This window comes from Chenopodium album, chromosome 25 (assembly GCF_948465745.1).
Source record: "Chenopodium album chromosome 25, dcCheAlbu1.1, whole genome shotgun sequence".
In the NCBI taxonomy this organism is placed as follows: domain Eukaryota; kingdom Viridiplantae; phylum Streptophyta; class Magnoliopsida; order Caryophyllales; family Amaranthaceae; genus Chenopodium; species Chenopodium album.
The window spans coordinates 17,982,882-18,054,970 of NC_137858.1; the positions used below are offsets into that span (position 1 = coordinate 17,982,882).

At 34.7% G+C, this 72,089-nt stretch overlaps 3 protein-coding genes and 1 pseudogene across 3 annotated transcripts; 2 read left to right on the forward strand and 2 right to left on the reverse strand.

Annotated features, from left to right (window-relative positions):
• Positions 1-21,402: 21,402 nt before the first annotated feature.
• On the reverse strand, positions 21,403-23,440 carry LOC145615158 (allene oxide synthase 1, chloroplastic pseudogene; annotated as a pseudogene).
• Positions 23,441-28,238: 4,798 nt separating this feature from the next.
• LOC145615314 (uncharacterized) lies at positions 28,239-31,047 on the forward strand. Its single transcript, XM_081670378.1, has 5 exons — positions 28,239-28,392; positions 28,485-28,545; positions 29,015-29,425; positions 30,234-30,574; positions 30,653-31,047. The coding sequence occupies exons 1-5, from the start codon at positions 28,324-28,326 to the stop codon at positions 30,869-30,871; spliced, it is 1,101 nt and encodes a 366-aa protein (XP_081526504.1). The 5' UTR covers positions 28,239-28,323; the 3' UTR covers positions 30,872-31,047.
• Positions 31,048-36,341: 5,294 nt separating this feature from the next.
• Positions 36,342-39,606, forward strand: LOC145613302 (putative ascorbate-specific transmembrane electron transporter 1). The gene is made up of 4 exons (XM_081668384.1): positions 36,342-36,700; positions 36,914-36,962; positions 38,870-39,069; positions 39,209-39,606. The coding sequence occupies exons 1-4, from the start codon at positions 36,554-36,556 to the stop codon at positions 39,464-39,466; spliced, it is 654 nt and encodes a 217-aa protein (XP_081524510.1). The 5' UTR covers positions 36,342-36,553; the 3' UTR covers positions 39,467-39,606.
• On the reverse strand, positions 39,118-51,315 carry LOC145613301 (mediator of RNA polymerase II transcription subunit 18-like). The gene is made up of 8 exons (XM_081668382.1): positions 51,148-51,315; positions 50,657-51,011; positions 49,900-49,949; positions 46,430-46,529; positions 40,769-40,826; positions 40,335-40,691; positions 40,112-40,232; positions 39,118-39,469 (listed from the first exon to the last, which is right to left on the reverse strand). The coding sequence occupies exons 3-7, from the start codon at positions 49,933-49,935 to the stop codon at positions 40,130-40,132; spliced, it is 654 nt and encodes a 217-aa protein (XP_081524508.1). The 5' UTR covers positions 49,936-49,949; positions 50,657-51,011; positions 51,148-51,315; the 3' UTR covers positions 39,118-39,469; positions 40,112-40,129.
• Positions 51,316-72,089: the final 20,774 nt, after the last annotated feature.

Sequence of the window (72,089 nt, forward strand, 5' to 3'; positions counted from 1 at the left end):
CTTCTACAAAATGGTCATATCATAAAATCTACAAATGATTAGACCTGATTCTAATTAGGTTGAAAAGAAGACTTGATAAGCTTTCCAATGATATATTATATGCCTTTTTCCGAGTTACGGATCAAAAGATCCTAATTCTAAAAACGCGTAAAAAATTGGAATTACCGCGTGCAGTGTAAAACTGTCGCGTCGCGGGAGATAATGACGTGGCACGGGTCCTGGTACGGTGACACAGGAATTCTCAACGTGTCACGGTACCTGGTGCCGTGACACGGGAATTCTCATGCTTTTTCCGCATTCTTTACACGTGAAAATTCCCCACGTCACGTGAAACTCAGCCGCGACACGGAAATTAATGTCGTGTCACGGCGCCCATCCCGTGACACGGGGCAGCTCCGTGTCTTCTCCGCGTAATTCTTCACGCGTTTTACCACCTGCGTCACACAAAATTCTCCCGTGTCACGGGGATTTGTGCCGTGTCGCGACATTATTTGCCGTGTCACGGTAGTCTTTTAATTTTAGGGTTTTTATCCTTTTTAGGGTTTCGTGTGTTCCCCCTACTCATTTTCCCTATAAATAAGACCCTCATTTTTGCAGTTCAGGGCACCAAATCATTCTCTCTTCCTTTCTTTGACACCAAAAATCATTCTCTTCTCTCTCTCATATTCTAAGCCTCGAACCTATATTCTTAATTACACCATTCTTCCCTTAAGCACTCCAAGGAGTCCATACTTAACCTGAGGTTCCGTCCTTAAACCAAGGCGTGAAAGGTATAATTGATTGAGGGTTTGGACCAAATCAACTCTACTTTTTATTTGATTTAATTATTTCAATTTGATTAATATTTTTTGAAGTTACTAACAATTTGTTCATGATGTAGCAATTTTAAAGAACGCGGTGATGTGAGTAATTAATTAATTTAATTACTTATTTTAATATTGCTAGTATCATGATTAGGTTAATTTATATTTGATTTGACTAACTTGATTATTGTTAAATTGCTTCCAATATTAATGTTTATTTTATCGTTATTTATAATCACCATATTGCATGTTAAAGGGAATATGTAATTGAAAATCACGCCTAATAAGATAATTTGGACAACTGGGTTAATCTTGTTATTTAATCAAGTGGTCACGATATTTTAGAATTATGTGTGCATTAATATTCAACCAATTTAGCTTAATAATAGTTTGGAGTGAATCGAATATTTTGTTTGTATGCCTTTGAGATCGCAAAAATACTTTTCAAGATAAGAATCGAGTAGAGGCCAATACGGGCGAATGTGACTCCATAACTCACTTCGTACTATCATCTCCGATCCTCCTTTCGTGGTTCTGAACCATATGGAGTTAGTAATCTCATGGTTTATGAATGGGGTGTAACCTTCACGGGTCAATCGTTGTTGCCTATCGTTGTCCCTTAATCGTGGTTGTCTTTTATGATCCATGAACGGTTTACAAGTTCCTTAAAAACTTGTTGGCGGCTCCCTACTTTCCTTGTCCCTAATCGTATGTCAATTCCCACAATGAGTACCAAGCATATTCACACATGCTTTTACGTAGGCACACTTCGAACGACGCCTACAATTTGGCGACAACACTGGTGTAGGGAATATTTCAAGCATTATGATAACCCCAAACTTGAACCCCACTGTGATCATACACTAAAGTACGGTGGCGTTCCAAAGGGAAAGACAAAGAGCAAAAAGAGTCGCCAACAAGTTTTAGGAACTTGTAAACCCAAAAGACAATCCAAAGGACCGTCAACTACTCCATAAGGTCTTGAACCAAACAGGGTCCGGGGATGAGGGTACGAATCCAATCTACAAAAGAAAGGACCCGCCCTATAAAATAGGCCTCTACTTTGTTCTGCTCGTATTCATGTGCGCTTTTCGAATAACATACAAACATTATATTAAACCTACCCTGTTTATCTATGTTGGTTGAATATTAATGCACAAATAATACTATTATTGGCGATCACTTGAGTTAAAATCACATTAGCCTAAACCAAATTAATAATTATCTTATTAAGCGTGATTTCAAGTACAAATTCCCTTTAAACCTGCATAAAAGGTGTGATCAAGCAATAACAATAAAATATAAATAATATCAAGCAACATAATAATAAATCAATAATAATAATAGTAACATGATAAGGCATAATAAAGCTTAAATATAATAGCAAGACCCTAGGCATGATACTAACAAGATTAATAACAAATCCTAGCATGTCACTAAGCAATAAAGATCAAAGCTTTAAACCTAACATGATACTAACATGATATTAGAAAGAGTAAAGGCACCCTAAACATGATACTAGAAAGCATAAAATAACATCCTAACATGATACTAGGAATTAAACATTAATAAGCATGCTTTCTACATTGAAAGAGAGTAATAAGATTACATACTTTGAAGCCTCGTATCTCTTTCTAATAACAAAATACACGAGTTAGTAAACTTCAGTGAAAATAATAAAGAATAATTAAATAATCAAAGAATTAAATTGAAATCAAATTAAATAAAGTTTAGACTAGTTTTGGACCATACCCTTAGAAATTATCAACCTTTCACGTCTAGGGCGAAGGCAACTTCGAACTTGGCTAAGAGACTCTAAGTCTTGTGAATGCGGAATTGTGTTTGTAAAAAGGCTAGTTTAGAAATAGAGAGAAAGAAAGCATATATTGCTTAGAGAGAGAATAGAGAGAATTAAGGATGAGAGTTGATGAGAGATCATGAATTAAAACGGAGGTTTGAGACCCTATTTATAAAGAAAAAGTCCGGAAAATCATAGAATTTGATAAGGAATAAAACTACACGCTGTCTCTAACCAAACCGACCTTGTCGCCAGAAATTTATCTTGTCGCCAGGCGACAGAGTCTGTCGCGAGGCGACAAGCCTGTCGTTTGGCGACAGAGACAGTTTTTGCGGATTTTGTTTTTATCATATCTTTTGATCTAGAAGTCCAAATAAGTCATATAATATGTCGTTGGAAAGCTCTTGAAGTCTACTTTCAAATGCAATTAGAATCAGATTAAAATCGTTTGTAGATAAAAAGATATGGACGAAATAGTGAAAGGGTGTCAGTTTTGGATAGAGTTTCGTATATCTTTAATATCGTTTTCGTTATAGCTCGGATTTAATATTATAATATATCATTGGAAAGATAATTTCAATATCTATCCAACCATATAAAATTTGGATAAAATATATGAGGCTCGAAAATAATATCTGACTATCTTTGAACATCTTTAACTCCGAATAGAATTAGGAAAGTTTTAAAAAAGGAAAGTTTATATTCAAATCAAATTCCATGATCTTATCTTTTCAAAAAAGGATAAATAAGATATTTTAGAAACTTATAGAAGATTCTAATCAATCCTAATTAGTTTAGGAATAGGATTAAACCTTTGGACCCTCCTCGTGATCATTGGGTCGTAGGCAAAATCCGGTTTGGGCCCAGTTTAGTATTTTGGCCATAACTTCCTCATTATTCATCGGAATTGGGCTTATAATATATCGTTGGAAAGGTCTTTTCAAGCCCCATCCAACTACATCATTATTGGACCCTTATCATGGACCAAAATAAACTGAAATGGACGTTTTTATAAAATAGAGTGGGTTTTCGAAAACAGAAAGAAGGATTTTAATAAAAACTAACCCGCAACACTTGACTTTTCACACTTTCACCTTATTCGATTATGGTTCGACGCAAAAGGTATTCATCATTGGGTTTGGTTTTGGGGAGACACAATTTGGTGTCTACAACTGGGGAGGATTCTTGGTTATTTATCGATTTGAGTGATCTGTATTTAATTAAGATGAGTGGATGAGACTTCAAAAATTCTTGAATCGTATTCCTGTGATTAATTTAGCATTCTTGCATAAGCATAGACGTTTTAACGTCGCATTCAGGTATGTCCCGTAGTTGAATAACCTGATCGCGAACTAAGAAAAAAAAAGCCACCAGTTAGATTTCCAGACTACCGGGCCACGGCAGCACCTGCCGTGTAACGGCGCAGGGCACCGTCACACGGTGTTCAGCAGCGTGACACGCTACATTCTGCCTTGTCACGATAGTCTTGAAAAATTTCCAGTGGCTTTATTTTTCTTTTTCACAGTCAGCTTCCTTTGATTTTTTTGAAAAAACGTGCGTGTTCTACATACGTCTTAGCCCCGGGGGATTTAAGCTCCATCAACCCAAAAACGCTCATGGCAATAAGGGTTCATACGAGTTTTTAAATCCACCCAAACAATGGAGTCGAGTTTGATTTCATCACGAACTCGTGGAGCCGCCCGTTGGCATACACCCTCAAGGGAGGTGGCCTTGCTAACGCATCCAAACTCTTAACCATGGTACCCTTTTGACACCGAATAAACCTGACTGTAGTAGAACATAGAACTTGACCTTAGGTTGTGAACTCTTCTTTGCATCATTGTGCCTACGTGTTCTATGTGCGTATATTTGATCGTTTTGATCCTAACCTAAACGATTTTTCTTTGTCTATGGTGGTTTATTATATGACTTACTAATGTCAATGGACCGTACTTACTTAGGAATTAGCGCAAACACTAAAATAAAATAAAACTAAAAAAAACACAAAAATACCTGGAACTGGTCACCGCGTCACGGCAATCAATGCTGTGTCACGCCAATCGATGTGTAATACCCCGTATTTTCATACGTATTTTCCTAATTAATTAATTAAGGATTATTTTATAAAAAGGGTATTTTAGTAAATTTAATATTTGGAGCCAAAATAATATTTGAATTTTGGCGCCAAAAGCATTTTGAAAACTAATCATTATTTTGGATAAGATTTATTATCCATTTATCTTATTTTAAAAACCGAATTATTTACATATTTCGGATATTTTAATTTAAGAAAAATAATATTTTATAAATTAATTATTATGGCCGAAAATTCCCATTTATTTAGCTAGGAAATTTGGATTTTCTATGTATAGAAAATATGATTTTCTTAGTTAATTATTGGTGAATAATTGGTATTTCAATTAATTAATTATTTATTTAATTATTCTATATTATTTACACAATTATTTTTATTCCTTAAACCGAGCAAAATCTTCCTAAATACTAGTCCGGGAATCTCCTATTTTCCTTAATTCTAATTCTCCATCTTTTTACTATCCAATCATCATATTCTCTTGCCTTTTGTTCCTCTTGATTATTCCCCAAGTAATTCTAATTTCCTTATTATTTTTCATGACATACATACCTTCCATATTCAAGTATACACGATCACCTTAATATCCAAACTTTCCTTAATTCTTTATTCACTTCTCCAAGTAATCTCTTAAACCCTAATTACCATAATTCTTCCTACATTTTCCTACCATAATTCATGCACATACTAGCCTATAAATACCCTTTCATACCTCTCACATTCTTCACACCAATTCTTTTCTTCTCCTTAATTTTACACAAATCATCCCGTTTATCTTTGAAGCCAATTTTCAGGCACTTATGGTCAGTTTTTGGGGTATTGACGTTTCACAGAAGATTGTTCCTCTCGAAAAATCCTTGAGGTTAGGCTCAAGAATCATCCAATTCGAAGTTATATCGAAGGAGTTATAGCCTCTGCAAGTTCTGCCTATTCTTTTCAACGCAAATCCAATACTTCTCTCTTTTTTGTTTTCTTATCTTTTCTTCTTCTCTTCTCTTATTCAATTATTATTATTATTATTATTATTATGGGGGGTTTTTATAAAAAATTATTATGAGTATTTTTAAAATCATATTTTAATGATGTTTATGAGAAATTAATTAAAAGGTTCATGTACATATAGTTGGGGGGTTTTTAATTATTTGTTAACCTTATATTGATTAAGGTTATATTTATTTGTAGGGTGTGTTCTATCAAGATTCTTGAGGTTCTTTTGGTGTGTTTGCTAAGCAAGGATCAAGGTACGTTAGGTGGCTAGATACCTTTGAAAGTGATTGGTTTGAATAACATGTTTTATATGATTTGATTGGTGATTGAATTATATTGATTTGAATTATGATTTTGAAATAAATTATGTTTGGAGGTATTGATAAAAGTATTTTGAGTGATTGATTTCTAAATCATGTTTTGAATGGTTTGATCGAATTACTTATCATGTTTAAAGGAATTGATTTGAAAAGTTTATTGAATTAAATAAAAGGTTTTTTTTTCAAGGAAGAGTTATTGATTTTGAAAAGTATTAATATGAGATTTTATTCTCAAGTATTTATTTAAAAGATTTTGATTTTGAAAGTATTTGGAAGGAGTTTGAATTATATTGGAATTATTGGATATTAAAAGGATTTATTATTGAACCATTGAAATATTATTATTAATGCTTTATAAGCATGTTGGTAATCCCACTATGCGGATTTGGTTTATTGATAAGACTATGGACTTTGTATGACCTAGTCTTTCCTCAAGAATAGCCTTGTAATATAAGGAGACTAGCTTGGGGGGTGTGCACACTTGGGTGAGGAATTGAATTTAAAGAAATTGGTTCAAAAAGGAATTGGATTTTTAAAGGAATTGGTTTATCAATTATTTTGAATGTTGAATTATTAGAATTGGTTTTGAATCATGAGTTTTGGAATTATTGGATTATTTATTGGAAATTGGTTTTAAAACATGTTTGCGAATAAATTGAGTTTACATTATCTTGCACTTATCGTACTTAGCATATTTTGCTAATCCGTATTTCCTACTCCCTCCGTCCCCAAATGATAGTCTCTTATGAGCAAAAATCACGGGAATTAAGAAACTTAAATAAAAGTAGTAAAATTACATTGAAAAGATAAATTTGCATAGGGTATGTAAAATAGTAGAGAGAGAAAGTAATAAAAGTACATTGAAAAACAAAATTTACATGGGAAAGTTAAATTTGCACAAATATTGTTGTAATTGGAGGAAATTTTGATAAAAAATTGATATTAATGGTACATGAAAAAAGCAAAGGGGACTATCAATTTGGGACTAAAAATAGGCCATAAGGGACTATCATTTGGGGACGGAGGGAGTATTTGTTTTGGTTCACCCTGTTTACCGTAATGGTAAGCAGTGTTGACTATTTTCAGGTGGAGTCATGAATGAGCATATGGGAGTCTCGGGATTTGCTTCACCTAGTTTAGGAATGTTGGTCTTGTGTTTATTTTGAGTACTCATAACAATGTTACTATTTTTATAAGTATTAATAAAAGAAAGTTGAGTCTCCGCTGTAAAGTATTGGTTTATTTTAGTAAGTTTGAGTAGCCTTGCGTAATCACGCGGCGGTAATACGCTCAAGTCTATCTCTACGGTATAATTATACGTATTATACTGGTATTTCTGTAGAGGGAGATTTGGGGGTGTTACACGATGCCGTGTCACGGCAGCTTGTACCGTGACACAATACAGTTTGCCGTATCACGGTGCCCAGGGAATAAGTCCAGTCAGTTTTTTTTAGTCTTCCGTGCTAATTTGGTCCGCATGTCAGTCATTTTAGTTACTGTTTACATGTCTAGCCATACGATCATACCACGAGTCTTATAACATCACTTAATCACTCACGAGTCTAGTATTAGGCCACACCTTCCTTTATTTTTTTCAACTCGAGTAATGAACATGTCATTTATGATCGTATACTAGGTTCATGCACCCCCGTTTCCCGTCATAATAAAAGATGAGTGGAGTTTTTTATCATCTATTTTCAGATGACATTTTTCCCCCTTCCTTTCTACCTTGAGCAATGAGTCAAACAATTAACTGAATTTATTTCATTTCACAGTACTTAGTCAAGGAGCAGGGGTAGATTGGTACGGTTTGAGTCATTACCACAACAACCTCTTAGGTCTAAGAGCGTCCAAAGAAAAATTCGCCATCTCCACATCACTTATCACCTTCAAACTACTTTCAGGTTGTTCCAATGGCCACCAAGGAAAATATTTAGAAATCAACAAATCCATCGAGGCAATGTTTGCCATGATGCAAACTCTCACTACCAAGGTCACCACCATAGACCAAAACAATGTCACTATGGCTGCAATGGACAAGATCAATGAACAAATGAGCAAAATTTCTGAAGACTTGACCTATGTGGAGCAACCTCCCACTTCTTTGGATATGAAGGACAGACTTCCTGAGAAGTTCTCCACCACTGACATTCCAAAGTTCAAGCCTACGGACAATCCAATGTTCCATTTGAAGGCGTTCTCTACAACCATGGCTCTCAAGGGATTGGACGTAACACTCTTCCCTACGGTGTTCCCTTTATCCTTAGAGAATGCTTGCCAACAATGGTTTTATTCTCTAGATGCCAAGCTTATTGCAACTTGGAAAGATGTCATCGACAGTTTCATGAATCATTACAAGTGTAACATTCAAACCAAAACTTCTACATGGAACTCTCCATTCTCAAACAGAAGGAGAATGAAGGCTTCACCGCTTATTTGAGCAAGTGGAGGGAAACGGCTGCACTCTTGGTAGATCCCCCTAAGGAAAGAGATGTGGTTCGCCTCTTTATCCAGAATTGAACTTACAAGTACAAGCAACACCTTAGGTTCTTGCCTTTGAACACTTTTGAAGTTGCATATGACATTGGCATTAACATTGAGGACGAGCTAATAAAGAATGTTGGTAGTAATAATACTTGGAAAAACAAGAAGAACGACCTTCCTTCTTCTTCGTCTTCTAAGCACGAAAATACTACCAACAATATAAGTCAAGTTGATCTCAATGAAGTGTTAGTTAGCTGTTGATTCTTCATTGCCCAAGAAAAGGAAAACCTACACTCCTTTAGGAATGACTTATGATGCGACCTTTGATCGCCTTTACGGTCAAGGCTTGATCACACCTATGGGGCCATTTCCAGAGCCTAAACCTGAAAAAAGGAGCACCAAGTGGAACCCCAATGCCCATTGCAAGTTCCATCAAGGAAGGGGGTCACTCTACCGAACAATGCAGGGATTTGAAGGATGTCATTCAAGACTTAGTAGATGCCAACAAACTTCCCGTCCATCCAGGTGGTAAGAAGTGACAAACAACAATGAAAAAAAGGCACATGGCGAGCCCTTCACGCGAGATTACATGATTTCTTCTTTTTATTAGTTTTCCCTTTCCCCAATTCAAGTCTAGCATAGATTTCCTTTTCTGTAATTTGATAATTTTGTAAGCTTGTTCACTATTTTCATCAATAAATTGAGTATTCTTTACATCTCGATCATTTTCACTTTTTTTTTTTAAAAAAAATAAATAAAAAAAAAACAATTACCGAACTAAACACAAGGTACACCAATGATTTGAGGCACCTTTGCAACCCTATCATTCCCTTTAAACCATTTTAATTCAATCACATATCCATATCTTCATCAACCACTTTGAGCCTAGTCTAACTTTTGGACTCATTTATTCAACCCGCATTCACCTAGCCCTGGGACGGGAAGGTGTGCAATTTGTGTAACATTCAAAAAGCAAGTTCAACTAAAAAAAAAATAAGAATAAGTAAATTAAAAAAAAAACAAAAAAACAATGTCTAAAGGCAAGTGTTCCAATGTCTTCGATATGAACATGTCTCAAATTGCGTCTCTTATCGAGTGCTTGGTATCGTGCCTGAGAAATGTGAATGCTAAGTGAGTGATGGACCGCATGATCTGAGATTGCCTACATTGATTCAAAAGAAAAAAAAATTAAAAAAAAAAAAAAAAGTTCAAAGAAAAAATATGTGAAAAAAAAAACCTTACAAAATTCAAAATTTCAAATTCACAATTACACACCTTGGGGGGCTTACCTCGGGTCTGGAGCCTTTACCCTTTCTTCTTCACCTATTAGCTTAACCACGCTCCAAACTATGAAAGACCTCTTTGAGATGTACACACACTTGTGCAAAGTTCGGTTAGAGCTACGTTCGGACTGATTCCTAACGGATACGTAGGCAACCTCACATTGAGGTGCGGCTCATTCATATGCATGATCGAGTCAAAAAATTACAAATGCTCATCCTTATGACCCTATCCATCTAGAGCTAGACTTGGGGGCTTGAACCCACATCATTTAGCCTACCTAGCCTAAAGGGTCACCATTTTGACTTTTCTCTCATCTTTTTGCATCACCATATATAGCCTTTGTAGCCTCACCTTAGTGTCACTTTCACACACTTCTTTCACACACACATAGCCATATCATCTTTCCCTTAGGAACCCTTTGTCATGAAATCTTGTTTACCTACCGCGCATGCTTCATCATCTTTCAAGACAACGTTCATTAGAAGTAACATTATATACTTGCTTAGCTTCCTGACCTGAGCAATATTCATTGTTTCACGCATTGCATAATGTGTTGAGCAACATTTATATATCAATGATTTGTAATCATACAAAGCTTATCATGCTTAGCTCCTTGACCTAAGCAACGTTCATTATGCAATACTCATCAATCATTTCATCTATATACGTGCTTAGCTTCCAAACCTAAGTGACATTCAAGATCGTTTCTTTACACCATATATGATGCTTAGCTCCATGACCTAAGTCAATTCATTTATCGTGTCACATGATGTAATTGTCCTTATAGCCTCCTGGCCCAAGAGCATGCATCATGCATACATTATTTTCAGGATGAGCATTTCAAGTTGACAAGAAGAAAATCCAAATGATTCATTTCGTCTTGCTCAATGAGGATGTTCAAAACCTCTTCCCTTTTTCATCTTTTTCTTTTGGGGAAGTCCACAAACTTTTTCAAATTTTTTCATCGAGGGAAGTTCGGAAAAGAAACTTCAGTTTTTTCACGTCTTTCTTTTTTGGGAGAAAGTCGCTACCCTCCACTCATGACAAAAATGATGGAAAATTTTTGCTTTTGCATTTTCGGTTGCTTGTGTCTGTGCACACGCTCACTCAATACACATATACACACAATTACAAGTCATACACATGGTCATGTCATTTCAAGTTAAGCTTGGTCAAGTCAGTCGGTCAAGTCAATCATAGTTTATACGAGTCCCTTGTCAAATTTTATTTTACAGCTCTTATCTATAGCCCACATTCGGGGACAAGCGGACCATCTACAGCCCACGTTTGGGGATAAGCGGACCACCTATATCCCACGTTCGGGGACAAGCGAACCATCTACAGCCCACGTTCGGGGATAAGCGAACCATCTACAGACACGTTCGGGGACAAACGAACCATCTATAGCCCTCGTTCAGGGACAAGCGAACCAACTACAGCCCACGTCCGGGGACAAGCGGACCATTTACAGCCCGCGTTCGGAGACAAGCGAATCATCTACAGCCCGCATTCAGGGACAAGCGAACCTTCTATAGCCCATGTTCGGGGACAATCGAACCATTATCATTTTAGTGATCATCTCCCAAGCGAAGACGATTCACGGTGCAAGGTTCTCGATACCCAGAGACTTTCAATTTCATTCTTAGACTAGTTTTTCCTCGAGCATGAAAAATTGTCGGTCGTTGCTACCTTTCCAGGCGAAGAAGTCAATGATTATATCATCTATCGACTTTCCTCAAACTCATTTGTCACCGATACACTGGTGTCAGATACGCATTCTATCCTTTAACTCTTCTATCTGTGGAACTAACATTTTCTGCAGGTATCAGCGTATACAGAGTGATTTAGGATTGCAGAACATCTTAAATCATTCTCCGTCCCTATCGACTACTTTGACTATCGTTTTCGAAATTGTCGCTTTTATAGACACCTATAAATGTCTCCCCACAACCAAACCATATAATGAACAACCTTTCACCGACATTATTGGTTAGGTTAAGTATTTAACCTTTTGATTACTTAAATCTATGTTTCCGTTCAATACATTTCATAAACCAATCTAATTCTTAGCCCATTTACCCACATCATAACTTACTTTCCACTTTTAGTATCCACATCACAAAACTAAGAGCCCAATAATTTTGATCCAATTATTATTTGGTTGGATAGGCCTTGAAATAAGCTTTCCAACAATATATCATAAGCCCAATTCCGATTTATAACGAAGAAGATATGAGCCAAACACTAAACTCGGCCCAAAACCGACACCCTTCTACTAAAACGGTCATATCATAAAATCTATAAATGATTTTGACCTTTTTAATTGGGTTGGAAAGTAGACTTGATAAGCTTTCCAATGATATATTATATGCTTTTTTCTGAGTTACGGATCAAAAGTTATCGTAATTTTAAAAACGCATAAAAAACTGGAATTACCGCGGGCAGTGTAAAACTGCCGCGTCGCAGGAGATGGTGGCGTCGCACGGGACCTGGTACCGTGACACAGGAATTCTCAATGTGTCACAGTGCCTGGTGCCGTGACACTGGAATTCTCATGCTTTTTTCCGCATTCTTTCCCAGGAAAATTCCCCGAGTCACGGGAAACTCTGCCACGACACGGGAATCAATGTCATATCACGGTATAATTTTCCGTGTAACGGCGCCCATCATGTGACACGGGGCAGCTTCGTGTCTTTTCCACGTAATTCTTCACACGTTTTACCTCCCGCGTCACACAAAATTCTCCTGTGTCACGGGGATTTGTGCCGTGTCACGGGGATTTGTGCCGTGTCGCGGCTTCATTTGCCTTGTTGTGGTAGTCTTTTTAGGGTTTTTATCCTTTTTAGGGTTCCGTGTGTTCCCCCTACTCATTTTCCCTATAAATAAGACCCTCATTTCTGTAGTTCGGAGCACCAAATCATTCTCTCTTCCTCTCTTTGACACCAAAAATCATTCTCTTCTCTCTCTCTAATATTCTAAGCCTCAAACCTATATTCTTAATTACACCATTCTTCCCTTAAGCACTCCAAGGAGTCCATACTTAACCTGAGGTTCCGTCCTTAAACCAAGGCGTGAAAGGTATAATTGATTGAGGGTTTGGACCAAATCAACTCTACTTTTTATTTGATTTAATTGTTTCAATTTGATTAATATTTTTTGAAGTTACTAACAATTTGTTCATGATGTGAGTAATTAATTAATTTAATTACTTATTTTAATATTGCTAGTATCATGATTAGGTTAATTTATATTTGATTTGACTAACGTTATTATTGTTAAATTGCTTCCAATATTAATGTTTATTTTATCGTTATTTATAATCACCATATTGCATGTTAAAGGGAATATGTAATTGAAAATCACGCCTAATAAGATAATTTGGACAACTGGGTTAATCTTGTTATTTAATCAAGTGGTCACGATATTTTAGAATTATGTGTGCATTAATATTCAACCAATTTAGCTTAATAATAGTTTGGAGTGAATCGAATATTTTGTTTGTATGCCTTTGAGATCGCAGGAATCAGAATCGAGTAGAGGCTAATACGGCGAATGTGACTCCATGACTTACTTCGTACCATCACCCCCGTTCCTCCTTTCGTGGTTCCGAACCATATGGAGTTAATAATCTCATGGATTATGAATGGGGTGTAACCTTCACGGGTCAATCGTTGCTGCCTATCGTTGTCCCTTAATCGTGTTTGCCTTTTATGATTTGTGAACGGTTTACAAGTTCCTTTAAAACTTGTTGGCAGCTCCCTACTTTTCTTGTCTCTAATCGTTGTCCCTAATCGTATGTCCATTTCTACTTTCTATGAGTGCCAAGCATATTCACACATGCTTTTACGTAGGCGCACTTCAAATAACGCCTACAATTATATGTTGATATTAAATTTCAGACACTTGTAAAATAAATTATCTTGATCAATGATTAAGATACTTTAATCGATTCAAGATCAATGACGATGGCAATTGGCAAGCAAATGTACAACAATCAAAACCACTAAAGTACGTACTATATCTATTAAATTGTAATAAAATTCATGCATTATACGAAATTATTGCTAATTAGACGAGAAAAGACTAAATACGGTCCCTAAACTTTGGTATAAGTTTGATTTTGGTCTCTCAACTTTCAAAAGTCTGATTTTGGTCCCTCAACCACCAATGAGTCATAATTTGTGGTGGCTATTACAATGACTCAGCAAATTTTAGGGACCTATGCTTATTTAATTGCTGACATGGCCAAAGTTTAGAGACGTTACATTTTTTTATTTTATTTTATTCTTGCTGACTGGACTTAAGTTGAGGGACTTTCATGCATTCCAAGTATTAATCCCATAAAATTAACCTTTCTAATTGCCGAACTCACTCAATAATTTATCCTTACTAGTTACCTAAACATAACCACAATAGTCACCACCACCACCACAACCACCAGCCCACCGCCAATACATAAACAACCACTGGGCGACACCAGCCCACCATCATAACACCACAACTATCTTAAAATTAATTAAAAAAAAAAACCGAAATTACCAACAAATCTAAAATGTTAGTCAAATTAAATAAAAAAAATTAATAAAAAAAAAACAAATTGAAAACAAACAAGTTTTGAATTAAGAAGAAAAAAATTGAAGGATAACCCATGTCAAGTTCACGACCACCACCTTGTAGTTTGGAGAATATATATAATACTTTTAATTTTATGGTTATAGATCTGGACGCATTTGGTAGATTTTAAGGCTTGAAGATCTAAAGGTGGTGGTTTTTGATGAGAGTGGTGGGGGTATTGGTCGTTCTCAATGCATGTAGTGATGGTTTTGGTGAGAGTGATAGAGTGGTTTTCGATTGGGGTGGTGATGGTTTTGGTGGTTTGTGGTTCGTTGATGGTGATTGGTTGGAGTTTTTTTGGTGGTTTTTCGTAGGGAGTGGTTGGGTTATGGGTGATTTCAGTGGGAGTGGTACGGTGGGGAATTTGGTGGTTTCGATTATTTTCAGTGGGAGAGGGTGGTGCCAGACTGCCGCTGGAAGTGGTATGTATATGTAGGGTGGTGGAGCTTAAAAAATGGGGAAGGTAAGAAGTTAAGGAGAGAGAACATAAAGTTATTAAACTTAATGAAGGAAATTAAATAAATTCAAGATTGAAATAAGTAAAATAATTAGATTAACTAAAGTTAAAAATATGGTTAATTAACAAATTTAGTAGCAATTGAATTAAAAAAGGCAAAGTTCCTAAATTTGGTCCAGTCAGCATTAGAAGTCCTTAAACTTTGGTCTAGTCAGCAATTAAATATGGCAAAATCCCTAAAGTTTGCTGACTCATTACAATAGCCACCACAATTGAGTCATTGGTGGTTGAGGGACCAAAATCAGACTTTTCAAAGTATAGGGACCAGAATCAAACTTTTGACAAAGTTTAGGGACCGTATTTTGTGTTTACTGGCTTTTAAATATTTTACATTTGTTTAAAAATTAATGTAACCCTTTTACCCTTGGTTTAGGCAAAAGCATTAAGGTAGATGGATAGTGTTGGACATTTTTTCTTTTTTAGATGAAGAAAAAAATAGTGTGCATATATACTATATACTACAGCCTAGCTACAAGGCTATTTCCAAAATTTTGTTTGAATTGGACTATAGCTAGTTAGCAGGCCCGGTTAAGGCCCTGTGCAAATAGGCCCTCAGCACAGGGCCCCGAAATTTTGAGGGCCCCTATTTTCGGAGCCCAACCCAGCCATAAGAAGGGGAAAAAAATCTGATCTCAGGCAATGAAAAGCTGAAAGTTAGCCTCCTCCATTTACTCCCATAATTAATCAGTTGTCTATATTCATCTTCCCCATACTTCGTGAATTGCTCCAACCTACAAATTTCTGAAATAATTTTTTCCTAATTTTCTATCTTCCCTTCTATTCCTTCCTATTTTCTCATTTAATTTTATTATTCTACCCCCAAATTATTCAATTTCCATATTTAACGCTTTGCCTTCTATCAATTACAACGGACATGAACAATATTTTTGCAAATCTTGAATTGCTTTCAAGGAAAAATTGATTTCATGTTTTGCACAATTAAACCCCTTAATTTTCGTTTATCAAGTAGTTAAATTTTTTACCCCTACAAATTTCTTTTCAATCTCCTATTTTCTTCAATAACCTTTGTTATCATACTCAAATTATATTTCAGAATTAAAAAAAAATTATTTATAATAATAAATTGGGCATAAGCTAAGTGGTTAACAAGAAGTCAAGAAGATGCATGCCATGGAGTTGCTGAACTGATTTAGTGAGTGGCGAAGTGGGTTGCGGAAAGCCGGAAAATCGGCAATTAAAGTTGCAGATTTTTTTATTTTTGATTTTGCCAGGTTGTTTCAATCCTTTTTGCATTTTTAATAATTTGAGATTGTAATTTGATAATAATCATATTATTTACAATCTAAATAAAGTAGTTTGCGCTTTTGAGTTTCGTTTAAAATGTTGTTATATGATAATTTCGTAAAAAATAAAAATTTAGGGCCCAATTTCTAACTTTAGAACAGGGCCTCTAAAATGCAAATTCTTGGCTGCATTCTAGTGCAGCCAAGCTAGCTGCAACAGCATTAAATGTGAACATAAAGTACGTTAAAATGAACATACGTTTTTTTTTCTTCAATATATCTTAATTTTCTTTCTTCTTCTTCCTTAGCTCTATTATTTTCCTCTCTCTTCAGTTTTCTTCTCAATTTAAAATCTTCTCTCTCCTCTTTACCTCACTTCCCTTCAATCTTTAAAGTTTTCTTCTTCTTTATATAAATTTTTGAGTTAGTAATTCGTGTTTTGATGGGTATACTCCTTTCTTTCTAAATCTATGAGTTTCAGATTCAATCATTTGGCTTTATCAAAGAGGAAAGAAAAAAATGGAGGAGAGAGAAAGTTGAGGTCAAAGAAAAAAATGAAAGTTAGATTTTATCAATTTGTAATTGTATTTTGTATGATTTCGTTGATCATGTATGATGATTTATTGTTTGATTATTTTCATATTTGAAATTATTATGAGTTTGTGATGAATATCACTTAAATTACTTAATTGTTAATGAATATCAATTGTATTGCTTAATTTGTAGTTATTTTCTCTCTCCCCTCTCTCTCTTTCTCTCTCTTTTTCTTTTGATTTTTTTTCTTTTGATTTCTAATCATGTTACAAATCAATAATTATCTTCTCTATGATGAATCTGATTAGATTTAAGGTGTATATTCAATTTTTTAGAGTTTCAATAATTACAATCGATCTTGAATATAATTTCTGTAAAAAAAAAATGAACACGTAGGAATTTAAAAATGAACATCTTTTACAAAATGAGCATTTAGTACACCGAAAATGAATATTAAATACATAAAAAATGAACATATTTTAACAATTTATTTTATCTTTATTTTTCATTAATAATTATGTACAATGAATTTGAACCTTTATGAAAATTAAGTTCATTTTAATATCCTAAATTTTTCAATACTAAATGTTCATTTTTATTAGGTTGAAAGTAAAATATAATACGTTAAAAGTTAAATTATTTGAACATTTATTGTTGAAAATCTGAACAATTTATTATGAAAGTATATGTTTCGTTATTCTTTACGAACATATATGTTATTGATTATGAACACATCTGACATATAGAGTGATTATTATTTATATTTTTAAGTATTGTATTGATGATTATATATTATGAACATTCTAAATAATTATTATGAACATATATTGTGATGATTATGAAAATTCTGATTATTTGTTATATTTTAGTGAGTACAGATTAATTGTATTTGTAGAAGACAAAGACTCTAAATTAGTGAAGGGAAACAAGTAAGAAGTGATGAAGAAGTATATGATATGTACAATGAATTTGCCTTTAAGTTGGAGAATTTCCGATGTATATGATCCCAATTGTATGGCTATATGATAAAAGTTCATTTCTAATATACTAAATGTTCATTTCTTTTTTTCGACATGTTCACTTTTTATTACTGAATGTTCATTTTTTTACATGTTCATTTTTATTACTGAATATTCTTTTATTTTTTTATTTTATTTTATGTGTTCATTTTTCTAGCTAAATGTTCATTTTTAAGGTCGTGGTCTAGCAAATTTAAAATATATGATAATCAGATTCATTTTTAATAAATGATCATTTCCTTATACCATGTTCACTTTTTAGTATTAAATGTTCATTTTTTTTACGTGTTCATTTTTTGTTATTAAATGTTCATTTTTTTTTCATGTTCATATTTTTTAACTAAATGTTCATTTTTATTTGGGCCGCGCGTTTTGGGCCTCACTTGTTGTAGCTATCTTGGCTGCACTAGAGTGCAGCCAAGACCAATTGCCTCTAAAATGATTGGGACGGCCCTGCTAGTTAGCTACGATTTCGAAAAATTATTGATCCGTATAAAAATGTGTTTACTCCTAATATAGCCATTCAAGATAATGTTATTATGTTAAGCTAGTAAAAGATAACCTAAATACATACTTCGTATATCTATAACTTTCACTTATGTAACTTTCACTTATACTAATTTATATCCTACACATACATATATCCCATGCATTAGCATGGGTATATTGTAGTAAATTTAAAAATTAGACAAGATAGCTAGTGTTAAAGCAAGACATTTAAAAAGTTGTGACACGGTTGAACGGCCTTTTTTATTTTTTTTTTTTGTTTTACTTTACGTTCCTGAATTATATATATACAGTAATTGGATTTAGACTTATGTAACTAATATCTCATATTCTCCAACAAAAAATCTTACAAATTAGACCTATTCTGAAGGGAGTTGATGGAAGATTTTTGGTTTTGGATCGGAACTAGTTTACTGTTATGTGTTGATAATTAGTGTAGGTCTCCTAATAATTGATTGTCCTATCTAAACCGTTATCTTATCAACTATTGCTAATTTATTACGGCTGACCTTTTCTAATGAGATGATCACTCTTGGGATATTGATGCCCTATCTCAAGACTCAAGCACTTCTAATAGTTCCGAATGTGATTGTGCAACTTATTAGAGGTACTCTTTATCCTATTAAGGATTTAATAAAAGGTAATTATATATATAGCCTTAATAGTTGTCACTAAATAAACTTTTAAAAAAGATTTAGAACTTGTTCTCTTCAACTTATTTCACATACTTATTACTTATTCCTTAATAAATTCAGATCAGATCATAAAGATTCAGATCAGAACTTTTGATTATCATTTACTTATCACTAAATATCGTGAATTGCGTATTAAAAAACTTTATAAAATTGCATATTTAAAAAGTTCATAATTAGACGAATCTAACAAGATCCATTTTGATATATTTTTCTTTATAGATTAGTATTAAAATGCCGTCAAAGTTTAGTCAAATTATTAAATCAGATCAGAACAGACCAGATCAGAAAAATTCAGATCAGACCTTAAAAAATTCAGGCCAGATCTACTTATTTCAGTTGAAGAGAACATGTCCTTAAAGTTCGAAATATATAACAAAATCACATGCAAATTGATATAATTAATAATTATTTATTCTTAATATTTTCTTCTTTGGCTTCTTATACATAATCCTAATAGATATGTTCAATGGCGCATCCAGTAATTGTAACTAGGGAAAGCATAGAATAATAAGAAGAAGAAAAAAAAAACAAAAATTAGAAAAAAATTCTATATATATACTAGTATTATTGTTTAATAATTAGCCTTTAAATTTTAAAAATTCATTTGGGTCGACAAATTCTACTACTTTATAATTTTTTATAACTCAAATGAGAGTCCAGGGTTTAGGGCTTAGGGTCAAAAAAAAATTATGTTCAAATTAAGTGAAAGTTATTTGTTTCAATCAAAAAAAAAAAAAAAATAAATAAATAAATAAAATTAGAACATGAGAGACATGTTATATATATAACATGTCTCTTTTCTTTTATCATGGAAAGCAATTGTTATAACAGCCTCAAAGAGACGGTTTTTTTTTTTTTTTTTTTTTTTTTTAAGATAATAGGCCTCTTTGAATTTTTTTTTTTTTTTTTTTTTTCAGGGACACATGCTACCCCTGCCCCTTGTGCCTCCGTGGATCCACCACTGGCTATGTTGATAATTTTCTATAAGAATATTGAGATTAAAATAGTACAAGTATCAGTATAAGACTATGACTATGAGGGGACATGGGGTGAATTGAGAAGTACTCCGTATTGATTAAGAGAAAAGGCTAAAACATCTGATCTCTATTAACAAATTGAATTGGCAAATATGCAATAAATGAAATATCCACTAGTTTGACCATATAGTTTAGTGAATCCGACATTTTAAAAAAAAAATTTAGTGAATCTGACTTGATTTCGATACAATATGGTTGGCCGACGTGAGCTGACCTACATACTTCGTAATATGCAAATTTTATTGTTGCGTCGTCACCTTACTGGTATGCACACTAAACTGCTAAAGAAAAAGTTAAGTAATTTTTTTTTTTTTTTTTTTTTTATTTTTTTTTTTTTATGATTTAATGAGAGAGTTATAGTATCAAAGTAATCAAACACTTAAATTATACGTCATCTGTTTCATAAATATTACAACAACGTCATTTGTTTCATAAATATTACAACAATTACCATTTAGGAAGTTTTAACTTGAAATTTGGTTCTTAAGGTCCAAATTGACCCAAGGTTTTAAGTGATGTGTTTAATTTAAGACTCCCTCCATAATATTATAAGTGAAAAATTTGGACTATTTACTATTCACCTAATCTAATTTGACTAATATTTTATTGATTTATACATAGACATGAGTATCACGCAAAGTCGCAAATTGATACATTTTTGGAAATTTTTTGATGAAATTGTCATTAAAATTGATTCTCATAAATAGGAGTATCATGCAAAGTTGCAAATTGATACATTTTTGGAAAGTTTTTTGATGAAATTGTCCTTAAATTGATACTTAAAGCTAAGGGTAAAATAACCCTTAAAAGTTTAACAAATTAATTTTCTCACATGTAAACCAAGACACGTTTTATAATAATAAAATATTATAGTAGATTCTTCATTCTGAAGGAATCTAGAAATAAGTACGAGTAACAGTTTGTGTACCCAATATGTTGTCACGTGCAATTTGTTAAAAGTTCATGTTGTTGAGACTAATTTGACTTATAAAAATTGTATTCCAAGCCACACTCAACTATATTTGGTGTTATTTCAGCCAATTTTTTTTTTTTTTTTAACAAATGGTATATTATGTGCACTAGGAGTCTAGGAGGTAGACATTCTAATACAACGTGATAAAAGTGTTGTTTTTCCAACTTTAATTGGCAAACCTGTAATATCATCTTCACAATACTCTAGCATGCTAAAAAAATTTAAAAAGGTTGTCTACATAATTATTACGTATGAAAAAACTAAAAGCTAAGATAACGATCAGTGTAAATAAATATACAAAATTATAAAAATAAAATAAAAAAGAAGAAGTTGAAGAAGATTTGCGTTAACACTAGACAAGTAAATATTACCCCGTACGTACACCCAAACTTACTTGTCACCACTTGAAACAATATGGTGGATCTATAAACACAAGTAATAAGAAAAATAAAAGTAAGAAAAACAAGACTTGAGAGAGGGATTAATGAATAGAATACATAGAAATAAAGAAAATATCATATATACCGATATAATGAGCTATTGCTCACTACTTAACAAAATCCGACAAATCACAATGAAGATAGATCGAAATACGCTAAAATACCAACAAAGCACAAAAAAAGCACCTATCCATTCTTAATTTCCTAGTCCGTACATCCAAACTTACTTCTTAATTTTAACATTAGCAAATCCAATAAATCACGTTAAAACTACATATTGGCCCATACTACTTGTACATCCACACCTACTTGTCACATCACTAAATTTTATTTAATTTTTCTAATGTGACAACCAAACTTGAACGATTATCAGTCCAAAAAAAAAAAAAAAGATTAGTACATACCCCTACTTTATTAACTAAAAACAAGCTAAAATAGATGATCAAAAGGTTGCTCTCTTGAGGGAAGTAAAAGTAATTTTAGCACCTAAAGGAGAGACACCAACATCAATACCAAAAGAGTCGTACCTCAAGAACAACTGTACGACCAACAACCTCGAAATCAACACAACAAAATCTTTACCAGCACATTGCTTATTATGAACAGTCGGGCTTTGGGTTTCCGGCCCGTTTGACCACAATACATGCTTCAACTTCTCTTCACCTTCTTCTCCAACAAACCGATCAGCAACAAACTCCTCAGCCCGATCAAATATCCTCGGATCCTTCGTTGCGAATGGCTGAAATCCAAATAACATCTCACCTTCCTTGACTTCATACGCTGCGTCGTGTGATTCGACAAGGAAGTCCTTCTTAGCCCGCCCGAACTGCAGCGGAACGGGCGGTTCGATTCGGAGGGACTCGTACACTACTGATTTCATCAAAGGCATTTGTTCCATGACTGACATAGTGAGTTTCCCACCGTTGGATCGGACAGCGGATCGAATCTCCTCCGCGAGTCTGCGGTGGAGATTCACCCCTGCTCGTCCGATTTGCTTGATCATGTTGGGGAAAAAGATCTTCATCCCACCAAATGAATTAAAGCACGTGGTGAAAATAAGGTTGTGACATGCCTCGTCACGTGAGATCCCGAGGTTGGAGGCTTCTTCGAGAAGATCGGTTGAGTTTTGGTAAAAAAAGTTGTAAAGTTTTTGGTAATCTTTTTTTATTAATGAAAATGGAAGGCGAAAGCTATGAAGGGTGAGTTCTTCGATAGGTTTTGGTAGTCCAAGTGTGAGGATCGGGCCAAGTTGGAATAACACCCATTTAGATATTATTGATGGTGCTGTTCTTCCAAGCTCTGTGTCTTCCGGATTAACCCCGTACCACGCCCGGGCCAAGAAGTCGAAGGCGGCTTGATCATTGATTTCGTTGAATTTTGCCTTTCCGTGTGTGGCTAGCTCGTTCTCTAGCTCGTCGAATAAGTTGGAGTACGATGCTTCGAACTCGGGGAGGACTCGGTGGCGGGTGGTGCTCACTAGCTTGAACATTAGTTGTTTCAATTTCTCGTGGCTCGGCTCGGACGGGTCGAGGTACGAGAGGACACGGTACCCGCCGGTGAGCTCGAGGGAGGGAGCGTAGGTTCCGGTGAAGACGTCCTTCTTTTCGACTTTGGAAGTGTCGAAGAGTGTCGGAAAACTCTTACCGTCGAGCAAAACGACGACGTTTGGGTCAGAGGAGATCAAAGGGCCAGGTGGCATGTTGACTCGAAAAACAGTTGACTTGTATTTTTGGACTCTAGATTTGAAAAACTCTTCCCTTCCTTGATTGTAAAAGTAATCATGGCGATCGTTGATTGGACCGACGATTGGAAGACCGTAGTCACCGGGGATCTTCTTGATCGGAAGGCTATTCGCATTCGAGGGTTCCGTGGATGGTTGCACGGTGAGTGTAGCATAGATCCGGCCTTGACCACCAGCACGTAACAATTTGCGGTTAGCAGGAGAGGTAGCATAGTTGTTACTAAGTGGGGGTAGTAGTGATGAAGATAGTGCCATTATTGTGGAAAACACACACACAAGATTTAGAAAATGGATGATAGAGGAAAGATAAAAGGAATGGTGGTAAGAGAGTTGAAGTAGGTAGTGGGTTTATTTTTGTAATGGGTGTTATGTTGTGTTGGTGATGCAGAGCACTATATATATAAACTCTAAAAGTTGGTCAAATAGTCGTATAATAAAGGGGGAAAAAAATTAAAACTCGTGTTAAATGGAGGGAATGAAAAATAGTACGAATACTCTAGTGTAAAGTAGAAATTATAGTTGGGTGTGTAGGGTCCTAGCTCCTAGGGAAGAAAACGGCAGGACGGTGAGGATTTAGTGATCATTTTTTTGGGACTTTAAAATTTTGGGATATGGACTTAATAGTAATTCCTCCGTCCTGAAATGTTCGCCTTCAAATCATATTTTATCGAATTAATTTTTAATTGAATGAAATTGATTACAAAGAAGATAAGTGAGAAGATAACTATCTTAGTTTGACTTTTATATTACTTCTTACTCCGTATTTACTTACATACACAACTCCGATATTTTATATCATGTACGTAAGATTAAATATAGTTATATTGGTACTTTTTTAAAAAATAACCTAGTTATATTGATACTTGTTATTAGGAGAATTGTCTTAGTCGTACTGTTCAAATGCTCGTATTGATTTTGTATAATTTATATCTATTGATAATTAAAAATATTAGTCAAAATTACACGTTGAAAAAGATTATGATCTTGGAAGTCATACTTTATTTTATTTATAAATATAACACTAAAGAAAAATGACAAACTACGAGTATATTCTTTAAAGAAAAAAAAAAAAAAAGGGATAAATTAACTTTAACGGACGGAAGGTATATCGAGATTTAGATTAGGGGAACAAAGTTGGATCGTAGTGAGGATAGGTTTAGGCAGGCATTGAATAGATGACTGTGAAAGGTGTTTGAGTAAGACTTTTTGAAATAGTAAGAAAGTTAATTAAGAAGAGGAATACACGGTATTAACTTTTCAAAGCAGCCATTGTGGAGACTGGTCTTGGGAGGGCAAGAAGCTGACTTTTGTATTTTCAATTCAAAGAGAAACCACTTGGAAACTTGTACCTTCAAGCCTAGGTACTTGGTTAATTTGGATGCCAACATCATTTTGTAAGCCACTTCTATTTTTACAATTGGTTCGCAATCTTCGCGTTCGTACTAGGTGTCACATTGTTTTAATCCTACTAGGTTAGTATCATACAATGTACGATTTTAAAAATATATTTTTTGCATTTTTACTTGTAATGATGTAATTAATTTAGTCAAATTTTTTTTGTAACTGAATACGAAATTGCATATTTAGTCAATTTAATTATAAAAACATTTAAGAAAATGTACAAAGTCTACCCATTTCAAGTCTCTATCTTAAAAGAAAGATGATGCCATTGGCAGAATTTTTTTATGATCAATCGACACATGTATAATAGTAATGTCAACGATTATTATTTTAATAGTGATTGTTATAAATTGGAAGAAGTTGTACCCGGTTATACATAAATCATCTTCATGAAATCAGGTAAATGTATTGTGCTTTTTTTTTTTTTTTTTTTTGTGACAATAGTATTGTGCTTCTTGGTTGTATGTAAGTTACATGCAACTAGGTAAAGCAATAAATTTTGTGCTTTATTATGTTATATATTGTATTTATTATGTAAAATGTATTTTGTGTTTTTAAGTGATGTTATGTGATTTTATAATGATGATTATGTTTTTTATGATATTAAATTATTCGTTTTTTATTATTGTTTTTGTGCTTTTATTCATTATCAATTTAATTCTAAAATAATCTTTTATGTTAATGTTATGTGCTTTTGTTTAACACATGTGTACTTGTTTACAAGAAAATATTAAATTTAATTTGGTTGCATGTTCTAATTTGTGGTGTTTTGTTAGTTGAGACGAACACCACAAGAGGGGGTGAATTGTATGTAAGTTCCTAGTGACTACTTTTGCGGAATATAAAACATAATATAAAAGGAATTTGCAATGCACCTAGGATTTTACAAGGAAACCTTCCAGGCCCAACTGAAAGTAAAATCTCGTCCCTCTAAGGGATTTCCAACACCAAAACACTTCACTATAATAGGGCAAACACTTCTATTACAACCTATATATAATAATCAGACACTTACTCACAAGTTCCATATTGAACTTGATACAAAGTAGAAACCTATTCTACCCGACCAAAGTCCCTGACTTAGATTCACTCCATACTCCCTGAGTACTTTCTCACTCAGCTCCAAACTAGAAGCCTACAAATCTGTATGCAATAGATAAATCATTCACCCAAAACTAATATAAAAACACTTTGACTTCTAATATGCGATAGGAAAGCTACACATGGAATCCGAAACTAATATGACAAAGCTTAGACTGGGCAAACTTACACAATTGAGCTCTTTTCAAATTCTTCACGCATAAACTCACAAGTTGTGCAAATTATGAATTCTACTTTATATACAAGTGACACTCGTAAGTAAAGTAGGGTTTTTCAAAAGATAGAAATTATAAAACTACCATAAATCATAAAACATGGTTTTGTGTAAATCTTTTGTGAAGAAAATCTTTTTAGAAGACTTATCAAAGATATGGAAATAGTATATTGCACTCAGCGCATGGTGCACCCGTAAAGGATATTGGAAAGAACATTATGAAACATATTTTAAAGAACATGGGCCAAAAAAAAAAAGAACATGCTAGTGTTTAAAAAAGAACATACCTGTGTTTGACAAAAGAACATGTTATTTGTGGTTACTCGGATGGTTGAACGTGTTTAAAAAAGAACATTATATTTGACAAAAAAAAAAAAAACATGCTTGTGTTTGACAAAGATAAAGGTGATCATCGGGCGGGCCGAGCCAAGGTTAAATATCAACTCACTTCTCGGGTCAGGCCAAGTTTTGGGCCAAAGTTTTTTGTGCCAAAACTCGCCCAAAATGGTCCGGTCCTACGGGCTTTTCGGGTCGAGTAAAAAAAATCAACTAAAATGCATAAAAACGCATTCCCAAACCCGCCTAAAGAATTAAATTTATGGGCCGGGTCCGACCCGATTTGGGGGCGAAAAAATTCTCAAAACCCGTCCAAAATAGGGTCGGGTTGGTCTAACTTGATGACCTCTAGCCAAAGAATATAAAGTCTTCACAAATATGGAGTACATTAAAGAACATGTTCTTTTCCTGGTTACTCAGGTGATTGTTTTTTTTTTTTTTAATTTTGTTTTTATTTAATATAAATACATTAAAGAACATATTGTACAATTAAAGAACATATAGTTCAAACTCAAAAAACATAATCATCAAACTTAAAGAACATATTATGCTCGCGTTCTTTATAAATATCTATAATGTTCTTTTTTCGCCCATGTTCTTTTTAATATTCCTAATGTTCTTTCCGGGTGCACCATGCAACAACCACACATTATCAAAGATAAGCTTACGAAAAGAATAATATCTTTGTAAAACTGGTTTTTTATAAAATAAAATCTATAGAAAATCTTTCATAAATAAAAACTTATCTTTATAAACTTTCCTTTAATAAGCTTGCCAAGCTTTGCCACGCTTCTAATAAATTCCATGCATAAACTAACTTAACATATTTACAACAATCCTTAAGAATATATATAAACTAAACATAACTTAGATTATTTCGTCAAATGTTGTAGGTTAAGGATACTTGGGCTTCATGCAGTCCAGGATTAAGATCCTGCTGAGTGCTGTCTTCACTTCTCTAGCTTCTTGCTGGAACTTCACAGGCCAAGTTCTTGTGGAATTTGCTGTCTTCAACGCAGACCAAGTTAAGCTTCTCAACTTGTTGTCTTCGTGTTCCTTTTAAGGAACTCATCAGTTAATTCCACAGAGGAACTCTTCTTCTACCTTCTTTAACTTTCCTTGGAATCTCCTCGAGTCTTCATAGGCAGGTTACTCTTCCACTTTAAAGTGTACTTCACCTGTTCTAATTACAACACTTAGAGAAATCTCATTAGTTGAAGTTTGCTCTTTGTGTTCATCATCATCAAAACTCTTAAGCCATTCTTGTGTTACACATCAATGCCTGAGTGTACATGACCAAGACACGCCATGTTCACGCATGGCTAGTAGGAGCCTACACTTGTCTAATGTTGTTATATATCGATCTTCACCCTTTTCATCACCATTACCCGACTTTTGTAAAAGACATGCCACTCCCCTCTTTTTTACTTGTCCCTTTTGCTATTGTTTTAAAAAAAAAAAAAAAAAAAAAAAAAAACTTTCTTCCTTTTCATGTCCTTCAACGCCTCCTATTTCTCAGCTCCGAAGACCTTCCCGTCTTCTCCACCTTTAAGCCCCATTGCTATTAACCTTACTAGTCCACCACTACCTAGTACCTACCTCCACATTGCAATCTTTAAAAAAACATGTCTTCTTTCTTTCATATGGCAACCTTCTTTCTATTCAACCCTTCAACAAATTCCCATGTCTTGGCCCTGAAGACCTCTTCTTTCGTTCTATACACACTGGTGACTATCCAATTTCCTCAATCAAGAAAAAACGATTACCATTAAAGTTGCCCTTAGCCAAATTGACTATAAAAAATTATTGATAGCTAAATTAACTACACTTAGAATCAATTCTTGTATACAAAATTACAATTTATATCACTACGTTACTACTTACTAGATTTCAAGATTCAAAAGAAGTAGCCCACTTGAATTGGCTCCGACCCATTAATTTAATTCAAACACACATTTTAATATTGGGCTTAATCCATTGTTTGACCCGACCCAGCCCTACATCATAATTTTAAAGCCCAACATAGTTCAGAAATTAACAAGACACCATCTTTTTCAGTTTTTTCACTATTAGCTTTATCTTAATCTCACAGCACTTACTAGAAATGTTAAACCCTTCTTCAACTGCCTAAAACCCTACCCAAAAAAATAAAAAATTTATTTTTTTAAAAAAAAACCAATCAATGGGTTTGCAATCCATTTGTTGTTCTTTTGGATCCCCGTCATTTTCTAAATTCCACTCTGTAAAAAATGTAATTTTTTTTTATTTTTCAAAGTTGGCTGAAAATTCTTCAATTTCATGGAAAATTTTATTACTAATTCTATTATTTTCTGGGTTTGATAGGTTCGTTCGACTGTGATTAATGCAGGGCACCGGAAGATTCAGCTTAATAATCTTGCTAATTGTAAGCATAATTATAGTGATTTTTAAATGATTCATTTTATGGCCCAGACATATGCTGAAATTGTTGTGAACTTTTGTTGCTTATTTTAGTTTTCTGGGGTGTTATTATGGTTTAATTCGAATAATTTCTTCAACATATGCAATTTTTAATCGAAATGGGGTTGTAATGTTCAAATGTTGTGTTAATTTTGCTTTAATAATTCATTTTATTGCCCATTTGATGATCATATATTGGCTAAAATTGTTCTGAATTTTCTTGCTTAATACAATTTTCTGGGGTCTAATTATGACTTTATGGTTTAATTTCTTCAGCATGTGCAATCTCTAAGTCCAAATGGGGTGATAATGTTGTGTTAATTTTGCTTTAATAATTCATTTTATTGCCCACTTGATTATAATATGGCCAATTTGTTCTAAATTTTCTTGCTAGTGCAGTTTTCTGGGGTCTAATTATGGTTTAATTTCTTCAGCATATGCAATCTCTAATTTGAAATGGGGGGTTAAGGGTTATCTGTTGCCAAGAGTAAAGGAAGTGTCTAGTATTTATGCGTTACGTTCTGATTCGAGTGAGGAATTGGAAGTTCCTTCAAAGAGTAATGCTGATATTCCAGAGGTGCATTCTGCTTTGCCCGCAAAATCAAAGCTTTCTTCTAAGTATGCAAGTGTTGAACCATTTGGAGGGAAAGCGGGTTCGGTTTCCTTTTATGGGGTAACTCACCATGCTATTGAAGAGAGCAAGCTGTCTTCATCCCCATATAAGGATGATGGTGGTTCTGTGATTTGGATTCTTGCACCGCTTGTTCTGATACTATCTTTGATTCTCCCTCCAATAATATTATCTAATGCATTTGATGGTGTTTTCAAGAATGAGGCTCTTGCAGGTAACTTTCTCATTTGTTCTTGAGTAGGTTGATATATATTCGATGTCTAGTGCTTGTTTTATTTTGTCCATATGTCAATAATAGTTTAACTGGGAACTATTGGCAGATTTTGATATGTCATGTATGCATTCACTAGTGGTAGCACAACACCCACATAAATGTCTAAAATTAGAGTTTGCAGGACTGAACAATTGCAGTCTGCAGATTAGTGCTTGCACAACACCCACATAATTGTCTACAATTAGAGTTTGCAGGACATAACTATTGTAGTCTGCAGATTTGTATTAGTATCCTATGGCTCTTGCTTATTACTACATATCGTTCCAAAGGTTTAATTTGATAGAAGTTGATGCACTGGCAATGCCACTGCCAGAATATCATAATCATGCAGGGCTGTTGACGATTTTAAGATGACTCTTAAGAGATAGCTCTTTCCCTTAAATACTTAATCGAAAAATATGCTTAAACAATTGTGTCGTGTTTGTGCTAGTTGGTGATTTTGTAGACTCTTCACTACGCTATCTACTCTCCATTAAGTTCCATTTGGTTGTCAAACATTGCAGTATTTATCCAGTATAGTTCATCTGCTCGTTACTAACAAATTAATTTTTTGTCAATTGAAGTGCTCCTTAGTTGTCAAGATAATTGGCGAGAGACTCTTCTATCACGAATCATTATAGTAATATAGAAACTAATGATCATTAGATCACGAAACGAGTTCCTTTTTAGTCGACCCCTTCTCTGGCAGTATTCAATTATTCATATATGGTTTTGTGTACTAATCGCGATCTACCATGTCACACAACAGAGATTGCTGGTATCCTTTCTAGTGAAGCTGTGTTCTATTCTGGTATTGCAATCTTCCTTCTAATAACTGATCGTATCCAAAGGCCATATCTTCAATTTAGTGCAAAACGATGGAGCCTCATAACTGGTCTGAAGGGACACCTATCGACTTCTTTTTTTGCCATGGGCCTGAAGGTAATTGCTCCTATAGCGGTAACTTACGCCACATGGCCAGTGATTGGCATGAATGCTATTGTTGCAGTGACTCCCTTGCTAGTTGGTTATCTGGGTCAGTATGCACTTGAGGCTTTTATTGATAAACGAGGATCAGCCTGTTGGCCTTTAGTTCCGATTATCTTCGAGGTATCTGTTTGCTTCAATTAATTCTGATCTTTTCTTATCTTACCTATTTTTCCCTTATGGCTGTGACTTTCTTGGCAGGTTTATAGGTTCTATCAACTAACTAGAGCTATAACTTACGTTGAGGGTTTGAGATTTATGATGAGTGGGGTTGAGGCTACCCAAGAAGTGGTAGAGAGAAGCGGAGCTTTAGCAGCAGTGTCTGTGACCTTCTATTTTGTCGCTCTGGTCTGTCTATGGTCGTTATTAACATTTCTCTTGAGACTCTTTCCTTCAAGACCAGTCTCTGAAAAGTACTGATCTATCTTATGCTGTATATGCGACTTTTTTTCTTCTTTTTTTCCTTCCAAAATTCTAGCATAAGCAAAATTTAGGAACTTTCAGTTGATGTACATCACTGTCTAGGCAATATGTTGTAAATGTCTTTGAATTTACACTTTTACAGTAGAGAGTTGTGTGGCATTGGGTCGTCATTTAACTATTTAAGTTTGAGGTTTTGTGTTCTATTTCACCCTGCCTTCATCTGCTGGTAGTGTTACAGAATTTTAAACATGGATTGGTTGGGTCAGTTGTGGGCCAAGCCCATAGGCCTTAGGGTTGTATAGGCCTGGCCCATGACCCGGCCTATCAACAAAGGTTGGGCTCAAAATTTGAGAAGCTGAATTGATTTATGTGAACAAAGCCAGCTAGACAAAAGATGGAATTGTTCAAAAAAAAAATGTTGAATTGCTTTTACTACGTATTAAAGCACAGATCTCTAGGCAAAATATTACAGACTTACCAGGTTTTTTTTACGCAAAGGGGAATATATATTACATTATAGAGGCATTAAGCCACGAGTTCAAAATGAGAATAGGAGGGTGCATATAAAGCAGCCTTAGCCTATTCAAAAGCCTAGTAACATAGCTAACAGAGTTTGCAAAATAGGAACTAGTAGAAAGCAGAAACTTCACAAAAGTATCTACTAAATAGCTAGATTTAGAGTTGAGAACAGCAGGACATAGCATCATCATCAGCTTCAAGCAGCATCCATGTAATCCGGAATTTCATGAGCATAAGTATCAAATAGCTCAGCAGGAGGGTAGAAGTAGTTCTCCTTCTCACCCGTACTGACTTTAGATCTTTCTATGGCAGCAAGCTTGTCTGCAACCATATTCACAGTTCTGCTAGCATGGAAAATAGTAACTGCCCTGTTCCTTTCAAGAAGAGAGGCTACATCCCTTATGATATTGCCCAAATCTCCATCTTCAAAGGTTTCAGGTTGTTTCAGCATCTTAGTAAGTGCATCAGCATCAGTTTCCAGCTCAAGAAATTGGATTTTTCTTTTCCAAGCAATGAGCAAACCTTCCTTTATGGCAATGAGTTCAGCAGCAGCAGCACTCATGGCATTGAAATTTGCAGCAAAACCTTCCTGCCATAAACCTTTGTCACATCTTATAACTCCTCCCCCACCAGCTTTGTCAAAGTTGAACCAGGATCCATCTGTGTTTAACTTGAAATATCCTCTCTGAGGAGGAGCCCATTTCCTGCTGCTATTAGCACTAGAAGAGGAAGGGATATCCATACTGCCTTGTTTTAATTTAAGAGAATAAAGATAATCAACTTGGAACTTGTTAAAAGTAGAATTTATAAAAATCATTTTTTTGCTCAAAAATAACCATGTTCCTAGTTTTCCAAATGTGCCAAATAGCAATCATAAACACAGTTTTCCGAGAAGAGTTACTACTGAGATTCAAAGCAAGCCAGTCAGCAAGATTAGAGTTATAAAACTTTTGTAAATCAACATAGGTAGTACCAACTAATGACCAAAAAGCTGTGGTGTTTGGGCAATCTCTGAAAATATGTATGGAATCCTCTATAGGTTCCTCACATCTCATGCAGATAGGGTCAAAGCAAAAAAATTTCCTTTTAAGAGAAGCCCCTGTAGGTAAAATATCTCTCACCAGATTCCAGACAAGCATTTTATATTTGTAGGGGACCTTGATCTTCCACATGTTTTTCCAGGAGAAATTAGAGAGAAAGGAAGTATTAAGGTTGGAAGTAGGCAATGTAGAATTATAGGCAGATTTTATAGTAAAACTACCACTTTTATCTAAGGTCCACCTAAGTCTGTCAGACACCTGAACTAGAGAAGGAAGGGGATGGGCTAAAATGAGGGCACATATAGAGGGAGGGATGCAATTTGGACATCATTTAAATACCAATTATTATTCCTTATTATGTTGGACACACGCCAATGACCTTTAGAATTAGGAATATGAATGTTGGGGATAACTTGTATTTTCTCATAAACTTAGGGCCTGTTCTCATTGAATGAACTGAACTGAGCTGAACTGAACTGAACTGAAATATATTTTATAAGAGAAGGAAATTAGGAGTTGAGTTGAGCTGAACTGAACTGAACTGAATTTCAACGTAAGAGAACAGGGCCTTAGTCAAGTCACATCGTTTTATTTTTTTTTTTGAAAATTCCCCCTTTTCCAACTTTGATTGATTTATTCTAAATAATCTTAACATTCAATTATTCTAGTATAATTCGAATTTTCACATGCATTTTCTTCTAGCATAAAATTAGTCAGCAACGAGTCAACAACCTATTATAACAAGACAACATGTGGAAACATTGCATGTGATTGGTCTAAAATAAAAAACTAATAAAATAAAATAAAAAATTAACCTGCCAACACCCCAAATTGGATTGGGCTGGTGTTTCTGGTGGGGAAAGGGAGGGGTGGGGGAAGAAGAGGGGATGATGACTGGTGTTTTCTAGTAGGGAAGGGGATTGGGCTGGGAAGGTTGAATTTTGGATTATCACATAATAGTGAATAATCAAATGTTGGAATAATTCAAAGAAAATGAGTCAAAATTGAAATTATTAAAGTGATTTTTTCCTTTTCAAATTTTTCATATGTGGTTGGCCACACATTATGGTTGGTGTTACTCGGTCGATCAGGGATTACTCGATCGGTCAGTGTTTTGGTGTGTGTCAATTTGCTACATGGTGTGGCTGGTCACACTAAAAAGTATTATGTCCTTTCTTTTTTCACCAATTTGAATTTATCTTTTACCTACTACACATAACGTAAAATACAAAGCCCCATGCCATATATCCATCTATATACCACGTGATGCGCTCCTTTAGCTTAGCAACTTGATGAACTTAACGTCTATATATCACTAGTTTAGTTCCCCATACGATGCACGATTTATTTAAACAAACACATTGTGAGATTTGTTTAAAATAAGGAGAAAGAAAGTTTTCTGCTTTATAAATTTTTTTGTAAACATGGTTAGTAATTTCTACCATATCATATTATTTGTAAAACATACAAAAAAATCACAATGAACACTTTTGAACATTGAAATATTAGCATACGTATTAAAAAAAAAAGATTCGGCAGGACAAAGGATAAAGCAAATAAAAGATTTTAGATATAAAAAAAATAAAAAAAAAAAGGTAAAAGTAAAAAAAAAAAGTGACAACATCATATTATATATCATAGCAAATTGGCGCGAAAAAAATCAAGTAGAGCGACATGTGTACAATTTGAGGAACCCTAACCAACCGCATAACCCCCGACCAAGTAAATTCTGACCGACCGAGTAACCCTTGACTAACTGAAGAATATGTAGATCTTTTTCTTTTATCACGATGTAACACCCCAATAATTCTCTCTTTAAACCTGTGAGGACCCTGAACAATATTCAAGAGAATTACTGGCGTGCTACCGCCACGTGTTCAAACGTTAAGGCTTTATCAGAAAATAGCAGCGGAAAAACTAAATCAGTTATAAATAAGTTTCAAAACCAACGAATGAAACCAAATTAAGTCATACAACTTGGAACCATTAAGGCCCTTATTCAAAACCCAATAAAAGTAGTAAGTGATTAAATTCAGTGTTCAAATAAATTCAAACCCAAAAGAAATAGTGTCGAATAAAATCGAATTAAAATAAATTCAAACTTGCAAAAGAAATAAAATGCAAACAACCAACTCTCTACTCAAGATCCCACAACCCTGATGAATGCTGCATGTGTAAGAACCTGTGGTAATTCTGCTCCCCAATATTACAAGTGTAAAAATTGGATCGTCACAGGGTCATTGAAAGGCGGAGGCCACGACCAAAGAAAGACACACAAAGCACGCAATCAGCAAAGCTGAGTACATACAAGCTGCAAAATAAATTAAGAAATCCATAACATGCTATCAATAATCAATCATCATGCATCATTAAATTATAGACTCAACACACGACTCAACTATTTATATTGCTAAGACTCCAAGTACATTCCTAATTTGATCATAAGGTTTCTCAAATACACACTCATTGGTTGCAAAAATTGAAGGAGATATTAAATAATAAAAATATAGATCTTACCAATAACCTAAAGCACCAAATAAATAATAAATAACATCATTAAATAAGCATAACCAAATAGTCACATAATTACATGCTTCATATAATGATCATCCATACATACACATTACATTGCACAAATCATCACAAATTAATCTATATTGTATTCTTTAATCCTTACACATGATTCTAGGTGATCACAACACCCAAATTTGCATGATTATATAAAACATATACAATTAAATATAACTTGCATAAAAACTACAATCAAAATAATTGGCACCAAGAATTAAATTATAATGCACATAGAAAGAAATCATCTGTCCTATATGCCCTTCTTAAGACTACCCAAATCTCACACATAAAATAAAATAAATAATACTAAGGATCAAAGAATAAAATAAGTACGCAGATTCAACTAATTTCAAAAATAATTATTAACATAGTAATTTATAAAAATACATATATTTTATTTAAACTGCGGAATTATTTTAATTAAAATAAAATAATTTTTTTGAAATTAAAGTTTAACCTTAAATCACGTCATAAAATCCAGAATCATAAGATTTAAAACGTTAGGCGCCCAAAAACTTTTAAAGTAACTTTAGTGGTAATTAAATCGAACCAAAGCTCCCAGATTAATAATTTGAAACTTTTGAAATTAAATTATGAAAAATAACAAATAAATATTATAAATAAAATAAATTTTCATTTATAAAATATTTAAAAATACGGGGGATTACACACGAGCTATGCTAATTGAATTGTTTCCACAAATAATGAAATTCAATTTCTTGATCTGTATCTTCCATTTTGAAAACTTATAAAGTTCTCCCGTTAAACCCTGATCAATGAACCTCCAAAATCCTTAAAATTGTAACTGATTACAAAGGAACTGAAGTTCCATCTCTTTTCCATTTTCATTCAAGAGTTCTTACCTGTTTCTGCAACGGTCTCTTTCATTTTTTTAAGATTTATACTCTACTCCGGGTAAAGATATCTCTAGCATTTAAAAAGAAGATTTGATTGAGTTAATCGAGGAGTCTAAGAATTTCGCCCAAAATACAAAATGAAAGTCGATATTAGGCCCGAATCTTCGTCCATACCGGGCCGTGACAAACCAAGTAACCCTGACCGACCGAGTAATCCCATACCAAGTAATCTCTGATTGACCAAGTAACTCCCAATCCCCGACCATTCTTATAAAAAAACAGATAAAAGATGTGACTGACCACACACCACCACATAAAAAAGTTTGTGTTAGTTAATAGATTAGATTAGAGGGCATTGGCGCATTGCACACGCCCAAATATTATCCCCCAACTAACAATAACCTACGGTCCTAATGTACCTACCAAATTTATAAAGCTGAAATTTGGTTTTATACTAGTACTACTATTCAAATTAATTTAACAAAGTTGGTTTGTCCGAAGTTAGATTTATATTAATTCTGGAAAGTGACATGTAACAAATGAGAAGCAAACCTTAACCAAGTGAATGTGATATGAAATTTGCTGCCACCACAAATAAACTTGTAGAAATTTCCAACTGTTATCCTTTTCTTAGCTCCTTGTTTTATATCTCTCTTTACACCTCCATTGCAAGCTAAGCTAGGTAGTTTGCTATGGCTATCACACGAGCTTCGTCGCGTCTAGCTACGGTGTTTGCCCACTTATTGGCTGTGGCCTTGACTACCTTGGCACTTGTTTGGCTTTTACACTTCAGGGAAGGCCTTGCTTTTAGGTCTCACATCAAACCGCAAATTTTCAATGTAAGTCTCATTATTCTATTAGTCCACAACATATTACCTACCGTGTCTCCTCAGTTTTTTAAGATAAACACGTCTATTTTTACACTATTTACTTGTTTACTTTATTCAGTCATTTATACATATGATAGAACACAATCACAGCAATATTTTGTTGGATTTGTCTCTGTATTCAAAATCATTGCATATCAAATCTTTTACATCTTCTGTTTGCAGATACACCCACTTCTTATGATCATTGGGATTATTGTGATAGGAGGAGAAGGTAAGTCCACTCCATTGTAGCTTGCTTTCTTCACTCTAAGGTCTCTAACTACTTTTGTACAAGTTCCATTTTACCAATGTGAAGTTGAATCGATTCAGCAATCATTATATTGTTATGACTAAAGTATTAAACTTAAAATTAGAATTTGTGAATATTGTTGTTGCAAAGGAAAATACAAGTTTATCATCTTGATAATAAAAAAATATTCTCAATTTTTTGTATACGACTGGTCACATGGTGCAGTAGGGGTTACTTGTAGGGTGTTACTGATTATTTCAGAGGTTAGTTGTAATTGTTACTTGTATTATGAGGTTACTTGTATGGGTGTTATTGGTTTTAGTCAGGGGATACTTGTATGGTGATATTGGTTTGGTACGGGTTTTGGTGTGGAGTTACTCATAAAACAAGTAACACCTACAAATAACTCATACAAGTAACCCCATAATACAAGTAACACCCTATGAGTAACACCTTCAAGTAACCCCATAATACAAGTAACATCTGCCGCACCATGTGGCTTGTCGCACTGAAAAACTTTGAAAAATATTTATTTAATGGCATTTTTTGTAAATAAATCAACAATTTTTCATTATATGTAAGGCTTTAAAAATGTTGATTTATTTACGAAAATGTCATATTGACTTAAATCCTTAGTTGATTTATCTACAAAATGTCATATTAACTTAAAATTTTAGTTGACTTGTTACGAAAATGGTATCCCTCCGTCCCCCATTGATAGTCACTTTTGGTAGAAAATCACGGGAATTAATAAACATAAATAAGTAGCAAAAGACATTGAAAGAATAAATTTACATTGAGTATGGAAAAAAGTAGAGAGAGAAAGTAATTAAAATATATGGGAAAGTAAAATTTACATGGGAAAGTTAAATCTGCACAAATATTTTTGCAAATGGGAGAGAATTTTGGTAAAAAAAATAATATTAATGGTACTTGAAAAAAACAAATGTGACTAATATTTTGGGTCACCAAAAATGGCAAAAGTGACTATCAATGGGGGACGGAGGGAGTACTTGATAAACCATTTTTGTTTATCATAATGGTAAACTGGGTCTTCCTCTACATGCCATAGATCTTTCACATCTAGTTTTCATAAACAATAAGACACTGTTCTCTTACGTTGAAATTCAGTTCAGTTCAGTTCAGTTCAACTCCTACTTTCCTTCTCTTATAAAATATTCATTTCAGTTCAGTTCAGTTCAACTCAGTTTAGCTCAGTTCAGCTAAGTTCAGTCAATGAGAACAGGCCCTAAGAGTGGATAATAGAAATAAATATATATAACCTAAAATTATGCAAAAACTAATGTGAGCATATGAATATATCTTAAATTTATTACGTATAAAAACTATGGATAGGTAAATAGGTTGAAAGTACATAGTGAAACAATTTTAACAAGATTGCTAATTGCTATTTTACATACAAGGAGTAGATACAGAAATTGCGTTAATATTGTTAGGGTATGTTCTCTTCAATTTAAGTTCAATTCAATTCCTAATTTCCTCCTCTCATAAATATTCAGTTTAGTTCAACTTAGGCCCTTAAAGTTCATACATCATGTTGCAATATTACTAGAAGGTTTATTGAGCAGGCAACCAACCAAGTTTGTGTTTAACCACTAAGAATTTATTATGAAACATGTGGATTGTAAACAGGTGACAAGTGTAAGTCAGTTGGGTAATAATACTCATTTCCAAAAAAAACAATAGTAGCATATTCTATTTTAGGATATTTGAAAAAACCATACACTTCTTAAAATATACTGACATCTGGTTAAATTTTCAAACAAAACAGGTAAAGTGATAGATATAATGCGACAATTAATTTTGCATAAAGTATAATAACAATGCTAGTGAGCTGATGCTGCTAATCCTTAATATTGCAAAAATAGCTATCATGGCATACAAGACAATTCCTGGAGCAAAAAGGATACAAAAGAAAGTGCATTTGATGCTGCATCTAGTAGCTCTTATCACTGGCATAGTGGGAATATATGCAGTTTTCAAGTTTCATCAAGAGCTAGCAATACCACACCTCTACACGTTTCATTCGTGGCTCGGTATAAGCACCATATGCCTATATGGTTTGCAGGTGAACTGTCATTCTTTTGCACAATCAGAAATTCATATACTTCGTATATATAAATAGAGAATCATGTAATAAAACTTAATTTAGCATATGCATTACAACTTGGAAATTGACCAGAGCTCTTCTTTAAATGGTTTTTCAGTGGATTTTCTCTTTCGTCACATTTGCATTTCCACATTCTAAATCAACAGCCAGAGCAGCAGTAGCACCATGGCATGTATTTGGTGGCATAGTCATATTTCTTCTAGCAATATGTACTGCTGTTATGGGTTTGGTGGAAAAGTTCACCTTCTTGAAGCTTCAGCGAACCCAAGAAGCGCTCATTGTAAACTTCATAGGATTGATGATCATATTATTCTCAATTATGGTTGGACTTGTGGTCACCTTTCCACGTCTGTAATATCTATATGTAACAATATATTTTGAATCAGTATTCAAAACTAAATTATGGTTGTACAATCAGTGGTCATCATTGGATCACAGGAACGTCAGGATTTAAATTAGCAATGAAAGTTCAAAAAAATATTGTATAATTGCAAACTGCCATAGTGCCATCATATATTAGAGACAAGTCTAATGTTGGAGTAGGAAAGTGAGAAAATGTCTACATATACACACATACATTATGATAAACACACTCGCACACAAACACAGTATGGAAAAACCTGATTTTAGTAATGGGATGGCACTTAAAAATATACAACTAACATGCTGGCTTTTTGCTGTACAAAAAATGATCTATTGTCAGAGAAAACGATCTGAAGCATCCTCCTTAAACAATACGAAGTATACAGAACTAATGTAGTAATGGAAAATGTTCAATATAATGAAAAATATCAGTCACAATTTGTCAATGGAGAGCTCATCAGATCACTGAGCCTCTTCTTGAGAAGTATCACTATATCAAGCATGAAAATGTGAGAGAACCAGCTATAAAAGAAAATCATGTTGAAACAATCACATTTCAACCTATATAAACAACTAGAAAGAATTGCCACTTCTGTAAACCTCACAAAGATTAAAATCAAGACTACATTTCCCATACCTCCCAGCTCAGCAGAAGCTACACAGTTGTGCCTCCACCATCAGACATCAGAGACGCAGCAGCAGCAGCAGCAGTTGGGACTACCCCAGTAGATACACCAGGTTTTGATAAATGCAGCAGTCTGCAATCGTTCCACAACATAAAACAAGAAATGTCATTCAGCTCAAGCTAGAACTTATCAAGCAGGTTAAATTTTAAAGGTCATGAACACCGCAGGGCTTACGGGGCAAGGTATTCACAGAAGGAAGAGACAGCTGTTACAACTTCGCCATAGTTATCAGATGTAGCAGGAGCAGTTACTTCAACTAATTGTATGCCTGGGGTGACTGGATCACCGTCATCAACTGCATGCAACTTTGATAACTTATTAACTGACGAGACAGTAACAGTGATTTGAGCGCCCCTATGGAAATGGAAGGAAAAACCCACTCGCAACAACTCATGATCCAATTTATAGCCAAGTGCATAAAACAAGCGGAGGGCATTCTTGCTAGCTTTGCTTTCTACCATGGTCCGCACCAGAACAGAGATCTGTTCAGCGCCAGCACCTCTCATTGCACCACCAACATGACGAACAAGCCTGCATATTACACATCCTTTGTAACCTAGGATAAACCATAAAGTAAAAGCCTTATAGAAGTTTTTTTTTTTGCCTACCAAGTAGGTTCAGGCTGCTCCAAATCACATACAAGTCGAACCTCAGAAGACACAAATCCTGCAAATTAATTGCAATAACTGGTTTAATATATCTAATCTTGAAGCACAACACACATAAAATCTAGTAAATTGCAAGGAATCAGCCAAAACTACCAATAACAATTACCTACAGCAAGAGGAGAGATAAGGGTAATTCAGGGATATAACTCACAAACAGAGTTTTTAAATTACACGTAGAATGGTGCAAGTATCAGCGCAGTTTAAGGGAAGTTTGTTATTATGTAAGAATAAAAGGCAACATTGTAGAGAGAGAGGGACAGAGAGAGATCTCTTTTAGAAACTATTGTAGAGAGAAGTAGCTTGGGACACAAACCACAGTACACCACATGTCCTCTTCTTCAACCTTTGAATTTATTTTATTATAAGTATTTTATGAGAAATCTTTTACAATTCCTCTTGCCTTAACACTTCATCTTCCCCGTTCATCTCCAACATTAATCCCTTCAATATTCTTCCTCAATTGTATTCATTTCCCTATTTTAATTTACATACAAGTAATTCTTTTCTTCCCCCACTCCTTAACCTCCATTAAATTAATTAATAGATTTTCAATCACAAAACAGTTAAAACATTTTTCCTAAAAACTCATTGAGATTATTCCAAGGGACAAAATAGTGTTCCCATTTTTTCTATATATATAGCCATTGCATGGCACAGACCAAAAGGTTAGTTAAGAAATAATAACAATACATGAAAGATAATAAGTTGATGAAGGACCATGAAAGAAACACAATTTCATAAGCAAGGGAGCCGGTTGAATGTTGATATCCATTGATCCAAAAGGAGCTAAGGATTGAAGCTCCGGTTGGAAGAATTTATGGGCCAAAAATAGAATTTGACAATTGTGCTAAGTTTCCTAACCCTCAGAAAGATGGAAGAGGGAAAGCTAAGTAGAAATAAGTAGAAAAACCAAAAGCTACAAGAGGCAATGAAGATGTTGACAATACACGATAGATTTATGATCCCTCAAGCTCTCTAAAGAGAACAACATTGTGCATTTCCCGCCTACACCCCAAATACAACCTCCATTTTGTAATGTTCTTATTATGTATTGTTTGCACAAAATTAAGAAATGGAGAGTGTGTGTAAAAAGGTAGATGGTGTAAGAAAAAGATAGATAATGCAGAGTCAATATAAAAAGGTGGGTGGTTGTATAGAAAAAGGTGCTTAAAGTAAGAGTGGGTAGAATGGTTTAAAATTTGTGCTGTAAGAAGAGAATGGGTAAAGCTGTAAAACGGAAAGCAAAAGTGTGCAGAACATCATGAAATGGATTAAAACAGCAAGTGTTAAGAGCATTATGAAACAGTAGTATCATTTTATTAGAAAACAACTTAGAAAGAATTTTTCAGAAGACCAATATGGCCATGTGAAGGTGCAATGGTGTAGAAAATACCATACCTGAAATGAGATTTCATCTCTCTATTTCCATCTCTTTACTCAGCAATTATGTTCATATAAGTGATGGCACTAGTACGGATCTTAGGATCATACGGCTTTAGGTGATTTTAATACCTTTACTTAATGAATTTCAATTTTAAGAAAAATGTTCATTATAATTTAGTGATTTAGCAAGCAATTCGAACATAAAGAAAAAAAGTGTCATGTGATAATGAACAAAATGGATGTTGTCTTATTATCAGCATACTTGAGATGAGCTTGTTTAGGAAATGTGACTATTATAACGAACAAAGGACAACGGATGTGCTAACTTTCTATGGTTCGTTCCTTGTACTCTAACAGGTTAAGGTAAATACAAGACATGGATAAATTGGATACGGAAACTTAAAATGGAGCAACCCCCCTCCTACATCTATAAAACATTGTAGCCTTACCAAGACAAACAACAACATTGACACACTCATTAAAGGTAGAGCCAATAAGTAACAAGTTTTAGTACTATAGAAAGTAACTCAAATATGAGCTTTATAGCACAAATATTAAATCTAGTCATATAGACTCTTCATACTGCCAGTGCTGATGCATATAGGAATATACATTTTGAAAGTAGATTTTGCAAGTTTCTTAAGCCTCTGATGTTGGAGCTCTATTGGGATGGAAAGGCTTGATTTGGGTATAGGGCTAACAATCAACAAGTCCAATAAAATTCAAGATCTAGAGAGCAAGTGTCAATGTTTGGTATGTGGACAAGTGTAAATGGATAATTTTTATGAATAAAAACATACATTGATTTTGTTAAAATATACCTAAATTTTGTTAATTTCCCCTTTTTTTTTTTCTTTTTTATTATCTTCGTTCTTCTATAATCTACTCACTATAGATACGCAATTTAAGAATCGTTATGAGTGGGTGTAAGATAAAGTAAGAGAATGTAAAAAGATGGGTTTGTATAAGAAAAAGGTGAATATAAGAGAGAGAGAGAGAGAATGTAAAGGTGCAATTATTGTGGGGTTGCAGGGGTAAGATGGTAAAAGAGATACGCCATTAAAAAAAAGGCCTGGAAAGTGAGTAGCAAAAATGAAGAAGGGAGTAATGGAGTATAATATAAAGGATATTCAACCACCTGACCACTCAAGAAAAGGTTCCCCCACATTGTTCCTAACTACATCTCAAATTCAACACGGTTACTTGGCACCCATGGAAGACTTTCGAATTATATGAAAAAAAGACAAGTGTTGTCCATGAAAAGAACATTGTAGCTGAGAGAAGAATAAGGTGCAAAAGATTTTCAAATTCAGATCACCAATGGCTCTTGACTATCCATTGGAGACAAATAACAATCTGCACTTCAAAAATTAACGACTAAAATTAACGACTTAAAATAACACTCTGCACTTTAGGGTTCTAAAGCAAGATAAACAAGCTATTATAGACAAGATTGTGGGACATAATTTATTCCACAATTTAGCAATTCAAATTAGCTCTTTACAATATTCTTTACATGAACCACAGCAGAGTGACAGAGTCTATTATGTAGAGCCTAAATTTCCTGGTCATACCCGTAATTCCAAGATGAATATATCCCATCAAAAATCATAATTCAGTTCATTCCACAATTCTCCAACAAAGCAGATGGGATGTATTCAAGTAGAATTTAAAGCTTGATTTTATCTTAAGAAACTTGCTGTAAGTCCCTCTAATTTAAATACAGATGCTTAAATATGCTCTTCACCCTTCAGGTGCGACCATGCGATTTCAAGATTCTAAATTGAGAACTGTTTAAATTTCATTGTTTCCATATCGTCATAAACTCGTAACCATGCTTTGGTATCAGCTATCAAGCAAGCTATTGAACCTCTCCAGACCAGATTCTATATACTTGAAATTATGGGATTCTTGTACTAATCGCAGTTTCATCTCTAACACAAAAAGGTGGTAAGCAATACACTGAAAAAAATACCTTCATATGCATGGGTGTGCACATAAAAAATGGTGCAAAATTTGGTAACCCTTCAAAGCATCGAAATGGTGCAAAGTAATTCTCCAAAGCATTGGAAGGATATGAACAATTCCATAGGCAGGCAATAATACCAAGTGATTTATAAAGTGAGAGCACATAACCAAGGTTGTACAGCTCATTCTAACATAATCTATCCATAAAACATTACTTGAGAGCTGTGGGTCCACAAATTAAATAATATAGAGCAACTGCTGATGGTTATAGAGATAATAGCTAGTGCAATCTGCAGCACACATGCAACAGGTAGCAACAGTTTTTCCAGTGATAATTTAGATGGAGTTGGCAGGTCCTAAATAAAGGCAACAAATGAATGGTTGAAAGAAGAAAGTAATAATGATACCACTAATGATTGTAAAGAACAAATAGACACTGCTCTTCATAAAGTTCCTATTAGCAAAAAGGCATTGGTACTTGCTTTCGATTAATTCCCATTTTCCAAATTATTATGTAGCAATTATATTAACCTATTACAGAAGGCATAATAAGACAAGTATTGGGCTGTTGCATGAATGGTCTTACATGAGGACATATTTTTATAGATGTGGTATGGGCTTAGTGAATCATGGTGGGCCATGAAATCAAGCTGGCTTATTGAAAATTTGAGGACTGGGCGTGTGATTTGATTGGTGAGCAGAGAAGCAAATTGTGTAAATGATGAGCTAAAATTTTTGTCGCATTCTAGGAATTTTTCATTGACAGTTGGATTTGCCTTAAGCACAGGTTCAATTTCCCATATAATAAGTCTAGTGGTTGTCAAAACTCTAGTTGGCACATTGGTTTATTCCTACCCATCAAAAAATATATATGGTCATTGCAAGATGTTAGAAAAGGGGATGAATGTATAACAGGGGTCTGACAATTGTAGGAAGTAGATTTAATGTTGCTACATGTAAAATTTGAACTACTAGTAAAGGCGCTAGAAGAAAGAATAAGTTCCTACTCTAAGCCTTTAATGACGAAATCCTACACTCTCAAATCATCACAACTGACAAAAAGATCAAGAAGAAGCATATGGAACTATGGAAGACATAGAGCTACCTACTGATCGCAGAAACCACATGAAAAATACGCAAAAATTATTTACTAGTTTTTATTGTCCAACAATTTTAGGGTACCGGTCTCCACTTTCAGGTTAAAATGTACAACCTTGCAACAAGTGTTTTGAAAAGTCCGTGACTTTCCTTTCCTTTCTGTCAAAACACTATGATTTTGATATGATACTTGAGAAGTAATTTCAGAACCAAGCATTGCAAGGGCATAGATGGAAACCAAAAGCAAGGCTAACTGCACAAAAGAAGGTGAAAACCAGAAGCTAAAAGCTACCTCATCTCTGATTCATGCTCATTTGAACGAGTCAAAGACCATGCAAAATCAAGCTCCCCTCCACTTTTCATTAATGATGGTATTTGTATGGGTTTTGACAACTTCGAATGAGCTTTCTTCAGTAGGTTTTGTGTAGATGTCCCTTTCAAGCAAATTTTGTGAGACGACTGCAGAGTAGCTAGTTAGCTACAAGTAGTTATTATAGTTTTATACCATGGATTTAAGCCTTTTGATGGCACAAGAGAATTGAAGGTAGAGAATAAGAGGAAAGAGGTATTTTAGAACATGGCAAAACTGCAACTACTTTGTCTACTTATAGAATAGGGTTTTGTGACCTTTGTTCAAATCCTATTTGCAAGGATTCAACACAAGCACAAAAAGTTACTGGAGCTCTTGGAGAGAAATTGATTCTCATTGTAACTCTTGACTAGCCTAGTTGTTAGATCTGGTGATTCAGATGTGGGTTGCAATAACAATGATTAAGAGACATTGTTCCTAGAAAGCAAGCCCTCATGATCCCTAAATTCTGACCCTCTAGAGCTTAGTTGTTTGGTGTATATGCACTTTGTTAGTAGCTTAGCCTTGTAAGCTATGGATTTACGGCTTTGTTCTTTTTACCTTAAAAAAAAAAGTTTCAGAGCTTCCTAAGTTCAATTCACCACCAAAAAATTAGAAAAAATTATCACATAAGATTAACTGGGGTGAAAATGAACTAAGAAAGGTTTTCTCATTAATAAACTAATTTTAAGATGCTAAAGTTCCAAGAGGATTATTAAATTGCAATATACAGCAAAGAATAAACAATACTAAACCAATAAAAGTACTCTAGATATCCAAACAGAGAGATAACAGTAAATTACCAAGGTTTGGGCTGCTTTTTAAGCACAACTCATGAATCCTTAACCGCTCCTTATTGACTCCACAAAGCCCCTGAAGAAGAATCTCCAGTGCTTCCACATGCTGTAGCAAAGGCAGACGTGTTAAAAAGTGAATTCAAATAGTATGAGTTTGAGTGAATTACACCATACAAAAATCCAAATTTTATTTATAAGAAGCCATGAGTAAGATAGTCTATAAATTCCATTGAAGTACTTTTTAGGTTAAAAAGCAATCCTTAAGTTCAAAAGTAGAAAAAACAATACAGAGGGGGAAAAAAAAAAGTGTCCCCCCTGCCTAACTACCTATACAATTAAGAACTTGACTGATAAGGGATTATATTCTGGTTTTGAGGGAGAAGAATTATTTTTTTTAATGTTTAGAATTTGACTGTTCAAGAGTTAGAAATCTTAGGACATTTTTTTCCACCACAGCTATCATTCTAAGAATTTGCTCTAGTAGGATCAATGGTTCATACATGATGTAAGAGAAAATGCTAAAAAAATACAATTTTGGCATGTCTATTACTCTATGTTTAGCAGCCGCACAAGTGTTGTTTGTCAAACATCCTAAGGCAATTACCAAAAGCATGAAGGAAGGTTTTTCTACTCTTTTTTCTTTTTTTCTTTTTTTAGATATTGGGTAATTAAGTTTTAAATAGGTACAACTTATAAGCATACAAAAAGTAGCTGAACAACAATTAAAGCCCAACAGCAATATTTATTTTTATTTTTTTAAGAGAAAAGTCTCATTTGGTGCTAAGTATCAGCTGGATGAAGTATAGGAAGTGATATAGTTCCTTATTTAACTTATTACACCATTAAACAAAAAAAAAAAAAATAAGTGGCAGAAAGCGATTTCGTCCACTAGCCACATACAGCAAGGAGAAGAGTCAAATGGTTACATTCAAAAAAAAGTTAAATGTGCACTGCAGCCCATCATAGCCACGATATAGTCATGAAAGAGGAAGAAAATTATGTATTAATCTCATAATTAGAAAAGAGACAGCAAGCTTTGAATAATATACCAACATTGATGTCACAAAAGTTGTTTTGATTAGTTATTTTGGTTCAAAGACGGCGAAACTGTGATTAGGATAAAGTTGCAACATATTTTCAGCACCATGAGTAATGAATTAATTTTGAGCTTTGCTTCAATTTTCCCTCTTATTTTCTTCTCCCCATCTTCAAGGATATGATAGTTGTCCTTGCCCATACATGAATTCTGTATTGAAAAACATCACAGCAGACTTGGAAAGGACCTAGCAGGAGAGAAAATAAAACTAGATGCACTACTTGTCTTCCTTAAGCACCCCTAGAATTTGAATTCTATACTTACAGTCCAAAACAATCTTCATTTATTAAGTGCTCTGCTTGTGTGATAGAGTTAGAATACGAATTTTAAACATGTAACCCTCAGTAAATATCCCAGCTTTTATCCCTTAAACTTAAAGTTCCATAATACTATCTGTTGAAAACAGGATTATACATGTGTGATCATCCATGTAGTAATCGTTTCACTGATTCAAGAATTTTTGTAAGAAGTCAATGTCAATGACAATGCCCAAAATAAAAAAATAAAAAAAAAAAAAAATTCACTTAATAAGTAGGACGAAGGCGTTCAAAAATAAGAGTGGAGCCTAAGGCAATCTGAAGAAATTGGCAAGGAAAAAATAAGTGAAATTAGGAGTTGCTTAACTTGAATATATGAAATTCCTAGATGAAGTTGCATTAAGATTTAACTCCAAATATGGTTACTAAATCAGTCAGGTCAGTAGGTCACCAAGAGCATAGAGAAATAAAGGTAAAGAGAGAGTGGGAGTGAGAGAGAATCGAATAGTGAATTTGAATTTTCAAAAGAAAAAAAAACTTTTATTTTGGAGATAAAGGCCTAAGCAGCAAAAAAATCACGAGGATTTGTTGTACACTCCGCTTCAAAAAAAGGTGCCAGAGCGTGAGGCTTGAGGAGCTCTGGTTGCGCCAACCATCAAGAGAGTCGGTGTAGCAAAGTTTAATTGGTTTACACCAGATGCCATCAAAACTAAAGCATGAGGCAGAATGCATCAAGCATTTCTTTTCTTTAAGTCTGTAGCTTTCTAAGTTCAACAAAAAAAAAAAAAAAAAAAAAAAAAAAAAAAACGTGCCCCTTGAGAAGCTTTCTTACACCATCACTCAACCCATGGATTTAACATCAGTATTGCTGCTCATTTTCTCTCACTAAAGGATTTTTTTTTTTATTCTTTTGGAGGGCTCCAAATGGATAAATAAACAAGAGAATAGCATTGGGGGTACCTCAAAAGATCTTCAAACCATGGAGGGAATTTTTGAGGATAAAAAAACACTTTTTCGTTGTGTATAAGCAATTACACATATCCAAAACTACCTTCAGGTTATGAAGATGAGAGAATGAGGTGGAAAAAAGGGATTCCAAGGAAAGTAAAATGCTTTTTCACTTCCATAAGAGGACATGCATTTTTCTAAGTTGGTGTATTCAAGATATCCCCAAATCATTTTGGGACTAACGCTTTGTTTGTATAGCAAAGAAGGAAGGAAAAGAAGGGGAGGGAAAATGGAGGAAGGGAAGGGAAAAGAAAGGGAGGGGGAGGTGAGCTCCATTTTCCCTCCAAATCTCTCCAAATTTTGGAGAGATTATGGTTATTATAGAGAGAGGGAAAATGGATCCCTACCTCTCCTTCCCTTCCTTCCCCCAATCTTTTACCCAAACAAGAGATTATGTCCCCCTCCATTTCTCTTCTCTTCTTTTCCTTCCATTTCTTCCTATCCAAACAAAGTGTAAAAGTCTTAAGACTTTGTTGCGGTTGTTGTTGTTGTTGTTGTTGTTGGTGGTGGTGTGTTAGATAAAGATATTGGTCCCATTCTTTGTAGGTCTGTGTTTTGTCCTCGAAGGGAGAGCAACATTTATGTGATTATTGTTGTCAACCTATGTCTTACTACAAGCCAACGGATTCAAGGACACAAAGAAAAGATAGATGCAGGTGCATTAGCCTGTTTTGATCATTTAACTGCTCTTTTAACTCTAGGGTATGGCTGATACTGCAAATTATAAAGGATCATCCTAAAAAATTGCTTGTTAACTTCTATTTCTAAATTAGTGTTCAGCATATGAGTCTCAATTATAAACATGGTATGGACCACATATTATCGAAGTGACACACGATTGATGAAGTCGACATTACATTAACAAGAGAAGCATCAATATAGGAGTGAGCAAATTATAAAACCCAAAAAAAAAAAAAAAAATGAGTGAAAATTATTAAGCGCAGCGGAAGTATTAGCCTCATCCTGTTGTATTATAGGCTATGAGAAAACAAATGCAGACACAAAGAAAGCAACAGATTGCAAAGTCATGTAGCCATATAAGTTAAGATTAATTACAGTAAATATTCAAACATGAACAACATTAGATTGAAAACAAAAAACGGCTATAAATTTACCTGGGTCTCAATTATCCCCTGAACCACACACTCCATAAGATTTGTTTCACCTGACCCCAATCAGAAACATTTTCAGGATTAGGATACCGTCGAAAATCAAAAGGAAAAGCATTATAACAAAACATGTGCAAAGAACAGGTCTCTGAAGGTTGCATTTCCGTAAATGAATAAGGTGTATACTACCTCTGGTCCAAATTACTCGCAACTTTGGGATATTTTAGATATAAAATATCCCAAAGTTGCGAGTAATTTGGACCGGAGGTAGTAAGTAATTTGCATTGCCATTAGCTTGGTTTCGTTTTCTTTAAAGTCATCATTTTTCATTACGCAATTTGATAACACTAATTAAATGCTATGATAACACTTAGACAAAGCCCTTTTCATAGTTCCATCCTAACACTAAAAGGGTTATAAACAAAAGCCTGTAAATATGTGCTGAATGTTTGAAGTGGTTCAATGGTACTGAAGTGAATCCCAACATTAAAGGGTTGTGCAATACATTAGCAACCAAATTTCATTCAATTATTTGCAGCAAAAAAAAAAATTGATTCAATTATTTCGAAAAATCACATAAATTTAGGAATATTTGATTCAATAATCAAATTAGGCTCATAATTTTCTTTTCTGGTAAAATAATCGCTGGTTTTTTTAGAATTTAGAACCAATAACTGAGATTTTGGAACCCTAGACTTAATGCACTGACAATTAAATTAGATTGTGAAATTGATATGATGATAACAAAAACCAAACAACTTACCTTAGAAGCTGCTTCAATGGGGGATACAAGTATTTGATTCAATGGAGAACGTTCAGTGGGTTAGATCTGGAGCTGTGCCCGGTTAACATGTTAATATATTCGCAATTTACAAAAATATTTTAATGTTATTTCCGGATATCAATGATGTGGCACTTAACAGAACGTTTCCTAACGTTTTTAAATCTCTCTTCTACAACCCCGTTCCTTTCTCCTCTATCCTCTCGAGTTCTCACTGTACTTCTCCGCCATATCGGAAGCCATTCCTCTCCGCCATATTGAATTGGAAGCTGAATTCCTCTATGTATGGAAGTGTACTTAACACCAAAATTGCTTGCGGTTAATTACCGATTTATTTCTATAATAATCAAATTCGACAAAGTCATAATCAAAAATTCCGAAACAGATTATAACTATGACACCAAAATTCTAGTCCAACAACCAACAAATTACACCTAAAAATTCCAACTAAAGATTAATGAAACGACATATACCGTAAAACTTTAGCTTCGAAATCGAAATCGCTTTCAATACTTGTTCAATAGCTCCTTTAAAATAGCCGACTGATTTGCGTCGGACTCTTTGAAGCTCAGATGTTTTGGACGACAAATGGTTTGTGAATGGCAGTTTTGAATCTAAGGGATAAAGAACGGCGGAACGACATCAAGTTTTGAACGGAGCATTATCATATTGACGTATGTTGACGATCGTTAACTGGTAACTAAAGACACCGACTGAATGACAAGTCTACCCTCGCTAAAGTGTGTGAATTGACCATCGCACCCCCATATAAACAAAAGATGTTAATATGCAATATTAACAGGTATTTTCTCGTTAGATCTGTCTGTCTAATAAATAGAGCGGGTTTTTATACGATCATCCAATTACGAGGCAGAGGCAGAGCGTACCTTATTTTTACTGAACTTAAATTACTACGTATTTAAACTGAATTGAATTATTTTACCGAACTTAAATTATTTTTGCCGAACTTAAATTATTTTTGTTAATTCTCTATTAGATATCTTCTTTAGAGTTACTGATTTTTATTGAATTGAAATTATTTTTACTAAAATTATTTTTACTAAATATTGGAGTATTATTTTAAAGTGAATTTAACAGGGCCTTAGTTTTCCTTTAACTTTCATTTCTTAAATAATACTTCTTACTATTTTCAGACACCAAAGCTTGTATCAATTGTTTATAGGTTTTTTTTTTTTGGAGGGTTTTTTTGTTCCCTTTAGGATTTTCCTTTGGGAAGGTTTTTCCTAGCCTCTATTGCTAGGTTTTTTCAATTTTTTTGAAGGTTTTTCTTCTCTCCTCTCCCTTTTTTCTTTATCTCTATCATCTCTTTTCCTCTTGGTCTCAATTCTGAATCTTTGTAGGGGCCTCTAGTGGTGTTCTTACCGGTGGTAATCCACAAAAACCTTTAAATTGCTTTCAATAAATAAATCTCATCCTTGAGATGAAAGTTTTTCTCTTAAGTTTATTATTATTTTTGTTTATGTTTCCACGGCGAGAGTTGAAAATCTTGGGTTTCATAATCTCTACGAAAATCCGGAGGACCACATTAGAGGTGTCAAACCCGAACCGACCCGAAAAAAATTATCTGTTTCGAAATGTAACCAATCCAATTTGATCCGAGAAATTCAAGACCCAAACCCAATCTGTAACCGAACTGAACTCAACCCGAATCCGAACTTGACCCGATCTGAACTTAACCCGGCACCGATTTGATCCGACCTGAACTCAACCCGAATCCGATTTGATCCGACCTGAACTCAAACCGAACTGATTTGACCCGACCTGAACTCAACCCGATCCGAAATTGACCCGACAAATAACCGATCAGGTCCGATCTGTTTTGACCCGAATTAATATTAACCCGACCCGATTTTAACTCGATTTGATTTTTACCCTATCCGAATTTAACCCGACCATAATTGATTATTGACCTTTTTATTCAAGTTCTTATACTATGTATTTACTAATTATTAATAAGTTAACTTTTTTACTACAAATAAATAGTCTGGAGTCTTAAGTTTACTACAAACCCATCACGTGAGACAATCTGACCAAAAAGTAGGTGGGGTCCACATAAAGAGCTCTCTCTTCCTATCTCTCTCTTTTTTTCTCTCTCTACCATGTGTTTTTAGAATATTTTAATCATTGTTATGTATTTACAAATACATAACATTCCTTCGTTACTACATCCTCTACAATTGTGCATTATCCTAGAATTATAGGCGTTATACATCGTACGGTTATATACACACTACATACATATGTAATAATTTATGCTCAAATAAAAAGAATGTACATAGTAACAATTAACTAGCAATATGTATAATGTCAAGTTTTTAATATAAAAATTGAATTAATAATAAAGTAATTCTAACAACTCTAACAAATATCTTATACAAATTGAATTAGTAATAAACTAAACTAATATTTCCCTCAAAAAAAAAAAAGTAATAAACTAAACTAATAGTACAGAACTCATAACCTCGTAAGATTGACCTCATAAGATTGTACAATTGATGAAGAGTTGTAACCTTGTAATAACCTTAAAAAAAATTGATATTCTTTTTTGGTATATATCACCATATGTACTATTAGTCGTCAATATATCACTAGCTCGGTCTCACTTATATAGGTATGATAAGCTATCGATAATTATTCAATCTTAATTTTCCTTTAAGATAAAAATTATACATAATTTGATCAAATGAGAAAACTAAAACTTCGTGCTTCGTAATTAATAATCATATTGAACCAATAATAAGGTAAAAACTCAATAATATCTCTAGATTAAAAATAACCTTATTTGGATATGAATTCACTCGACCAAAATCCAGCCAAACACAAAAAGGAATTGAATCGAACTGACCATTTAATGAATCAACGGATCAACCTTATCTTAATCAAACCGAACTTGACCGAACCGAAATCATCCGAACAGAAATCAACCCGTCCCAAATTCTTTCGACCCGAAGTTATCCGGTAAACCCGTTTTAAACCCGATCCAAAATTAATCCGAACCGAAAGTGAACCGATCTGGAGTTGACCCGACCCATATCCTACCTGGACTTGATAGACCATGACCCGATTTGACCTGATCCGACCCGATCCGAGTTAAAAGGATAATTTTGATCCGAACATATCTGATCCGAACAAACTCGACCCGAACAGACCCGACCCAAACTCCATCCGCTTATCCGAATTGACACCTCTAGACCACATGAGTGTTTTCACTCAAACGACTACACAATAGTGGATTTCAAGCCGAATCAGTGCGAACTCCCAAATTGTATTGCTTCTGATGAAGTTTTTTATAAAGGCGATTGTCAATCAAATCTACGATGTATTTAGTTATAAGGTGTGTACTTGTGTTGGAATTTTTGATTTCTTAGGAATTATATGTAAGGGCCTTTTGATTATATTTTATTAATTAAATCCCTATTTCTCCTTGACAAAAAAAAAATGTTTATAGGTTTTTTTTGTTTTTTTTTTTATTTTTGAAAATGGCTGAAATTACATTAATCAAACTAAGAGTATAAACAAATGAAAGGAAAGTAAAGTCACATTAGTTAGTTACTATAGGCATAAGAAGCCTTTACACAACACCAATTAAGACCCTGTTCACTTCACCTTAAAAAAATATCATTCATTTAAATAATTTCAACTTAGTAAAAATAAGTTTAGCTCAATCAAAATAATTTCAGTTCGGTAAAAATGAGTAAGTTTAAAGAAGAAATATAATAGAGAATCAGTAAAAATAAATTTAGTTCAACAAAATAAATTTAGTTCAGTAAAAATAAGTTTAGTTCGGCAAAAATAATTTCAGTTTAGTAAAGTTAATTTCAGTTCAGTAAAATTAGTTTAAGTTCAGCAAAAATAATTTCAGTTCAGTAAAAATAATTTTAATTCAGGAAAAATAAGGTGAAGTGAACGAGACCTAATAAGGTCATTAACGACTTTTACCTTTAAAATATTACAAGTGCAGACAACACAAATAAGCTTTACCAAATAACATTTAAACATGTGATGAGACTATTGATAAAATGGGGGAACGAAGTTGGTGATGATGCTTCGTGTAGTAAAAGGTTTTTTCTAACATACAATAAAAAGTCAATGAATGTTGTTGAAATGACGAAGATTACTCAAAATCGGTATGTCTTATCCTAGGGGATGAAATCATTTCTCAATAATTTCGATGGATAAAATCTTTTTGAGATCTTTGCTGCATGTCAATCACATTTCCTTGTGATATGACAAAACTATATCTTTTATGTATTGTCCTACGAGGTCATGATGTTGTAATGACCTTTACAATCATCACATACAAATGGGTTTGACGACACCTACTACCACCCTCTTTCGACAAGGGTTTATGTAAACCTAAAACTGAAATTTGTTCCATCTCCTAACAAACACAAGTAACACCACTTCCATTAAATGACACATTATTATTAAGATTAGAGAGATTAAAAAGGGCAATTTTAAGAGTTAAACGATTTTATTTCATCCTCTAATTAACCCTGAATTTGACTTGCCTTCGTTGTTCGATCTATTATATTGGGGGCTTCCAAAATCTAAGTTTTATTCTTAAAAAGGATCACTTTATTAATCCGAGCTTTTAGTGATTTACTCTCAATAATCCAACTTACATTTATTTAGTAGCACTATGAACTTTTGGGTGGATTTCCTTCCACTAGGTCGATTTACCAGTGACTTAAAGAAAGGGTAATTTTTATTTTGTAATAGTCATGTGCCATAACATAATTGGTCCAAATCTTTTTTTTTTTTTTTTAAAAAAGAAATAATTAAAACCCCTCCCATCCAACCACCACCCCTCCATAGGGGTGTTCAAATCCGAGTACCCGGGTTTTCAGGTACTCGAAAGCTCGGGTACCCAGATCTTCGGGCACTTTAAACCTCGGCCCATGTCTCGACCCGAGAACACCGAGTTACCGGGTTTCGGGTACCTGATTTTCTCGGGTCGGGTCAAGGGCACCTGGGTTTATTAACTTTAATTTTTTTTTTTAAAAAATAAACCATCTTTCTAGTTATTACAGTCAATATATATATTTTTTAAAATTTAAATTATAATCAATTAGAATTACTGTATTATATTCTTCAAAAAAAAAGAACTATTAACTAACTCATCATAACACATTGTCCGAAAAGAAAAAAAATTATAAAAAATCACACTAAGCTAGTAAACTATAATCCAGGAAATTTTTTTTTAAGGATTTATATCATACTTTTAACCTAGGCAAAACACCATTAGTGTAACACCCCCTAAATTACTTTCTAATAATAATCATGAAAAACATGATTTAGAGAGTAACTTAGGGATATTACCGCCACGTGATTACATAAGGCTTTTCAAACAGAGACTTGCAGCGGAAGAAATACATACTTAACTTTTATATATATTAATAATAATAGTAACAATAACTTTCAAAATTGAACCATATGAGAACTCTTCATACATACGTCACCCATGAAATCTTAGACTACATGATTATCGCCTTTCATACGTCAAGTCATCATCACCTATCTACTTATCGGCCAAGCCAAAACAAAAGAGATCTAAGTATTAGCAAAAACACTAAGTACATACCAATGCTACATACGTAAAACCAAGTTATTTAATTAAACATGCATTCGTAAGATTTAGCATTTGTAGATAATAACTATTTGAACCTTCCATAAATAGAAATTTTACATTTAGAAATGTTTAGAAACATTCCAAAAATTATCAACATTTCAAAACCAACGACTTTCCCAAAATAGATTCCAATAGAAATGGAAGATCAATGTTTTTGTAAACCATTTTTCCACCTAAGTGTGCACCCCCCCCCCCCCCAACCTAGTAACTCCTTTACATAGTGCTATCAAGGGGAAAGACTAAGTCATACATAGCCCATAGTCTTCAATTTTATTTCCGCATAGTGGGAGTCTTATCTTTGATAAATCAACCTTCCGATTCCCATGTATGGGATTTCAAGAACATTTGTTCTTTAAAATGAATTTGAATTCAAGTATGTATGTGTATGTATAAACAACTTTTAAAACATTGAAATTATTTTCAAAGATCAAACAGTAAAACTTTTCACAATATTTATTTCATAAATATTCATAAATCCTTGTTCAACATTCAATTATAGTTCATCATTCAAAACATTAAACACATTTGTATAAAGTCACATATTTAAAGATCTAGCCACGAATACGTACCTTGATCTTTACATCTATTCCACCTAGATTTACAATCATGAGTTATTGTAGGCGTTGTTTGAAGTGCGCCTACGTAAAAGCATGTTGTGAATATGCTTGGCATTCATAGGAAGTGGGAATTGACATTACGATTAGGGACAACGATTAGGGACAAAGCAAAGTAGGGAGCCGCCAACAAGTTTTTAAGGAACATGTAAATCGTTCACGGATAATTTAAGGCAACCACGATTAAGGGACAACGATAGGCAACAACGATTGACCCTTGAAGGTTATACCCCATTCATAATCCATGAGATTACTAACTCCATATGGTTCGGCACCACGAAAGGAGGATCGGGGATGATGGTACGAAGTGAGTCATGGAGTCACATTCGCTCGTATTGGCCTCTACTCTATTCTTATTGTGAAAAGTATTCCTGCGATCTCAAAGGCATACAAACAAATATTCAATTTGCTCCAAACTATTATTAAGCTAAATTGGTTGAATATTAATGCACACATTATTCTAAAATATTGGTGATCACTTGATTAAACAACAAGATTCAAAAGGAACCTAAACCGGTTGTCCAAGTTATCTTATTAGTCGTGATATTCAATTACATATTCCCTTTAACATGCAATACGGTGATCATAAGTAATAATAATAATAATAATAATAATAGAATAAACATTAATATTGGAAGCAATTCAACAATAATAGCGTTAGTCCAAATCAAATAAAAATAATCCTAATCATGATACTAGCAATAAGAAAATAAAATAAGTAATTAAATTAATTCATCACTCACATTCCGCGTTTCCTTGAATAGCTACATCATGAATAAATTGTTAGTAACTTCAATAAAAATAAATCAAATTGAAATAATTAAATTAAATAAAAGGTAGAGTTGATTTGGTCCAAACCCTCAATTAATTCTACCTTTCATGCCTTGGTTTAAGTATAGAACTTCGGGTATTATATGGCCTCCTTGGAGTGCTTAAGGGATGAATAATGAGAGAATAGGGTGGCTAGAATTTAGCCTAGAGCAAGAGAATGATTTTTGGTGTAGGGAGAGAGAATGATTTTTGGTGTAGAAGAGAGGAAGAGAGAACGATTTGGTGATCAAGCTTGTTGATGATTGAAAAAGGGGAGATATGACCTCTAGTTATAAGGAAAAAAAGAGGGGTCGAATCAAGAAAAGATAAGAATTCGAATCGGATAAAACTCTTACGATAGACAGCAGTTTTTACGGTTTTTGTTTTTATCATATCTTTTGATCCAGAAATCGGAATAAAATGAATAAGATATTGTTAGAAAGATATTTAAGTCTACTTTCTAACCCAATTAAAAACAGATTAAAATATTTTGTAGAATAAAAGATATGGCCGAAATAGTGGAACGGTGTCAGTTTTGGATAGAGTTTCGTATTTCGCTCATGTCTTTTTCGTTATAGCTCGGAATTAATATTATAATACATCATTGGAAAGATAATTTCAAGAGCTATCCAACCATATAAGAATTAGATATAAACTATGAAGCACGAAAATAATATCTGACAATCTTTGAACGTCTTTCAATTCGAATCGAATTACTAGAGGAGTTTTTTTCTATTTCAAACTATTTAATCTTATCTTTTCAAAAAGGATAACTAAGATATTTTAGAAACTCATAGAAGCTTCTAATTAATCCTAATTGGTTTAGGAATGAGATTAAATCCTTTGGACCCTCCACATGATCATTGGGTCGTAGGTAAGGTGGGCTTAGGTTCGGTTTAGACTCAGTTTAGTATTTTGGCCATAACTTATTCGTTACAACTCGGATTTGGGCTTATGATATACCGTTGGAAAGCTCTTTTGAAGCCCCATCCAAATATTTAATCATTGGACCCAGATTATGGACCAAAATAAACTGATCTAATTGTTTTTATAAAAGAACATGAAATGAATGGTTTTAAAGGACACGAAATGAATTATTTTGGGTTTAAAGGCACGAAAAAGAGGAAAATAAGTTATGATTTGGAAAAATGGGTTAGTATTTGGGTTGGTTTATGAAATGTATTGGGAATATGGATTTAATCACTTCAAGATTAAATACTCAACCCGACCAATAATGGCGGTGAAAGGTTGTTCATCATCGGGTTTGGTTTTGGGGAGACATTTTTAGGTGTCTACAGCTATCTCCTAAATAAACATTGTATGGAGTATTTTAAATAAACATTAAATATAAAACCTTATAAATAACATAAATTGATAATAGATATTAGTTTTGAAAGACTAACCGCAAAACAATCTAAAGTAGCAAAGCTCACGGGAAGGTTCACGTTGGAAAGTAGGAGGCAAATCTTGTAAAGGTCATATCTCATACTACATAACTTTGAATTGGGTGATTCTTGAGCCTAACCTCAAGAACTTTTCGAGAGGAAAAACTTTTTCTCAAATGGCAGAAGGCTAAAAATGATCAAAATTAGTTGAAAAATGGCTTGGAACATTTACGGACTAAACTAGTACGAAAATGAGAGGCATAAGAATGAAGAGAGAAGAAAAGAAAGATGGAGCTTTAAGAGGAAGAGACTTTTGGGTTAAAATGGCCGAACTTTGGGTTCTATTTATAGAGTTTGAGAACTCTAATGATGATGTCAATAACTTGGCGGGTCAAATATTCAAGCTTGTAGAGGAAGTTTATGACATTGGTCATGTTTTAGAAGTAATAAATGGACTTTGAATATGGACTTTGACTTTGACTATGGAGTAAGAACTATGGGTGAGTTGGGTAAATTTGACCCTGAAATAAGTGTTTGGCTCGGGATTTTTGTCATAGTACTAAAGGTTAAAAATCTGATTTTTAGTTACGACAGAATTTTAACTTGACTCGTATAATTAAAACCTTTATAAAGTATATTTACAAAATTATATTCGTAAATTCATCAAAATACTTTTGTATAATAAAATATTTTCAAAAATATCCATAGTTAATAATAAGTAAGTGGCTTAAAAATACGGGGTATTACAATTAGCATTTATCAATTAGAGTACCAATTACAAATGAACAATATCTTTACATTTATCACTATTAAATATCAATGATGCGGTCTGCTTCTTCGACCTTCCAAACCCAGGCCATCACCGTGGAGGACTCTCGGTCGCCGCAATAGGACTGTAGGATGACAGATCTCGTGCCGTCGTTGTGGGAGATTTCTCGTCCGCTGCAATTCGATTCTCTAGTTGAAGGCTTTCTCTTGATGTCGGTTGTTAATTTGCTTATTTGCAATGGGTGTGTGCATATTCAATAAAGGAGTGATAAAGAGAGGAGAAGGAGAGATAGAGAAAGGAAGAGGAAAGGGGGAAACTGATGAAAGAGGTTACTAAACTGTTAAGGCTTAGGGGAACATAAAACCCTAATTTTTGTTTATATACTAGCAGTTAGGGGTGAAAGTAATTTAGAAAAAAAACCAAAAACCGATCCAAACCTAACCGACTTCGGATTTTTTCGGTTTTCGGTGTGGATCGGTTCTAAAAATCTGAAACCGAAATTTTAAAACCCAAAGAATCCCAGCCCAATTCCCATACATATATATATATATATATTATATATATATCAAAACCCTAATCCTCCCTCATCTTTTCCCAATTTCCCTTTCAGCCTTTCTGATATGCGACCACCACCTTCCTCACCAAAACCCTAATTCTCCCTCATCATCTATCTTTTCCCAATTACCCTTTCCCCCTTTTCTAAAATTTCTTAGTCGCTCACCCACCGCTTCCCTCACCATCTCCCTTACCACCGATCTTGTCAATTTCATCACTCACCACCATCTCCCTCACATCCGCAACAATCAGTCACAGTCCCTTACCACCGCAGCACCCCTCGTCCGCTGTTTCCTTCATAGTTCATACTTCCACTCTCACTACAACACTCAAAGGTAAGAGATCGAATTAACTTGCTTCTTATGTTTTGATTTTGCTTGAATTTCGATTAAATTTCTCCAATTTCCTTGTTTATTTTCGGGTAATTTCTATTTATTGACTTGAATTAATCTGGTTATGTAGCTAAATTGTGTTTGCTAGTTGCTACTTTGCTTGAATTTGGCCTAATTAATTGTTGACTTTACAAAACCTTGTAAAGTAGTAAGAATGGTTTTGCCCTGTTATGCAGCCAAATCGTGAAGTGCTATTGATTAATTTGGGTCTAGTTGATTGGAAATTGTGATTGATTTTCTATAGGGTTTTAGCTCCCTCGATTTTGATTGAATATTGTAATTGATTTTATATTTTTGTCTTTATAATTTATTTATATATTATGGATTTGCTCATTTGGAACCTTGTAGGGAATATTTCAAGCATTACCCCAAAAAATGTGATCATACACTTAAGCATGGTGGCGTCCAAAGGGAAGAAAGCTAGAGCAAAAGAGTCGCCAACAAGTTTTAGAAACTTGTAAACCGTTCACAGGGTGAAGGTTTCACCCTTTAACGATCCATGAGATCATCAACTCCAATAGGTCTGGAACCAAGACTGAATGTTCGGGGATGAGGGTACAAATCCAATCTAAAAGAGATTGAACCCGCCCTAAAATAGGCCTCTACTTTATTTTTCTCATATTCATGTGCGCTTTCTGACAAACATACAATCATTAGGTTAATCCTAAACCTGTTTAATCTATGTTGGTTGAATATTAGTGCACAAATAAAACAATTATTGACGATCACTTGAATTAAAATCACATTAGCCTAAACCAAATTATTAGGCGTGATTTCAAGTACAAATTCCCTTTAAACTTGCATAAAAGGCGTGATCAAGCAATAACAATCAAGCAACATAATAATAACCATAATTATAACAACCATGTTAACAATAAAGCTTAATATTAATAGCAAGGTTCTAGGCATGATACTAACATGTCACCAAACATTAAAAATCAAAGTTTTAGCCTTAACATGATACTAATATGCTATTAGAAATAATAAGAAGCAACCTAAACATGATTCTAGAAAGCATTAAAACATCCTAGCATGATACTAGGAATTAATAAAACAATCTAAGCATGCTTTCTACATCGAAATAAAAAAGGGAGTAAGCTAATTGCTTACTTTGAAGCCTCATACCTCTTTCCAATAACAAAATACACGCGTTAGTAAGCTTCAATAATAAATCAAATGATTAAATTAAAGAATCAAATAATAGAAAGAAAGAGTTAAAAAGTTAAGACTGAATTTGGGACCAAACCCTCAGAAATTATCAACCTTTCACGTCTATGGCGAAGGCAACTTCAAACTTGTCTAGGTGTGTCTAAATCTTGTGAATGCGGAATTGTGTTTGCAAAAGGGTTGGTTTAGGAAGAGAGAGAGAAAGAAAGCTAGATCGCTCAAGAGAGAAGAGAGAGAATTGTGATGGTTGTGGATGATTGAAAACGGAGGTCCAAGGACCCTATTTATAGAAAAATAGTCCGGAAACCGATAGAAAAGAGTTTGAGTTTTAAACGGAGTAAAACACCTCATGTCGCCAGGCGATAGGTTTGTCCTAGGCGACAAGACCAGCGCCAGGCGTTGTACTGCAGCGCCAGGCGACGGATTTGGCGTCAGGCGCTGTTTTGGAAAATAACACGTTTTCCCACGTGGAGTCCACTTCTCAATAGAATTAAGTCATAAATTCCGTGTTAAGGCTAAAATCGTATTTTCATAAAAACACTTATTTTATTCCAAGTAAAACTCGTAAAACATAATTATCAATCCTAATACTATTAGGATAAAAGAGAACTTTCTAGATAATTCTAGAAGACATAATCAATCCTACTAGCTTTAGGAATAATAATAGGCCCTCCTCTAGATCATTGGGCCACATATAAGAACTAAATCGGGCCCAATTTAGTATTTTGGCCATAACTTCCTCATTATTCATCGAAATTAGGCTTATAATATATCGTTGAAAAGCTCTTTTTTAGCCCTATCCAACTAAACTATTATTGGACCCTTATCATGGACAAAACTTAGTTGGACTGGCTATTTTCATAAAATAGAGTAGGTTTTCGAAAACAGAAAGAAAGATTTTTAAATAAAAACAACCTCAACACTAGACTTTTCACACTTTCACTTCATTCGATAATCATTCGACGTGAAAGGTATTCATCACTGGGTTTGGTTTTGGGGAGACACAATTGGGTGTCTACAGAAGCCCCCGCTTTGACTGAGGTTGGAGAAACTTATGTTTCGAAAATAAAAGTCAATGTAGCGATAGGGACGAAGAATGATTCAGAACGTTCTGCAATCCTAAATCATTCTTGTAACGCCGATACCTGCAAACTAGTGTTAGTTAAACAGATAAAAGAGTTAAGAAAAACGTATATTGCACCGTCAAGCACACGTCTCTGGAGTAACCGATTTGTTGTGACGATCTTCCTCAAGCTAGGGGATACCGCCTGAAGACTGTTCCGCTTGCAACTGTCTCCATTTTCCGCTGTGATAATCTTCCAAAAGCTAGGGAACACTATCAAAGATTGTTCCGCTTGAAGCGACCTTTTCCGTTTTGTGACCATCTTCCGCAAGCTAGGGAATACGATCGAAGATAACTCCGCTTGAAGCCATCTTTAATTGTTTGTGACAACTCTCCACATCCTATGGAACGCTGTCTATCATTCCTGCTACATCTCGAGCTTTTTTCTTGAATCATGGTGACAACCTTCCCAATCATAGAGAATGCCGTCAAAGACCGCCCATCTCGTGCTATCTTCTTAAATTTTGGTGACAACCTCCACAATCTTAGCGAACGCTGTCGAAGATCGCCCATCTCGTGCCATCTTCTCAAATCTTGGTGACAACCTCCACAATTTTAGCAAACGCTGTCGAAGTTAGCCATCTCGTGCCATCTTCTCAAATCTTGGTGACAACCTCCACAATCTTAGCGAACGTCGTCAAAGATCGCCCATCTCGTGCCATCTTCTCAATTCAAGTGATAACTTCCTCAATCATAGCGAATCATAGCGAAAGCTATCAAAGACCGCTTCATCTTGAATCATTCTTTTCTCAAATCAAATAATAACCTGCCCAATCATAGTGAAAGCTATTGAAGGTCGCTTCATCTCAAATCGTTCTTCTCAAATCCAAGCAAGAGACTTTTTTTTAATCTTAAAGCCCCCCCGTTGAAAGCTTCTTCATCTTGAATCTTCAAATCTTCTTGTCCTTACTCTTAGGAGTAATCGACCTTTCCATCTTTGGAAAATTCTTCTTAAGAACCATATCTAAGATTCTGAAAGTCTTCAAATTGATTCGCATAAATCTTCCGTCCTAGGAATTCTTTGTGAACCGTTATTTTGGTGCTTGCAATGAGCCAATGTTTAGGCTTTTTAAGCTAAGTGAGACGATCTCTTGTCAAGTCGATCACTTATTGTGATTGTAATCAAGCCGACCACTTAATCATGTCAAATTGCTTATAGGGGCTAATTGGAGTACCAAGGAACCCTGAAATTGCTGCACGAGGTCCGCATAATCATTTATGGGGGCCATACACTTTGTCGCCGTACCAGCGCTTGCTAGAAATCACTGTCGCTGCTCATATGCCCAAATTTGTCGTCTGGCGTTGGGATCGGGTTTTTGAATAAAAACCCGTTTTCTTCCTCATTCGCGTCGTTTGTTGCTGCCGCTGTTCGTATTTGCTCGGAACTTACCTGCTCGTTCTCGCTTATTTCTTATCCAAATTTGCTCAAACGTGTTGCAAATCGAAGCCTATCTCATCTATTCTCCTGATCTATGTAAGTTTTCCACACACTCACTTGGGATGTGCTGAATTTGATGCATGTTTGTTCACGAATTTTCAAAAAATTTGATCCTTATTATGCTTAATTTTCTTCGTTCGTTGAATTTTATGCCATGAAATTGCTTGATTATGCTTGTATATTGCCGTGGGAGTATTTTGAAACTTGTTTGACGCAATTTGGTGAAGAAATGAGTAATTTGCCATTGTTAAACCTCTTGAGTTCGTGAGAACAATGTAGGTTGTTCTTCGTGTTTTTGCTAGTCATTCTTGTACAATTTGTCACAATATTTGTCATAATATTGCAATAAATTGTTTAATTGCTTGAAAATGCTATTTCTGCTTGAATTGAATTTGTGATCTGTTTTAGTACTGCGTACTCTGTTTTTGTGAACATAGTACCATGCGGCTAGGCGAACCTTAGATACTATAGAACCCTTACTTTACTGTTATTCTGCATAATATAGCATGGCTAGACGACGAGGCTCTGCTCTCGTTTTGGGGAGGCTCACCGGGAGGACGAGTCTGTTGACGCGGATGAGGAGCCTTCCACTACTCTAGGAGATTTCCCGGAGTGGGATGGACGCACTTTGTACTTTGCTCCCAAGTTCCACATTTCAGAGCGTGTCCGACGCGGGATTTGCAGTGGGAGGACTCGTAGCCATGGTTTTGGCAACGAGACCATTGACTCCTTGTACGACACTTTTTTCCACGACCACGAGGATTTGCGCCTTTTATGGGATTCTTGTGGATTGACTCCCTTGTTCCGAGCCACTCATGCTATGTATTCTTTTGAGTCGAGCCACCATGTGGTTCGAACTTTGGTGGAGTTCTTTTGGGACACCACCAACACTTTCCACTTTCCTTGGGACGAGATGACTGTTACCCCTGCTGACTTCAGTCTTATCTCGGGACTGGAGTTTCATTCAATCGCGCTACACCGGTACCATTCGATGGTGAGATCACCGTTTTCTCTTCGGTGGTTCAGGAGTTGTTAGGTTCGATTGCTCAGTTCTCGGTGCATCCGCCGGTCTACTATCGTGGCGGCTTTCCAAGATGGTGCGACCACCCTAGAGCACCGGGTGCACATCTTTGTTCTTATTTTGCTGTCAGGCACCTTTTCTCCTAAGAGGGGTAGTCGAGTACTCCTTTACTACCTGCCTGTTCTCCGCGACCTTCACATGGTCGAGACTTATGATTAGGCCAGCCTGGCCTACGCTGATTTCCTGCTAGGACTGCGACACTTCTGCCGTTATAGGGCATTTTAGGGGGATATTGCACTCTCCAGCTTTTGGATAATTGTACAGGTATACTTTATCCCTTTTAAAGTTAGCTCTAGATTCATAATTATCATTTGCTGATCTTTTCTTGCCTTTGTAGATTTGGTTCTACGAGTATTTTCCGTCCCTCGCACCGGCGAGACCTTCGCCTCACGAGCTCCCCATTGGTGCCTGTTGGGGAGGCCGCATCAGCGACCTGGATAATATTGCTCGCGTCCGAGATTTGATCCTTTCGGTATGTTCTTTTAGATGCTCGTCTTTTATATTAACTTTAGTGAAGTTTCATCTCATAGACATGTATTTTGTAGAAGCTTGCTATAGTGTTTCGGCCATGGGCCGTTCTGGCTATCCAGTTACTACTGAGCATCGTTACTTCCAGGGGACATACGAGGCTGTGGTGTAATTAGGTGAGAGAGTGGCTATCCAGCACTCCTCCGATGTCTTCATTGTTCCTGCTCGCCCGCCACGACATATGTTTGATCGGGCGAGGCTGAGAGATTTGGTGGGTAGGCCGCCTGTTGGTACTCTTTGGCGGTCTCATGCCCGTCCAGGGTAGAGTTACGGAGAGGATCTACCGCCACTTTTAGCTCCGGCACCTGTTTTGTCAGAGGAGGCGGAGGTACATCCCTTATCTTTTGTTTTTGCTTTTTAGATAGCCCCCAAGTAGATTTTGACCATTTGGGTTTATTTTGTGATATGTCTATTTTATATAATATTTTACCCCTGTCCCTTGGTCATAATTGGTAGTGTTTTTGGCTCTTTAGAGCCATTTTTATTACTAATTGGTGTTTTCTAGTGTTTTCGTAGTTTTGGTTGAGTTTTGTAGGAAATTGTACTTTTGGAGCATTTTCCCGGGATTTTATGGAGCGACTACGAGCATTGGAGGAGCACGACCACTTTTTGTAGCCCACGGCCGGTTTGAGTCATCAAGCCGGTGATTAAGGGCTCGACGCATGGAATACGAGCATTGGACCGAGTGATTAAAGCCCCAAAGTGGAAATCCGGAATGGGCTAAGAAATAAAGCCAATAGAAGTCCAAGGTTTCAAGTAAGGCCGCGTCCGATCGGGCAAGCATTAGCTCGATCGGGCGCGGCTGCCCAGAAGCATGGTGCGGAAAAAGGCGGGCCCGATCAAGCAGCCCTTTGCCTGATCGTACGCGTGTTCATGAGGAGGCTTCTTCGACGATTACTTAGTTTCTAATTAGGAATTGTTAGAGGCTTTGTATAAGTATGATTTAGTGTTTTTAGTTTGGATTACCTCTTCTCTTAGCCTTTCTCTCTTTACTTAGTTTATTTTCTCTCTCTTAATTTCTCTCTATAACTTTACTCTTGTTCTTGACTCAACTTATTAGTTCCGTTAATTTTGGTAACAATTTCTTCTCTATTAATTTCAACAATTTTATTTGTTTATTCTATCATGACTTCTTTAATTGCTTTGTTTAGTTTATATAATAATTAAGATGAATATATAAATTATTATTTGGTTCTATTAGTTACAACTAAATAAAGGTTGGATTTTTGTGCAGACAAGTAGTACTAATAAATTATTGTTATTACCATAGACTCATGCTCCTTGGATTTTGGTTCCTACTAGCTAGTGTTTGTAGTTGTTCTTATTATTCTATTTAGGTAGATTAGATTAGTTAAGTTTAGAGGTTGATGAAACCATGGTGGTGAAACGTACTTTTGTAGAATTAGCTAATGTTAAGATTAGGTAAAGAAAGAGGTAATATTGGGTGTAAACGGCTTAGGGCATGTTTGGTTCACCTTATTTTTTCTGATCTGATTTGGTCTGGTCTGATATAATCTAGTGTGGTCTGATCTGATTTGATCTGAATGTCAGATTTGACCAACCTTTGACCTTAAATATACGATAATTTATACGGAAAAAATATATCAAGTGGGGTCTTGTTAGATACGTAATAATATGTATTTTTATTAATATGTGATTTGATCTGAACTTATTTTTTCTAATCTGATCTGAACTTATTATTTCTGAAATAAGTAAAAATAAGGTGAGCTAAACAAGGCCTTAAGCCTCAACTATTACTCACAAACATGTATATAGGTTACACTAAGTAGGGTCAAACATAATACTAATACAATAAGGAAACTATACAATACATATATTTCCTAATACTCCCCCTCAAGTTGGAACATGCAAATCACAAAATGCCCAACTTGCGCAACAAATAATGAAACTATTGACGACCAAGCGCCTTAGTCAAAATATCAGCTAACTGATGACATGTCGGAACATAGGCGGTAGAAATGTTACCACTCTGTAATCCATCCCTAACAAAATGACAATTCACCTTTAATTATATGCTTCACGCGTTCCTAAAAAACAGGATGTCGGGCAATATGAAGAGCATATTGACTATCATAAATAACTTCTTAAAGCCAGATTGCCAGACACTAAGAAAACAAATCAAAGACTTTAAACATTTCAGCTCACACATCGCCACAGCCATGGCACGATACTCGGCTTCCGTAGACAAGCGGGAAACAATAGGTTACTTCTCACGCCCCCTTTTTGCAGGTTTATTAAGAATAATTTATACTTAAAATCACGCCTAATAAGATAATTAATAATTAAATTTAGGCTTAATATGATTTTAATTCAATTGATCACCAATGATAGATTTGATTGTGCATTGATAATCAACCAACGTAGATTAAACAGGCTTAGGATTAATTTGATGTATGTATGTTAATTGAAAAGCGCATATAAATATCATAAGAATTGAGTAGAGGCCTATTTAGGGCGGGTTTGACTTCTCCTAGGTCGCATTCGTACCATCCTCCCCAAACATTTAATCATGGTTACGAACCACTATGGAGTTAACAACCTCTGTGATTGTGAATGCGGTGTAACCTTCACACCTGTGAACGGTTTACAAGTTCCTAAAACTTGTTGGTGACTCTATCTCTCTAGCTTCTTTTCCTTAGAGCGCTGCCATGCTTAAAAACATGAACCATACTAGGGCTTAAAGAGTTGAAATTTCCCAACTGTTATCTCATCCTCAAACACGAGAAGGTTCACATTCTCAACCTGTACCTCATCACTACAAGTGTCCAACTTCGCAAACGAAAAAATATGCTCAAAGAATTGTACATCACGACTAACAAAAAAAAATCATGTGTATCCAAATCATAAACACGCCAACCTTTTTTACCATACGGATAACCCACAAAAATGCATCGTCTAGTATGAGAGCCAAACTTATCTTTGACACGAGGGCGATTAGCAACATAGAATAAGCAACCAAAATTTCTAATAGCACCTATAGGAGGAGCTTGCCCAAATAAAATTTCATACGGAGTTTTACCTTGTAAAATAGGAGTAGTGGTCCTATTTATAAGATGCACAGCAGATAAAACACACAAACCCCAAAACTCAATAGGCAAGTTTGTTTGAAAACATAAAGCTCTAGCCACATTCAATATATGTAGATGTTTTCTCTCAACACGACCATTTTGTTGTGGAGTGTCAACACAAGAAGCTTTATACAACTACCACTTTGTACATAAAAAGAATTTTAAACACAAAAATTCTTAACCGTTATCACTACGGATAACTTAAACACTCCTATTAAATTGAGTTTTGACCATAGCATAAAAATCCCGAATCAATTGACCAACCTCATACTTACCGTACATAAGATACACGACCCATACGACACAAGAACTATCATCAACTATAGTAAAAAAATAATGAGCACCACAATGTGCAGCCAAACGATAAGGGCCACAAATATCACAATGAATTAAATTAGACAAAGCATTTGCTTTATTCATTCTTAATGGGTATTTAAGAGGATGCTTAGTCTTAAAACACACTTGATAATCATTGTCTCAAGAATTCTTTAAACAACTACTACTATAAGCTACTTCAGGAAGAGAAAACACAAATTTCATAGATGGATGACCCAAACATCGATGCCATAACTTTGCTGACTCTACAACTGTAGTCTTATTTGCTTAAATATGACGAATGGGCCGAAACAGATCGACCCCAGTATTCAGCTTCCCTGCTCCAATCAGACTCCTCAAACTTTGGTCATGAATTATTACACAAAGCTTGTTAGTAAAAAGAACAATTAACTGTTGTTTCTCTAACAATTGAGAAACAAATACTAAATTACAATCAAGAGCGAAAACACATAAAACATCATCCAAAATCAAAGAATCACTCAACTTAACACGTCCTTCCTTAGTAGTAGTGATGCTTTTACCACTAGGTTAACCCACCAACGATGATGAAATATCATGAATATCAAAGAATAAATCAATGTTACCAGACATGCAATTAGAAGCGACGATATCAATAATTCAATCACTATCAGTCACCTTACCATGAAGCTTTAAAGAGGAAGAAGAGGAAGCATGCTTGAGATTGATGGCAGCCATAAGAGTAGCAAATGGAGTATCACTCAATGTAGGAGTACTAGCACGGGTTAGAATTTGTGACATCACCCGATCCTCCACCATCATCACATTACCAGAAAAATTACCACGACCACCAGATATCCCACAACCACTAGGCTTGCCACGACCGCTAGACTGACCTCCACGACCTCGATACCAATTAGGCAACCCTTAAGCTCAAAGCAATTTTTTTTTTATATGGCCATTCAATAACAATGAGAACATACCCTATCATCAGTAAGGATTCTAGAGAAATGATGGTCCCTTACACCTCTATAATTGCGGCCTATAGACTCACTAACAACAACAAAACCGACTACTTTGGGACGAGAATTAGACGCAGTTGTAATAGAAGTATGGCATCTAGCAGCCAAAATCTTATTATGAGCGTAGGCAAGAAAGGGTAAAGGATCCATCATCAATAAAGCAAACACCTCGGTCTTGAATTGCGTAGAACCAAGACCGATTAAAAACTTGTGCAAACATTCATTATCTAATAGAGTTTGATATTCTCTTACAGCGTAACACGAACAAGTAGGTAAATTAAAAGCTCTATCCAACCCACCCCAAAGATTACACAATTCTCCATAGTAAACAGATACAGAATGATCACGTTCATATATCTTAATCTCTAATTCATGCACACGAGAACCATTATGAAGAGAATAATGATCAGGCTAATCATCCCACAAAGTTTTTACACGATTAGGAAAAGCCAGAGTAGCTCGAATAGGTTAAGAAAGAGTATTAAATATCCAAGCAACAAGAGTAGAGTTCATAATCCCCATTGTTCCAAATGAGGAAACTCGGCTTTAGGTTAATAATTGAACCATCAACAAAACCAAGTTTATTCTTCGCACAAAGGTTATTAGTAATATACTTAACCCACAGATCATAATTATCACCCTTCAAAACAATAGGAGTAATAATAGCACCTGTACATTCAGAAGGATAAAGATAATATGCCGAAAAAGGTTCGTAGCGTGGGCCTTTGACTTCCCCAAAACAAAGAGAAAGTAACAACAACAATTCACCACATGTGAAAGTCAAATTCAATGAATAAAACCAAATAAACCAAGCACCAAAGCAGCTGCAAAATTACCACGCACAATTAAAAGGCAAGAAAAACAAATACCACCACTTAACTGCCCCACACGAGCGCTCAAATGACAAACAAATCAAGCACAAATCTGATTCAACCAACACTAAACAACGATCAACCGAAATGGGCGATCAACAAAATCGCACACCCACATCAAATTCAAGATCACGTCAAGATTTTACACAAAAAGTCATAAACAATATCAAGACCCTAATTTAGAGAGGCTCTTGAGTCTTGATACCATGTTAAGATTAGGTAAAGAGAGAAATAATATTGGGAGTAAATGGCTTAAGCCTCAACTATTATTCACAAACATATATATAAGTTATACTAAGTAGGGTCAAACATAACCCTAAAATACAATAAGGAAACTATACAATACATATCTTTCCTAATAGCTAAGAGTCTAGCTAGCACTATTTTAGTAGTTCATCTTGCTTAGAATCAAGGTAGTTAGTTTACTATCGTGCTTGAACAAATGTACCTTTTGAAATGTTTGATGAAGTAATGGCAATTTTCTTTACCTTTTGTGCAAAATACAACGATTTAGCTTGAATTTCCAATAATAAACATATAATTGGGGCTTGAACACCATAATGCCAACTATCACCCGTGGCATGTTAACATTCAAAAAAAATAAAATACCATAGTTCAAAACA

What these genes read in the sequence shown, in the direction of transcription:
- LOC145613302 (XM_081668384.1), top strand. Translation starts at nt 36,554, where the DNA reads ATGGCTATCACACGAGCTTCGTCGCGTCTAGCTACGGTGTTTGCCCAC. An exon ending in TCAAACCGCAAATTTTCAAT is followed by an intron (nt 36,701 to 36,913) that starts GTAAGTCTCATT and finishes TTCTGTTTGCAG; the next exon opens with ATACACCCACTTCTTATGAT. An exon ending in TATGCCTATATGGTTTGCAG is followed by an intron (nt 39,070 to 39,208) that starts GTGAACTGTCAT and finishes ATGGTTTTTCAG; the next exon opens with TGGATTTTCTCTTTCGTCAC.
- LOC145615314 (XM_081670378.1), top strand. Translation starts at nt 28,324, where the DNA reads ATGGGTTTGCAATCCATTTGTTGTTCTTTTGGATCCCCGTCATTTTCT. An exon ending in AATTCCACTCTGTAAAAAAT is followed by an intron (nt 28,393 to 28,484) that starts GTAATTTTTTTT and finishes TGGGTTTGATAG; the next exon opens with GTTCGTTCGACTGTGATTAA. An exon ending in CAAGAATGAGGCTCTTGCAG is followed by an intron (nt 29,426 to 30,233) that starts GTAACTTTCTCA and finishes GTCACACAACAG; the next exon opens with AGATTGCTGGTATCCTTTCT.
- LOC145613301 (XM_081668382.1), bottom strand. Translation starts at nt 49,935, where the DNA reads ATGGAGTGTGTGGTTCAGGGGATAATTGAGACCCAG. An exon ending in GAGCAGCCTGAACCTACTTG is followed by an intron (nt 40,692 to 40,768) that starts GTAGGCAAAAAA and finishes TGTAATATGCAG; the next exon opens with GCTTGTTCGTCATGTTGGTG. An exon ending in TTCTGTGAATACCTTGCCCC is followed by an intron (nt 40,233 to 40,334) that starts GTAAGCCCTGCG and finishes GAACGATTGCAG; the next exon opens with ACTGCTGCATTTATCAAAAC.